The following is a 71,068-nucleotide window of genomic DNA, read 5'->3' as shown; positions in this document are numbered from 1 at the left end:
TTTATTCTGCAGGGTTTCCCATGTTTTTGCTCTATGTACCCCACGGTGTGGTACCCCAGATAACTATCTTATTGTTGTCCTGTGCTCTGTGATCCCTGGTATGTAATACTGAAAGCATGAAGCAGCCTGTTACCTCTCAGCTTCTGCAAGTGAACTGTTTCCTTGCACGTTCTATGTTTGCTTTTGTCTTTTCAACTTGATCTACTCTTTCATAATCTATTTTTGTGTTCAGTCCTTGAAATTCTCATTCTTATTTTGGATCACTGAGCATTTCAAATGTCCTTTTCTAACTTCTATGAGGATTTGGTGGTAGAAGGAGAAAGAGAGGTGAAACATGCTCATTTTCAGCCTTTAAGATTGAACCTCAAATCTTAGTGTAGTTTTGATTTTCACTTCTCTAAGTGCTAGTGATGATGAGCATATTTGCATAAATTTGTTGATTAATTTTATATCATCTTGGGAGAAGTGTCTGTTCAGGTCCGTGGCCCATTTATTGAATGGGTTATTTTATTTTATTTTATTTATTTATTTATTCGTTCGTTCGTTCATTCATTCATTCATTTATTTATTTGTGTGTGTGTGTGTGTGTGTGTGTGTGTGTGTGTGTGTATTTAGATTTGTGAGTTCTTTCTATACCCTAGAGATTAGTGCTCTATCTGATGTGTGATGGGGCAAAACTTTTCTCCCAAGATGTAGGATCCCTATTCACCTCCCAGATTGTTTGTTTTGTGGAGAAGAAACTTTTTTAGTTTGAATCTATCTCATTTATTGATACTTGGTTTTAATTCTTGTGCTATAGGAGTCTCATTAAGGAATTTTGGGACTAATCCCATATGATTGGAATTAGGGCCTACTTTTTCTTCTGTTACATGCAAGGTCTCTGGTTTTATTCCTAGGTCCTTGATTCATTTGAGTGGAGTTTTGTGCATGGTGAGAGATAGGGGTTTAATTGCACCTCCCTCCAGTTAGAATGTCAGCGATTTTTGAAAATGGCAGCTATGATGAAGACAACAACAGTAAGTGTTGGTGAGGATTTCAGGAAAAATGTACACTCCTACACTGTCGGTGGGACTGTAGATTGGTGCAGCCAATATGGAAAGCAGTTTGGCGGCAATTCCTTGGAAATTTGGGAATAGAACCACCATTTGACCTAGCTATCCCTCTTTTTGGTCTATACCCAAAGGACTTAAAAACTGCATACTACAGGGACACAGCCGCATCAATGTTTATAGCAGCAAAATTCACATTAGCTAAATTGTGGAAACAACTTAGTAGATGAATGCATAAAAAAAAAAAAATGTGGCATTTATACACAATTAATATCACTCAGATACTTACCCTCTCGCTCAGTCCAGGAGACGCTAGTGCCCTTCACTACCTCTGTCAGAGCCTGGTTCGGACAGCTGGTGCCTCGGAGAGGACAGGCTGATCCTGCCTGCCTCCCATGTACCCTTTGTCACAGGGAGCGACATTCATGTGAGACCAAGTAAAATCCAGTCATAGACATTAATAGAATATCTCAAAAAAGTATTTAATAAAAAGGCTAGCAAATACAGGGTCTTTAATGAAACTTTAATAAAATTTATGAGACAAGGAAACTGAAAGCACAATATTTTCTTAGGAACTTTTCTGTTTGGTGTTATTCTTTACAATATAGCAGCTTTTCCTAAGAATGCAGGGAGTATGAAATTTCTAAGGCTATCTTGCTGTGTTCTCCATTAAACCCCTTGTCTTAAAAAAACCTTGGATCTAGATTAATCTTTGTAATTTTCTGAGTACCTGTATAACATATTTTTCTCAAGAATGCAGTGAGGTCGCCGTTTCCAAGAGCTCTTCAATTCTGAAATATAAGAAGTGTGTTTCCAGGCATTGAAACCCAAAGGCTCACCTAGACACAATGGAGTGAGCAGAATATATAAAAATCTCTCATGACAAATCTGAACTCTGCTTTTCCCAACCGTGTGAAGTCTACTGGAATAAGATTCCAAGTAATTTGGCAAGTCGAAGCCAAATATATACTTTGATATTCTTCTCGGGAGTAAGCCGTGTGATGTTACAGGAAGGCAGATTTTAGTGCTGAATTTCTGATCGTATCCCCCCAAAAGTTGTTCCATGCATATCATGCAAGAATGTAACCTCCAAAAAATAAATAAATAAAAGAGAGGACATTTGACGTAAGAAGGCTGGATAATATTTGCATGTTCGTGTATTTTTACCACACATCATACCTTCTTATTTCTTCCTTGCTCTGATTTGAAGCATATGCTTTCATTTTTCATTTTGGCTTACCGTGTTATCACTTAATAATAATTCAGTAAATTTACTTAGAACAAGAAAGTCACCTAATGACTCATGTCTTAGAGATGCTTTCAAATAAAAGTAATTGTGCATTTTGTACCATAGAGTATTCCCAGTGTTTCCTAGAATTGTTGCAACTGATGCTGGAGGCTTTGAAATAGAGCAGGAGGCATAAGGGCCGTGGCTTGTGACCCTTCCCAAAGTATGTAAGATTGATAGACATTGAATGCAAATAAACAACTATGCATCATTGAATTTTTTCCTGTCACTGAAATGCTAGTAGAGCTCAAGGAATTGTGAGCCTCTTTGTCTGCAGTACAGGAAAAATAAGAAATTTAAAGACTTGAGTTACATACAATTTCTGATAACATACCTTAGGTTGGTTCTCAGCTTAAAAAACACAAAAAGAGAAATGTCATCATTTTCCATAGCATTGGGAAACTTTTCATAGGTGGGAAACTTTACTATCAGAGCTCATCGGTTCTCAGACATTTATATGTTTTGAATACTTGGCCAATGTGCCTTTGGGATGCGTCCTCCAGTTGTTGTTTCAGTGATTTTGTTCATGCCTAACAACTGATGGCATCTTAATTTTGGTAAAATAATGTAAATGTTAAGGTGAAATTTAGAAATAAGAAAGGAAAAGCTGATATGTGTGTAGCTACTAGGTGTTTTTCTTCCTTTTTTTTTTTTTATTTTTGTAAAGTAAAGCAAAAGATAAACCAAAAGGTTCTAGCTTAAGTTAGGTAAAATCAAAGAGGAGAAAAAAGAAGATAACATTGCTAATACTTCACTGCCACCTGTAATTTCCAAAACAACTAAGAGCATTTTTATTAAAATTAACTTTATTGACATTTATATTAAATTATATAGTCAATATTAAATAATTCAATCTATATTATGTTAAATTTACTTTGTTAAATTGTATTAATTTAAATAAAATTTAATGAATTTTTAAATATAAATCATACTATAATTTAACATAAGTTAATAAACAATATCAATTAATAAAATAAATTTAAATCAAACCATCGTATTAATAAAAGAAATTTAAATAATACTACTAATAAAATTAATTTAAATTAGATTGATTTAAATTAGATTAATTTATATTAAATGATAGTATAATTTATATTTAAAAACATATTAAATTTTGTTTAAATTAATTTTAATAAAAACGTTCTGAATGGTTTTAGAAACTACGGGTGTCAGAGAAGTATGTGCTATGCAATCTGCTTTTTCGCTTCTCGGATTTCACCTACTTAAGCTAGAAACTTTTGATTCATCTTTTACCTTAATTTATCAAAAGGTTATAACTACTCCTGTTGTAAAGCTTTTCATCTTCCAAAAACTGTTGTCAGCTTATTTCTCTCCCCAACTTGTTTTGATCAAATGTTTTATAAAATGTGTTTCTAAGAACGATTGTAGAGCCCCCAATAGTAGGTAGATAAGCAGTCCAGATATTTAATGATACATTCTTACTAATTAACTTTTCCATTGGCAATGGATCATGTGATCCCACTTCGGGGTTGCCTCATAAAAATACTCTTCCTTCTGGACATATTTATCATCTGGAAAACTGAATTAATGTGAAGTGACTTTCGTAGAGAAATGGAAATCAGCAAAATGGATAGGGGTCATAGAATTTGGATTCAAAGCATCTTAGAATTTATCCACTAAGCTTCCTGTTTAGGTCCTCCCCATTGGAATTTTCGCTTGGTAGTTGTACAATGTTATCTTGGATAAACTAAATATTCTCAACGTTTTGCAACATTATATTTGGTTTTCATGTACTCTAAATCTGAGACATCCTTCTTATGGGTTGGATTTCTCTCGTTTCCTGTGATTGCATGTATCGTTTTTATCTTAATGCCATTAAGTGAGGTTGGAACTAGTGGTTCAAGAAGGCTGCTCTGTACAGTGGCTCACAAAAGTACATCAGAATTGATAACTGGTGATGATTATCTGCTACATTGGAACAAAATTCTATAAACAAAAAGTGCTACAAAAAACAAAACAAATTTTTTAAAAAGTACTATAGCAAAAAATCACAACAACAACAACAACTAAAGAAATAAAATAAAATACCTAGTAGCTATACACTTACATATACCAGCTGTTTTGCTTTCTCTTTTTGTCTACAAGCACATGCGTGCTTTTTCAAAAGGCCATGCTGTAAAACATCAAAAAGGGTTATGGCTTCTTTAGAATAATGCTAAATATTTAGAAGATCCTGGAGTACAGCTCTGGCCCTGTTGTGCAGGGACACTGGCGACGGTGTAAAGGTGGGCATGAAATCTGCAGTGGGTGTGAAAAGAGGACGCCCAGGTCCACCAAGTCCAACTCCAGCGAGGTTACTAAGAGGCACCGCTGCAGAACGTGGGACCAAGAGTGGATTCCCGTTGGTGCTTCTGCCAGCTCTTAATTTGGCTCCATCTTTAACATTTCCTGGTAAAGGGGTTCTGAAAAAGAACTATGAAGCACGGGTTGGGGTTGTTGATTTGGTTTCGGAGGTGTGCTGGGGACACTTGTTGAAGCCCCTCCAAGGCAACTCCTCATCCACTTTCTGACACCACCATAATCTTTATTCAACAAGTGCTCCATTTCGTCCTTTGGAACGTCCAGGATGCTCCCCATCAACTGCAATACTTCACGACGACGTTTGCCTTTTGTTATCTGGAAATGAGCGATTAGAAGGTTTCGCATGAGGACTTTGTCCACTTTTCCTTCTGCGCTGTTGACCAAAGTCGACAATTTCTGTTGTGCGTGGTCCAGCATTTCTTTTCGGAGCTCGTTTTGTTTTTTCAGTTCTGCCATCTGCTCTTCCTTGAGATCTAAGTCTTCTCTCAGCCTGGAAGCAGAATCCCACAGAGCATTCGCTTGATCCAAACGTTCCTGCAGTGATGTTACTTCTCCTTCTAGCTTTTCGGCCTTGTTCTTCCATTCAGCTATTGACTGTTTTTCTTTGGCTAGTTCAGCAGAATGCAGAGCTTTCTCTTCTTCTTGGAAGTGTTGAACCTCGTTTTCTCTTAGGATTTTTACTTTGGTCTCTTGAAAAATATCAGAATTCAGTGTTTGAGCGTCTCCTCTCTCTCCAGGCAACTGGGCTTTTAGTTCTTCAATAGTTTTCTGCAAGTTCTTAATTTCCTCCTCTCTTTCTAAAATTAACTGGCTATGCGCAGCATTCATCTGCTCATACTTGTACTTAAATTCATGCATTTCCTCCTTCTGCTCCTGTAAAGACTGAAGTAGTTGCATTTTATGCTGGTTTTGATTTTCAATTATATTCAGATGGTCTTGAATTTCATCTTCCAGATGATTTTTGACTATGTTCAGTTGAGATACCTCCAATTCTAGTTCTGTGATAGCATCAAGAGCTTCAGGCTCAGCCACTGGTGCAGCTTGATTGTGCTGTTCCGTAAGTATTTCCAGTTCTACTCGCAGATAGTTGTTTTCTGCTCTCATGTAGGTAAGACTTTTGTCCTTTCTTTCAACGGATTGCCTTAAAGTTTCATTTTCTCTTAAGGCCTGAGAACACTTATGTAAATCCTTTTGTAGTTGTGAAATTTTTTCTTCGAGTTTTTCAATAAAAACTTCTTTCTCATTTATGACTTGTGTCAATCGCTCCTCTTCTTCTATATAAGATGCCAAAATTTCCTCAGTTTCTTTTTCATCAGCAGTCATTTGCTCAATATTCTTTTTGAGTCCTGCTATTTCAAAGTCCTTCTCTTGATTGAGTTGAACTGCACATTCGTGTTTCAGCTTTAAGGCCGAGGTATTCCAATCATGTGCATTGGAGAGTTCCTGAATAGTCTGCCTGTGATTATTTGCTTCTTCCAACAGTCTTTTTTCTGCCTGGTGCAGTTTGGCTTCAGTCTCTTCTTTGTCTCTTTTGAGAGTCTCCGTGATAGTGTCTTTTTCTTGAGAGATTTGATTGTAAGCAGCAATAGATTCTTCCAACTTACGCCTTACATCGTCACGTGCTAAAATCAACATTTCATTTTCCGTCTTGAGTTCAACAGCAACTTTCGTTAAGTTTTCATTGAGCTGTTCCTCTTCAGAAAGATTTTGACTTAGGTTGCTAGCTTCAGCTTCTCGTTCTTTAGGCATGTCATCCTTACAATGACTGTTAGAGTCTTCATTCAGAGAGGTTCGATACTTACTCTTAAACCCAGACAGCTCCTCTTCAAGTTGTCTAATGTGATCCTTAAGCCCAAGGTTTTCCTGCTGGATGTTTGAACTATTTTTTTGTGACTGATTTAGCTGATCTACTAAATCTTCTACTTTTCCTTCAAGCTTCTGCTTGGTTAAATGCAAATCACTGAGGCTCCGTGCATTCTCAGTTAACTTCTCCTTCTGCACATGCAGCTCTTGGGATATGTTCATTTGCTCATCCTCAAGTTGATGAACTCTCTTTTTTTCATCATCTAGATCTTGTTCCAACTTCTTGATGACAAGGTCTCCTTCATTTTGTTGTTTTGATAGCTCATCTTGTATCAAAATCATGTGCTCTGTAGCTTCCCGATTCCGATGATCCAGTTCTTCTAACTCAGCCATCAGCATTTTCTTTTCATTGATAGTCTGATTCAGTTCTTCCTCCTTTGCCTTCAAGTGAAGTTTTAAGTCTAGTAATTGTACATTCAAATTCATGTCCGTTGAAGCTCTGTTTTTCATGACTTGATAGTCACGGCTCAGTTTTGACAGTGACATCTGAAGTTCCTCTTTTTCTTGACTCAATGATGACTTCTCTTTTTCTAGAGCTTCAACATGCATTTTAAGTTTCAGATTGTCTTCAGCAAGACGGTTATCCTGGTTTAAACCATTTAGTCTCACGATTTCCTTCTCCGCATCAGCCAGGGCTCGTTGAAGCCTGAACACTTCTTCCACTGCTGAATGCTGAGGAAGGGTTCTTCCCTTTTCTGCCACAGTAGAACTCTGCTCCCAAACTGAAATTTCATGCTGATGATCATATATGTCTGGACTTTGGTTTGGTTGAAGAGTCTTGATAGTATTTAGTACTTTGCAGATTTCACTTGAGTCAGAATGGTGCGTTCCCTGAGCCTCAGCAATCTGCCTCGAGTGGCCAACTTCAGATTCATGTTTTGCAACTTCAGTTGGTAATCCGTTTGTTTCTTGTTGTGATAAAATTATGTCACTAAAGTCCGTGTCATCATCACGAAAGGCTGAAAAATGACTACCGACCAGGGAACCGAACGGAGCCGGTGCAGTTGTTGTTGGTACACCACAAGCTCCCGAGCGTACTGATTGAGCAGCTGCCTGTAGTTGGAACATTTGATCTTGCAGTACAATCTGTCCTGCTTTAGGATGGCTGATCTCTACCTCTTTCTGTGGCAGTTGATTCTGGGAACTTACAGACTGATGGTTTATTTGTAGCTCTGATGCTTCATGCTTTTCTTCCAGGTCAGTACAGCACTTTTTCGGTCCTTCATTCTCACATCTTAGTGTGGAATCAGTAGTTTCCATTTCCTTTCTCGAACAATGATGTAAAGCTGCTTCTGGGTCTCCTAAGTCATCCAGAAGCATTTCCCTGTTGAAGGTGGAGCTCTGGCCGGTGAGGAAAGCCAAGCTGCTCCCCACCTGACCCAAGAAGTGGCCCAAGCCTGAGCCCAGGCCTCCAAACCAGGACCACATCGTGGCCACTTCAGTGATCCATCGGACCAGCTCTGAGAAGCGCGTCCATCACCATCCACTTCTCTGCCCCGAACGTCCTCCGGCGTTGCCGGGGTCGATTATGACCCAAGCGCTCAGAATTCCTCAGAGCGCGGGGTTCCTGGGGCTCCACCAACACTAATCATCCCTTCCTGCCTGTAAACTCAGAAGCCTGTCCTGCGCTTTGACCAGGGACTGGCATCCAGTAGCACACTCACCCCCTGCAGGGCCTCTGCTTCTTCCCTGCACTTGCCTGTCAGCTATTGGCTCACAGGATTGGGCAGGGTTGGCTGGGAGGAGCTAGAGATCCAGGAAAGTGTCCCAGTTTGAGTCCCAAGGCAGTGTGCTGTGGAGCCAGGAAGAATCAATGTTGTAGATGAAATCCAAAGGTAGTTCACCGGACAGTTCCCTCTTGTCTGGGAGAGGTGGGCTTTTTGTCCCATTCAGTTGCATTCAGTTGACGAGGTGAGGTCTCGCTCCACATTAGAGAATGGAATCTATTTAACTAAAAGTCCCCGATTCAAAAGTAAATCTCACCCCATAACACCAGCACAGACACACCCAGAATAAAAGTTGGCCAAGTATCTGGGCATCGTAGCCCAGACGAGTTAACATATAAAATTAACCATCACAGAGTCTTAATCAGTCTCAGAATTCAAATTATAATACGGATTAAATTTCACTAAAGAACCATCTTTACCCTTTCCAAAAGTAAACTTTTGCTGTTAATCTATACATTTTCGAGTTCATTTTAATATTATTTGGTCCTTGTTGATTCTGATTGAAGTTTATTTAAGTGCTCAAAAATTCCGCTTAAATTTCACTTAAGAAAAATTTGTTTTAGAGCCAATAGGTTGATGTTCACTTCACCTATGGTTGTTTATCAGTGCCAAATATAATCCAGGTTTCAAGAGTACAGAGCGAAATAGAAAGTTGAGAAATTTTCTACTATGGAGTAACAATCCTAAATGTAATTCCCATACCTCTAAGGATCAGAAGGAGTTAAGATAAGGCCCTGCTTTCCAAGGTGTTTAAATTCCAACAAGTTAATGAGGAGGCAGTTTTGTAGAGTTGGGGACAAAGCAAAGAGAGGAAGCACGTGGGCTGTAACAGACAGACCAGTTGGGACCAAAGCAATTTTGGAGCTAAACTGACAGAATGCATTTATGAAACCTCTCTCACAAGCATGAGTTGAACAGTAAATGAGAACATAGTGTGTGTAGTTCTCACCTGATGGCTGGTGCAGAGAAAGTGGCCAACAAATGGAGCCTGCTGCCACTTTGTTCATATTTGCCTTTTTGTTTCCTTTAGGATCATTTTCCTTATTACCCTTTAGAAGGGGTTTGGGTTTGCTCCCATTACTCTCTTCCCAGAGCCCATATTCAGGAGACTCTTTTCCTTGAGCTGTTCTTTCTATATGTCTGTTCAGGAAACAAAACCCCAAGGTGGCAGAAATAAAATTTAAAAAAAAGGAAGAATTTTTGGAAAATTAATGGTTAAATAGATTCTGAGGATCATATGAATCACCTCATAATGTCTCTTGCCTTCAAGATAGAGCAAGTAGACATAATTACTCAGATTGCTATCAGAAACTAGTGACTGCATTTGTGTCCTGTGCTAGAAAAGGAAATCTTCTTGGTCCTTCTTATTCATCTCCAAATCTGAGAGAGAAGTCAGGCCTGTGTTAGTCAATGTCTCCTCATAAAAGACTAAAATAAAAATTTAAGCCCCTTTTAGCATCTGCTGAAGTGAGAATCCACGCTGTACCCCAGCTGTGTCTACTGTTGAAGAAGGCATCAACAATACCAAGTGTCCTTTTCTCCCTTTAGACCATTCCTCCTGTGTGTGTGTGTGTGTGTGTGTGTGTGTGTGTGTGTGTGTGTTAGAAGACTTTTTCATCACTTTGACAACATACCTGAGAAAATTAAATGAGTAAATATTTATTTTGGTTCAATTTCAGGCTCCATTGCTGTGGCCTGAAGTGAGGCAGATTACCATGGCAGAGAGCCTGGCTTCAAAACAGAGCTTCTCAACTCATGGAGATCAGGGAAATGGTGAGGGGAAGAGAGGACTGAGGAATATGATGTACCCTTCCAGGGAATCAACTCCAGTGGCCTACCCTCCAACTAGGCCCTACCGCCCACAGTTTTGACCAACTCCCGATAGTCCTGTCCAATCATGAACCCATCAGTGGATTGATCCACAGACGAGGTTAGAGCTCAGGATTCAATTCACCTTTCTGTAGAGTCCGTTCTGAATGCTGGTGGATTGGGGTCCAAGCTTTCAACACATGACCTTTGGGCAACATTCCAGATCCAAATTATAGCAGGGTGCCTCCTTCTCTTTAGGTGTTCTGTGTTTGTTTATTGTTTTAAATCACAAATAATGATCCTTTTTCAGTGTAAGACCTATCCCATTTGGCTTGAATCTGGTTCCAGTGGTTGTTGCTCCTCCTGCTGAAAGGCATTTCTGATCACTCAGATTCGGTCTTCTAGCATGGTTCACTCTGACCACAGCTGTTTGTCATTTTGTATTTCTATCTGAGAGAGATACCTACCTAGTGTATTCGAAACTGACCGTCCAAATAAAAGCATTTCTCTTCTTCTCAATATGTTTGGAATATTCCTGGAAACTATGGGGGATATGGAGGGAAAACCCTGGCTCATTCGCGAGCACACGTGACAAAAAGGATCCAGTAATCATAAGTGTATCCTTATACATATATTCAGTGCCCAAAAAGTACAAGGTATTGTGGTAGATATTGTGAACAACATAAAGCTGTGTTATATACATTTCCTGCTATGAAGTGCAATTGAATACAGTCAGTCAATGGAGAAGATGTTACATAGAGTGATCCTTGAAATATAATGCAAGGTCAGCCATTGACGACTGTGGTGGTGAGGATCTCATATGGGGGAAAAGACTAAGTAAGAAAGAATAAAGCCAGAAGTAGAGAGCCCTGAATAATGTGGCTTTGTTAAAACACAGTTGAAGGTTAAAGTAAGGAAAGCTTTTTGAGTCTATAAACATAGGGTGATAAATTCTATGCAAGATATTAAGTTTGTACTTCTTTTAATACCTCATGATTCATTCAAACATTTTCTTATAGATTTCAGTAGAATTTTTAAATCTCTTTAATATGGGCCTTGTCTCGTTTCTTTTTTAAAATTTTTATTGGTTGCTTAAGAAAAAATTACAATGATCTTGACATATCATATTTCATACATTTGATTCAAGTGGGGTATGAATTCTTATTTTTACCACGTGTACAGTTTGCAGGATCACATTGGCTGTACGTGCAGGTTTATACATACTGCCATACTAGTGTCTGTTATATTCTGCTGCCTTTCCTATTCCCTCCCTATCCCCCCTTCTGTCCCCTCCCCTCCCATAATCTCTCTCTACCCCAGCTACTGTAATTCATTTCTCTCCTTTTTTCCCCCCTTTCCCCTCACATCCTCTTCTATGTAATTGTGTGTAACAATGAGGGTATCCTTCCATTTCCATGAAATTCCCCTTCTCTCTCCCATTCCCTCCCACCTCTTGTCCCTTCTAATTGGTAGTCTTCTTTTCATGCTCTTCCAGCCTGCTCTGTTTTGAGTCCCCCTCCTTATATGAAAGAAGACATTCAGCATTTCTTTCCTAGGGATTGGCTAACTTCACTTAGCATAATCTCCTCTAATGCCATCCATTTCCCTGCAAATGCCATGGTTTTGTTATTTTTTAGTGCTGAGTAATATTCCATTGTGTACAAATGCCACATTTTCTTATCCATTCATCTATTGACTGGCATCTAGGTTGGTTCCACATTCTAGCTATTGTGAATTGTGCTGCTGTGAACCTTGATGTAGCTGTATCCCTATAGCATGCTCTTTTTAGGTCTTTGGGAATAGTCCGAGAAGGGGAATAGCTGGGTCGAATGGTGGTTCCATTCCCAGCTTTCCCAGGAACCTCCATAATGCTTTCCAAATTGGCTGCACCAATTTGCAGTCGCACCAGCAATGTACAAGTGTACCTTTTCCCCCCACATCCTTGCCAGCACTTGTTGTTGTTTGACTTCCTAATGGCTGCCATTCTTACTGGACTGATTTGGTATCTTAGAGTGGTTTTAATTTGCATTTCTCTGATTGCTAGAGATGGTGAGCATTTTTTTCCGTGTATTTTTTGATTAATTGTGTATCCTTCTCTGAGAAGTGTCTGTTCAGGTCCTTGGCCCATTTGTTGATTGGGTTGTTTGTTTTCTTAATGTTTACTTTTTGAGTTCTTTGTGTACTCTGGATATTAGGGCTCGGCACATTTGTATCTTTAAGAATTGGCATAATCAATGAAATGTTCCGCACACGTTTGTAGGAAGATTAACATAACACTCCAGTGACAATACAGTAGTAGAAGGATTGATTTGGACTGAGAAGTTGTTCAGTGAATGATATATTACCCATAAATTTGAATTCTCATTATCATAAAGAAGCAAGGTGGAAATAAGAATTTCTTTAAGAGAGTGTTGGGTCTATGGCTCAAGTAGTAGCTCGTTCACCTAGCATGCGTGAGGCATGGGGTTTGATCCTCAGCACTACATAAAAAAAAAAAAAAAATAAAATAAAGATGTTGTGTCCACTAAAGGCTAAATAATAAATATTTTTAAAATAGAATTTAAAATAATAGTCCATAAATGTTATGTACAAACTGTGAAAGTAGATTCGTCAACAGATTAATTGTCTGCCTCGAACTAGAATCAGTTGCCTACTGATTTGCCTGGATGATGTTCTCAATTCTGTTTTTTTTTTTTTTTTTTTTTTTCTTTCATTCCACTGGGCAAACATCTGCCGGGCTTTCTTGATGGCAACATAGTGATTACTGAGCTCCACCCTATTAGAAATACAACTAGTTTTCAACTCATGAAAGTCTATAAAAGCCACTTTTTTAGAAGTCTCTAAACTTTGGAACTATTCAATGATACTCTATTTTTGCCAGCAATAAACAATATATATATATATATATAATATATATATTTTAATGTAAAGGGCAAGGTATTGAACAGACACTTCACAGAAGAAGCAATACAATCAGTCAATAAATATATGAAAAAATGTTCAACTTCACTAGTAATGAGAGAGATGCAAATCAAAACTACTCTAAGATTTCATCTCACTTCAATCAGAATGGCAATCATCAAGAATATAAGCAACAGTAAATGTTGGCGAGGATGTGGGGGGAAAAGGTACACGTATACATTGCTGGTGGCACTGCAAATTGATGCAGCCAGTCTGAAAAGCAGTATGAAAATTCCTCGGAAAACTGGGATCGGAAGCACCATTTGACCCAGCTGTCCCACTCATTGGTTTATAACTAAAGGACTTAAAATCGGTATACTAAAAATTCATTAAATTTCATTTAAATTAATACAATTTAACAAAGTCAATTTAAATAACATTTAATATAGATTAAATCATTTAATATGAACTATATAATAAAAATATTAATAAGATTAATTTTAATAAAAATCCACTTAGTGGTTTTAGAAACTACAGGTATCAGAGAAATATTAGCTATATATTCTACTTTTGTCTGCTCTCTCATTTTGCCTAACTTAAGCTAGAAACTTTTGTTTATCTTTTATCTTAATTTACCAAGATAAAAATGGGAAGACAAAACACCCAGTAGCTACACACATCAGCTTTTCCTTTGTTTTTTTCTAAATTTTGCCTTAACATTTACATTATTTTATCCAGTATCCAGGTATTTTCTTATGTTTTTATGTTAAAAGCATATGCCGTTTGATTTCAATCTCTTTTCAAATACATATATCTAAAATCCCTGTTGCTTCTGCCATTATAGTATTTTAATTTAATTCCATCTTGATTTTTGCTTTAATCTAACAATTATTTGGAATTGTTTCTATGGCCCTAATTTCATTGTATATGGATTTTTTTTTTTTTTTTTTTTTGAGGAGTCAAAATTCTTCTAATTTTAGATGCACAAGGAATTGCAGCCTGTGTGATAACACCTTTACGGAATTGGCTGGCGTTTTCATTGTGGTCTAGGGCATGGTAAATTTTGGTGGCTGTAGCCTGTGTGTTTGAACATGATATGTAGTTTTGTGTGCATGGTACAACTTCTTGGTATAGCTCCTCAGTCAGGCTTCTTAAGTGCATTACACAGCTCTTCTCTATCCCTCCCCCCTGCTTGTTGGTGGTTCCTTGTTTGGGTTCTGAGAGAGGGATGTTCAGTTGATGCCTTTTATTCTGCAGGGTTTCCCATGTTTTTGCTCTATGTACCCCACGGTGTGGTACCCCAGATAACTATCTTATTGTTGTCCTGTGCTCTGTGATCCCTGGTATGTAATACTGAAAGCATGAAGCAGCCTGTTACCTCTCAGCTTCTGCAAGTGAACTGTTTCCTTGCACGTTCTATGTTTGCTTTTGTCTTTTCAACTTGATCTACTCTTTCATAATCTATTTTTGTGTTCAGTCCTTGAAATTCTCATTCTTATTTTGGATCACTGAGCATTTCAAATGTCCTTTTCTAACTTCTATGAGGATTTGGTGGTAGAAGGAGAAAGAGAGGTGAAACATGCTCATTTTCAGCCTTTAAGATTGAACCTCAAATCTTAGTGTAGTTTTGATTTTCACTTCTCTAAGTGCTAGTGATGATGAGCATATTTGCATAAATTTGTTGATTAATTTTATATCATCTTGGGAGAAGTGTCTGTTCAGGTCCGTGGCCCATTTATTGAATGGGTTATTTTATTTTATTTATTTATTTATTCGTTCGTTCGTTCATTCATTCATTCATTTATTTATTTGTGTGTGTGTGTGTGTGTGTGTGTGTGTGTGTGTGTGTATTTAGATTTGTGAGTTCTTTCTATACCCTAGAGATTAGTGCTCTATCTGATGTGTGATGGGGCAAAACTTTTCTCCCAAGATGTAGGATCCCTATTCACCTCCCAGATTGTTTGTTTTGTGGAGAAGAAACTTTTTTAGTTTGAATCTATCTCATTTATTGATACTTGGTTTTAATTCTTGTGCTATAGGAGTCTCATTAAGGAATTTTGGGACTAATCCCATATGATTGGAATTAGGGCCTACTTTTTCTTCTGTTACATGCAAGGTCTCTGGTTTTATTCCTAGGTCCTTGATTCATTTGAGTGGAGTTTTGTGCATGGTGAGAGATAGGGGTTTAATTGCACCTCCCTCCAGTTAGAATGTCAGCGATTTTTGAAAATGGCAGCTATGATGAAGACAACAACAGTAAGTGTTGGTGAGGATTTCAGGAAAAATGTACACTCCTACACTGTCGGTGGGACTGTAGATTGGTGCAGCCAATATGGAAAGCAGTTTGGCGGCAATTCCTTGGAAATTTGGGAATAGAACCACCATTTGACCTAGCTATCCCTCTTTTTGGTCTATACCCAAAGGACTTAAAAACTGCATACTACAGGGACACAGCCGCATCAATGTTTATAGCAGCAAAATTCACATTAGCTAAATTGTGGAAACAACTTAGTAGATGAATGCATAAAAAAAAAAAAATGTGGCATTTATACACAATTAATATCACTCAGATACTTACCCTCTCGCTCAGTCCAGGAGACGCTAGTGCCCTTCACTACCTCTGTCAGAGCCTGGTTCGGACAGCTGGTGCCTCGGAGAGGACAGGCTGATCCTGCCTGCCTCCCATGTACCCTTTGTCACAGGGAGCGACATTCATGTGAGACCAAGTAAAATCCAGTCATAGACATTAATAGAATATCTCAAAAAAGTATTTAATAAAAAGGCTAGCAAATACAGGGTCTTTAATGAAACTTTAATAAAATTTATGAGACAAGGAAACTGAAAGCACAATATTTTCTTAGGAACTTTTCTGTTTGGTGTTATTCTTTACAATATAGCAGCTTTTCCTAAGAATGCAGGGAGTATGAAATTTCTAAGGCTATCTTGCTGTGTTCTCCATTAAACCCCTTGTCTTAAAAAAACCTTGGATCTAGATTAATCTTTGTAATTTTCTGAGTACCTGTATAACATATTTTTCTCAAGAATGCAGTGAGGTCGCCGTTTCCAAGAGCTCTTCAATTCTGAAATATAAGAAGTGTGTTTCCAGGCATTGAAACCCAAAGGCTCACCTAGACACAATGGAGTGAGCAGAATATATAAAAATCTCTCATGACAAATCTGAACTCTGCTTTTCCCAACCGTGTGAAGTCTACTGGAATAAGATTCCAAGTAATTTGGCAAGTCGAAGCCAAATATATACTTTGATATTCTTCTCGGGAGTAAGCCGTGTGATGTTACAGGAAGGCAGATTTTAGTGCTGAATTTCTGATCGTATCCCCCCAAAAGTTGTTCCATGCATATCATGCAAGAATGTAACCTCCAAAAAATAAATAAATAAAAGAGAGGACATTTGACGTAAGAAGGCTGGATAATATTTGCATGTTCGTGTATTTTTACCACACATCATACCTTCTTATTTCTTCCTTGCTCTGATTTGAAGCATATGCTTTCATTTTTCATTTTGGCTTACCGTGTTATCACTTAATAATAATTCAGTAAATTTACTTAGAACAAGAAAGTCACCTAATGACTCATGTCTTAGAGATGCTTTCAAATAAAAGTAATTGTGCATTTTGTACCATAGAGTATTCCCAGTGTTTCCTAGAATTGTTGCAACTGATGCTGGAGGCTTTGAAATAGAGCAGGAGGCATAAGGGCCGTGGCTTGTGACCCTTCCCAAAGTATGTAAGATTGATAGACATTGAATGCAAATAAACAACTATGCATCATTGAATTTTTTCCTGTCACTGAAATGCTAGTAGAGCTCAAGGAATTGTGAGCCTCTTTGTCTGCAGTACAGGAAAAATAAGAAATTTAAAGACTTGAGTTACATACAATTTCTGATAACATACCTTAGGTTGGTTCTCAGCTTAAAAAACACAAAAAGAGAAATGTCATCATTTTCCATAGCATTGGGAAACTTTTCATAGGTGGGAAACTTTACTATCAGAGCTCATCGGTTCTCAGACATTTATATGTTTTGAATACTTGGCCAATGTGCCTTTGGGATGCGTCCTCCAGTTGTTGTTTCAGTGATTTTGTTCATGCCTAACAACTGATGGCATCTTAATTTTGGTAAAATAATGTAAATGTTAAGGTGAAATTTAGAAATAAGAAAGGAAAAGCTGATATGTGTGTAGCTACTAGGTGTTTTTCTTCCTTTTTTTTTTTTATTTTTGTAAAGTAAAGCAAAAGATAAACCAAAAGGTTCTAGCTTAAGTTAGGTAAAATCAAAGAGGAGAAAAAAGAAGATAACATTGCTAATACTTCACTGCCACCTGTAATTTCCAAAACAACTAAGAGCATTTTTATTAAAATTAACTTTATTGACATTTATATTAAATTATATAGTCAATATTAAATAATTCAATCTATATTATGTTAAATTTACTTTGTTAAATTGTATTAATTTAAATAAAATTTAATGAATTTTTAAATATAAATCATACTATAATTTAACATAAGTTAATAAGCAATATCAATTAATAAAATAAATTTAAATCAAACCATCGTATTAATAAAAGAAATTTAAATAATACTACTAATAAAATTAATTTAAATTAGATTGATTTAAATTAGATTAATTTATATTAAATGATAGTATAATTTATATTTAAAAACATATTAAATTTTGTTTAAATTAATTTTAATAAAAACGTTCTGAATGGTTTTAGAAACTACGGGTGTCAGAGAAGTATGTGCTATGCAATCTGCTTTTTCGCTTCTCGGATTTCACCTACTTAAGCTAGAAACTTTTGATTCATCTTTTACCTTAATTTATCAAAAGGTTATAACTACTCCTGTTGTAAAGCTTTTCATCTTCCAAAAACTGTTGTCAGCTTATTTCTCTCCCCAACTTGTTTTGATCAAATGTTTTATAAAATGTGTTTCTAAGAACGATTGTAGAGCCCCCAATAGTAGGTAGATAAGCAGTCCAGATATTTAATGATACATTCTTACTAATTAACTTTTCCATTGGCAATGGATCATGTGATCCCACTTCGGGGTTGCCTCATAAAAATACTCTTCCTTCTGGACATATTTATCATCTGGAAAACTGAATTAATGTGAAGTGACTTTCGTAGAGAAATGGAAATCAGCAAAATGGATAGGGGTCATAGAATTTGGATTCAAAGCATCTTAGAATTTATCCACTAAGCTTCCTGTTTAGGTCCTCCCCATTGGAATTTTCGCTTGGTAGTTGTACAATGTTATCTTGGATAAACTAAATATTCTCAACGTTTTGCAACATTATATTTGGTTTTCATGTACTCTAAATCTGAGACATCCTTCTTATGGGTTGGATTTCTCTCGTTTCCTGTGATTGCATGTATCGTTTTTATCTTAATGCCATTAAGTGAGGTTGGAACTAGTGGTTCAAGAAGGCTGCTCTGTACAGTGGCTCACAAAAGTACATCAGAATTGATAACTGGTGATGATTATCTGCTACATTGGAACAAAATTCTATAAACAAAAAGTGCTACAAAAAACAAAACAAATTTTTTAAAAAGTACTATAGCAAAAAATCACAACAACAACAACAACTAAAGAAATAAAATAAAATACCTAGTAGCTATACACTTACATATACCAGCTGTTTTGCTTTCTCTTTTTGTCTACAAGCACATGCGTGCTTTTTCAAAAGGCCATGCTGTAAAACATCAAAAAGGGTTATGGCTTCTTTAGAATAATGCTAAATATTTAGAAGATCCTGGAGTACAGCTCTGGCCCTGTTGTGCAGGGACACTGGCGACGGTGTAAAGGTGGGCATGAAATCTGCAGTGGGTGTGAAAAGAGGACGCCCAGGTCCACCAAGTCCAACTCCAGCGAGGTTACTAAGAGGCACCGCTGCAGAACGTGGGACCAAGAGTGGATTCCCGTTGGTGCTTCTGCCAGCTCTTAATTTGGCTCCATCTTTAACATTTCCTGGTAAAGGGGTTCTGAAAAAGAACTATGAAGCACGGGTTGGGGTTGTTGATTTGGTTTCGGAGGTGTGCTGGGGACACTTGTTGAAGCCCCTCCAAGGCAACTCCTCATCCACTTTCTGACACCACCATAATCTTTATTCAACAAGTGCTCCATTTCGTCCTTTGGAACGTCCAGGATGCTCCCCATCAACTGCAATACTTCACGACGACGTTTGCCTTTTGTTATCTGGAAATGAGCGATTAGAAGGTTTCGCATGAGGACTTTGTCCACTTTTCCTTCTGCGCTGTTGACCAAAGTCGACAATTTCTGTTGTGCGTGGTCCAGCATTTCTTTTCGGAGCTCGTTTTGTTTTTTCAGTTCTGCCATCTGCTCTTCCTTGAGATCTAAGTCTTCTCTCAGCCTGGAAGCAGAATCCCACAGAGCATTCGCTTGATCCAAACGTTCCTGCAGTGATGTTACTTCTCCTTCTAGCTTTTCGGCCTTGTTCTTCCATTCAGCTATTGACTGTTTTTCTTTGGCTAGTTCAGCAGAATGCAGAGCTTTCTCTTCTTCTTGGAAGTGTTGAACCTCGTTTTCTCTTAGGATTTTTACTTTGGTCTCTTGAAAAATATCAGAATTCAGTGTTTGAGCGTCTCCTCTCTCTCCAGGCAACTGGGCTTTTAGTTCTTCAATAGTTTTCTGCAAGTTCTTAATTTCCTCCTCTCTTTCTAAAATTAACTGGCTATGCGCAGCATTCATCTGCTCATACTTGTACTTAAATTCATGCATTTCCTCCTTCTGCTCCTGTAAAGACTGAAGTAGTTGCATTTTATGCTGCTTTTGATTTTCAATTATATTCAGATGGTCTTGAATTTCATCTTCCAGATGATTTTTGACTATGTTCAGTTGAGATACCTCCAATTCTAGTTCTGTGATAGCATCAAGAGCTTCAGGCTCAGCCACTGGTGCAGCTTGATTGTGCTGTTCCGTAAGTATTTCCAGTTCTACTCGCAGATAGTTGTTTTCTGCTCTCATGTAGGTAAGACTTTTGTCCTTTCTTTCAACGGATTGCCTTAAAGTTTCATTTTCTCTTAAGGCCTGAGAACACTTATGTAAATCCTTTTGTAGTTGTGAAATTTTTTCTTCGAGTTTTTCAATAAAAACTTCTTTCTCATTTATGACTTGTGTCAATCGCTCCTCTTCTTCTATATAAGATGCCAAAATTTCCTCAGTTTCTTTTTCATCAGCAGTCATTTGCTCAATATTCTTTTTGAGTCCTGCTATTTCAAAGTCCTTCTCTTGATTGAGTTGAACTGCACATTCGTGTTTCAGCTTTAAGGCCGAGGTATTCCAATCATGTGCATTGGAGAGTTCCTGAATAGTCTGCCTGTGATTATTTGCTTCTTCCAACAGTCTTTTTTCTGCCTGGTGCAGTTTGGCTTCAGTCTCTTCTTTGTCTCTTTTGAGAGTCTCCGTGATAGTGTCTTTTTCTTGAGAGATTTGATTGTAAGCAGCAATAGATTCTTCCAACTTACGCCTTACATCGTCACGTGCTAAAATCAACATTTCATTTTCCGTCTTGAGTTCAACAGCAACTTTCGTTAAGTTTTCATTGAGCTGTTCCTCTTCAGAAAGATTTTGACTTAGGTTGCTAGCTTCAGCTTCTCGTTCTTTAGGCATGTCATCCTTACAATGACTGTTAGAGTCTTCATTCAGAGAGGTTCGATACTTACTCTTAAACCCAGACAGCTCCTCTTCAAGTTGTCTAATGTGATCCTTAAGCCCAAGGTTTTCCTGCTGGATGTTTGAACTATTTTTTTGTGACTGATTTAGCTGATCTACTAAATCTTCTACTTTTCCTTCAAGCTTCTGCTTGGTTAAATGCAAATCACTGAGGCTCCGTGCATTCTCAGTTAACTTCTCCTTCTGCACATGCAGCTCTTGGGATATGTTCATTTGCTCATCCTCAAGTTGATGAACTCTCTTTTTTTCATCATCTAGATCTTGTTCCAACTTCTTGATGACAAGGTCTCCTTCATTTTGTTGTTTTGATAGCTCATCTTGTATCAAAATCATGTGCTCTGTAGCTTCCCGATTCCGATGATCCAGTTCTTCTAACTCAGCCATCAGCATTTTCTTTTCATTGATAGTCTGATTCAGTTCTTCCTCCTTTGCCTTCAAGTGAAGTTTTAAGTCTAGTAATTGTACATTCAAATTCATGTCCGTTGAAGCTCTGTTTTTCATGACTTGATAGTCACGGCTCAGTTTTGACAGTGACATCTGAAGTTCCTCTTTTTCTTGACTCAATGATGACTTCTCTTTTTCTAGAGCTTCAACATGCATTTTAAGTTTCAGATTGTCTTCAGCAAGACGGTTATCCTGGTTTAAACCATTTAGTCTCACGATTTCCTTCTCCGCATCAGCCAGGGCTCGTTGAAGCCTGAACACTTCTTCCACTGCTGAATGCTGAGGAAGGGTTCTTCCCTTTTCTGCCACAGTAGAACTCTGCTCCCAAACTGAAATTTCATGCTGATGATCATATATGTCTGGACTTTGGTTTGGTTGAAGAGTCTTGATAGTATTTAGTACTTTGCAGATTTCACTTGAGTCAGAATGGTGCGTTCCCTGAGCCTCAGCAATCTGCCTCGAGTGGCCAACTTCAGATTCATGTTTTGCAACTTCAGTTGGTAATCCGTTTGTTTCTTGTTGTGATAAAATTATGTCACTAAAGTCCGTGTCATCATCACGAAAGGCTGAAAAATGACTACCGACCAGGGAACCGAACGGAGCCGGTGCAGTTGTTGTTGGTACACCACAAGCTCCCGAGCGTACTGATTGAGCAGCTGCCTGTAGTTGGAACATTTGATCTTGCAGTACAATCTGTCCTGCTTTAGGATGGCTGATCTCTACCTCTTTCTGTGGCAGTTGATTCTGGGAACTTACAGACTGATGGTTTATTTGTAGCTCTGATGCTTCATGCTTTTCTTCCAGGTCAGTACAGCACTTTTTCGGTCCTTCATTCTCACATCTTAGTGTGGAATCAGTAGTTTCCATTTCCTTTCTCGAACAATGATGTAAAGCTGCTTCTGGGTCTCCTAAGTCATCCAGAAGCATTTCCCTGTTGAAGGTGGAGCTCTGGCCGGTGAGGAAAGCCAAGCTGCTCCCCACCTGACCCAAGAAGTGGCCCAAGCCTGAGCCCAGGCCTCCAAACCAGGACCACATCGTGGCCACTTCAGCGATCCATCGGACCAGCTCTGAGAAGCGCGTCCATCACCATCCACTTCTCTGCCCCGAACGTCCTCCGGCGTTGCCGGGGTCGATTATGACCCAAGCGCTCAGAATTCCTCAGAGCGCGGGGTTCCTGGGGCTCCACCAACACTAATCATCCCTTCCTGCCTGTAAACTCAGAAGCCTGTCCTGCGCTTTGACCAGGGACTGGCATCCAGTAGCACACTCACCCCCTGCAGGGCCTCTGCTTCTTCCCTGCACTTGCCTGTCAGCTGTTGGCTCACAGGATTGGGCAGGGTTGGCTGGGAGGAGCTAGAGATCCAGGAAAGTGTCCCAGTTTGAGTCCCAAGGCAGTGTGCTGTGGAGCCAGGAAGAATCAATGTTGTAGATGAAATCCAAAGGTAGTTCACCGGACAGTTCCCTCTTGTCTGGGAGAGGTGGGCTTTTTGTCCCATTCAGTTGCATTCAGTTGACGAGGTGAGGTCTCGCTCCACATTAGAGAATGGAATCTATTTAACTAAAAGTCCCCGATTCAAAAGTAAATCTCACCCCATAACACCAGCACAGACACACACCCAGAATAAAAGCTGGCCAAGTATCTGGGCATCGTAGCCCAGACGAGTTAACATAGGTTATTTTATGCAATATTTTAGAGTACCTGCGTTTTGTCTGGGACTTGTCACATGAGGTCAGAGGTGGGATGTTTTACTTGTGGTATCAGATTTTAGAGCATTTTGGGGTTTGGATTCTTGGATTAAGGATCGGCATCTTGTAATAGCCCTCTGGAAATAGCTGGTGGTGTTTGCATGGAAGTACTTCCAGATTCTGCTTGTAGCTTCCAAGTTCAGGCCACTGTCCCTGGCCTGTTCTTGGCTTCCCCACCAAGCAGGTTCCCAGACTCCCCCCAGAATCCCCAATAGTGTTCCCCAGCACAGCCTGAGGAAGCCCGTGTGTGTGTGTGTGTGTGTGTGTGTGTGTGTGTGTGTGTGTGTGTTTGTTTGCAGGTCCTATGTAGACTTTTTGTAGTTCACGGTGGGTGGCTTCATGTCTGTGTTTTTTAGTGACAAAATGGCAAGTCCCAGAGTGTGAGCACAGCAAGGAGGACTGTGGCAGGACAGGGGTGCTTGGACCCCAAGGTCCACCTCTTGTCACTGCTGGTGGCTGGCTGGTGGCTGGCTGGTGGCTGAGTGCCCCCTCTGCAGGGGCGGATGGCATAGGAAGGTCCCCAGAGGGAAGGCCTGTGAGTTCCGGGCAAGTCTTTCCAGCTTGCATCCGAACAGGGACTCCGCTGCCTCCGGAAGTGAGGGTGACCTTCTGTCCTGTTCCCTTGGAGGGGCTCTTCCCAGGAGAGCTCGGTCGGGAAGAGGACTGTGGGAAAACCCATGCAGCTCCTCGGGGCTTCTCAACCTTGCTAGCTCTTGGAAGAAGCGCGAAGTACTCGGCTTCTTCTGGGTCCTGAGTTTTCAAGGGTCCCCAGCGCTAGGCACTGGCTCCCAAGCCAGTTCTGCATGCCCAGCGTGGAGGGCAGCTGTGGACTGCAGCCAGGGAGCCTGATGCATGTTCTCATGATACTGTCGCGGAGCCACAGGTCCTGCTGGTGAATGCAGGGGGAGGGCGGGAAGCAAATGGGAAACTGTGCTCTAATTGGCTGTGGTCAAAGTGGTCCTCAGCAGATCAGGGTGCTCACGAGAAATGCAGATCACCAGGTCCCAGCCTGCACCTAGCCTCAGAGCTCTGGGGGAGGCCCACACTGGGTTTTAATAAGCTCTCAAGGTTGTTCTTGTGAGCTCCAAGGGGCATGAGGACCCTGACACAAGTGATCTGCCACCCCTGGGGCACCTGGGGTTGTGGGCTGTCACTGGTCTGAGGGTGTCCTCTGCAGACACCTCCCACTGTGTGGGCTAGGGAGGGGGGAGTGCTTGCTCTAGGGCGTGGAGCAGGAATGCTCAGGAGGGCTTCCCAGAGTTCCCAGGTTAAGGAGGGAAGCGAAGCTGATGGAGGAACCGAGCTTTTGAAAGATAATATTTTTTCTTCTAAAAATTAAAGACCTGGGGTGCAGCTCACTGGTAGAGGCTTGCCTAGAATTGCCCTGGGTTCCAAAAAAAGGAAGAAAAAAAAGAGGAATAAATTGGAACGTTTACCACCAGGTTTGAAGCTGCTCTAAAGGCTCAGTGGTGGAGCACTTGCCCGGCATGTGTGAGGCTACTGTGCTCAGCACCACATATATATAAAAAATAAAGATCCATGGACAACTACAAAGAAGCAGCTGCTCATTTAATACTAAGAGTGACAAAGGGAACAAAAGAAAAATAACCCAGGGTCAGAACTGTCTTATTTCTCTGTAATGTATGTGCAAATTAAAAATATTATCAAATGCTTTATCTAATAGTACTAACATTAAAGTATTTTTAAAAGTCATCGGAGAGCAATAGAGTGGAAAGGATCGTTCTCTAGCTGCGAGCTTGTGGATCTTGGCCTTGGCAGTGTTTGCCCTTCTCCCGGGAGTGGTGGGTTCTTTTAATCCCAAAGGAAACAGATCTGCTGAAAATATCAGGCTTCCTTGTTTACTTTGGCTAGAAGGCCTGACCTTAAATCCAGCCATGTGTAGGACAAATGTTGTTTATCTGTACACATGTGCAAATACATCTACCTACAAACACAAGTGTTTTGTACACACACACACACACACATGCACACACACACACATGGACATACAGACAGGCCTTGTTCTTGGTTTCATTTTATGTCCACCATTATTTTTTTCCTCCTATATCATCTTTTATTCCTATTTCTGCTTTAATCAAGTCTTCTTATAATTATCTTTTTAACCCACTTTAAAATTTTTTGAGAGGAGACGAACTATAAATAAAAAAAAATAGAATAAAAATACAATGTGTAGAGAAAAGGTATAGAGGAAACGTACCAAATTCGAGTAGGCTGGTTTTTGGCAGGGTGATGGTGGTAGAGATTGGATTAGATGTGATATTAACTTTGCCTAAAATTTGAGATTTTCTACTTTTTTTTGTTTTTTTTTTCTGCAGCACTGGAAAATGAACCCAGGGCCTCATATGTACTAGCAAGGGCTCTACCACTGAGCCACACCCTGAGCCCTAAAACCTTTTTTTTTTTTTTCAAGCAGTCTTTCCTCTTTCTTTGTTCAGTACTGAGGATTGAACCCAGGCCTTACACGTGCTTGGCAAGCCCTGGACATCTCCATCTATCCCAAGAAAACATGTGTCTCCCGCATCCCCTGCCACCAGTGGAAGACGGCCCTCTGATTGGCAGGCAGCATGGCTGCGCAGGGGCCCTCTGGGCTTCACAGCAGCTCTGGGGCATGAGCAGGAAAAGCTGCTGGGCTCTAGGACAGTACAAATGTCCCTTCATATCCACACATACTGCATCTGTGAATTCAACCCACTGTGGGTTCAACCAACCACAGGTCGAAAATGTTTGGAAAAAAACATTCCAGAAAGTACCAAAAAGCAAAACTAAAATGTGCTTCAAAGCAAGTAGTAATGCTGAATCCACTGAATCCGCTCCAACGGAGGCATGCAGGCATCCCTCTAGGTATTATGAATAATCTAGAGATGATATAAAGTATGTGGGATTTAGCTAGTGGTAGGGGGCCTGCTTGGGGGCCCTGGATTTGATCCTGAGCACAATAAAGCAAAAGGAAGGAAGGAAGGAAGGGAGGGAGGGAGGAAGGAAGGGAGGGAGGGGACACTCAAGGTTTTGAATGGGTCATATGCAAATGCTATGCCATTTTACATAAGGGACCTGAGTGTCTGTGGATTTTGGCATGGGCAAGACTTTGCCTCGTAATACCAAGGGGTGACTCTAACTCTGGCTGCTTCACCTGATCCTGTGTGGCGGAACGTGAGAGCTGAGAGGCGACATTCTTTTACTTACTTAGTTCATTTATTGAGCTCTTCCTGTGTCCCAACCCTCAGTCCCTGCTCTGAGGAATTTGTCCTAGTGGGGGCGTGGTCAGACAGCACATTATTAGTGATGCCTGTATGGAAACTATTTCAAATCGTGGTGTCCCCATGGGATGGTGACAGACCTGATGAGAAGGATGAGGAACAAGGACAGTAGATTTCCAGAGAGGGGGCATCTGGGATGGGCAGGTGCTGGGCTGCCCAAAGAAGTGACAAGCTGTCAGGGTGGCCATGGCCGTGAGCAGGTAGGGGACAGAGTGCATTGGGGATGTCAGCTGGGCCCAGACCCACGGGACCTGGGGAAGGAGTCTGAATTTGACTCTGTAGATGGAGGCTGGCCCCTGAAGGATTTCAGCCGGCGACTGGCAGCAGCTGAGTAAAGGTTTTAGAAAACTCACTTGGCTGCTTAGGAGGGAGGTTTGGAGGAGGGCGAGAGGTGAAGCAGGGGAGTGGCCGTGGAGACTGTCCAAACTGATTGTTGCTGAGGTTTTTCTGTTTTTTTTTTTCTTCTTTTTCTTTTTTTGTGAGGAGGGAGTCAGGGGCACAATTTAAGAAGAAGAATTAGAATTGTTTTGTCATAATTTCTGGTAACATTTTACCAACGGAACAGAATTGCATTTAAAATGTGCATCGATTTTACTTTTTTAGATAATGTTAGCGTATTACAGATATCAGGACTGATCGATTATATAGACATGCATATATTTTATACTAATGCTTGCAAATATTTATGGAAAAGTGGATTCTATCCAAAGAAATTTACCACAGTGTGCCATATTTTTATAAATTTTTTAATTGACACATAGTAACTGCATGTACTTTCATATGGTGCAGTGTGACATTCAGTGCATATATACAATTTGTAATGATCTGATCAGGGTAGTCAATATGTCCGATGACCATATCCCTGACATATATAAAGGCAAGCTCAGGGGATCCCAGTTTAGCAGCATCTGCAAGTTTGATTCATTTCAGAAATCTGAGCTCACCGTGTTGCCAAGGCTGGCATTTTCTTAGCTCAGAACTGCTTACCTGGGTGCAGAACATCTAATATTTTATTTAGGAAGAATGCCTCATTGCTTTAGGCATCTGGAATCCTGGGCTTCATCTTTCTTGTTGCCCAAGTTTGATTCAACCTTGGACAAATCGTTTTGCTTTGTATTTCTGAGGTGCTTCCTGTAAAGCTGGGTGACAGTAGTCTAGAAAGCCTGTCATCACAGTGGCTGGGTGAGAGCTCCCCTAGGCCTAGGAGAGACAATGGCACCTGCAAGGGCCCTGTGGTGGGAGGACGGGCTGGGGGTGCAGCACCCCCAAAACAGCCTTTGGCGCTGGAGAGCAGAATGCAAGGTGGGGCTGATCTAGGATCATGTGTGGAGGTTGGCTGGGATTCTAACCTTTATATGACGTGCAATGGGACACTGTTGGAGGGTTTAAATCAGGGAGCTCGATAAGGGTGATAGCTACGCCTCTCATTTAATCCCCATAATAAATGTCTGTGCTGGGTAATATTGTCCCCCATTTTAAACCAGCAAGACATTTCTGACCATGGAGATTAAGTAGTTTACCCAAGAGTACCTTGAAGGGGGAGCCAGGAAACAGACCCCAGGTAGCCTGAGCCATGGTCCTTTGTCCTCCGGGTCAGCCTACCTCCATAATAATATCACAGCAGCCACCGTTTTAGAATGCTTTGAACTCTTAAGATGAAAGATTTCCCTTAAATTACAGACTGGTATTATGCTGCAGAAACATGAGCGGCCACGGGAGAGTAGCTGAGCCTGGGCACTTTGGAAAGGCCCGAGTGTGTGGCTGCGCTCCAGTCCCCCCAGTGCCTAGCTGTCTGGTGGGGGCGTCTCATGGCAGCTATCAGCACAAAGAAGTTCTGGCTCCTCTGGCCGGTCATTTGACACTGCCATTGTTCATAAGGACACATTGTCCATGAAGCGTGCCCCCGGGGTTAGGGACTTGGAGTTGGGAAATCAGATCCGGGCAGTTCACGTGTGGTTTCCCCGGAGCATCCAAGGACAGGTTTCTCCTTCGTCCCTCCTGAGTACTCAGCTGGCTTCAGAGCATTCTTAGGGGCTGACGAAGGCATCGCTGTCTCGGTTGGGAACCCAAGAAGCCCTGTTCAGGGGCCAAGTGGGAAAACACCTGCCAGCCATGGCCTGTGAGTTTCTTGAAGATGACGCCGTGTGTCTCTTCTCTCCTAGTTGACCACGTTGTTCCCGAGTCTGGGACGAGCCTGCTGGCCGCCTTTGACCAGTGGAGGGAATGGGCCGACAGCAAGTCCTGCTGTGACTACTCTCTGCACGTGGACATCACCGAGTGGCATAAGGGCATCCAGGAGGAGATGGAGGCGCTGGTGAAGGACCACGGTAGGTGGCGCTGCCCTGACACCTGCTGCTGATGGCTGCGCTTCCGCCCAGGCATTGGCAGGGCCCTGGGGAAACTCTGGGTACTGCCTCTGGATCCCAGTTGTGCTTTTTGCTGGTGCCTGGCCCTGAGCAAGGAGAGCGGGCTTTGGGCAGCAGCCTGTGCTCACTGGAGGGCCTAACCCCCTGCAGTCGTGGTTGGTAGAGAATGTGAGCCCTGCTACTGGCCTGTTTTTGGGTGGCAGCTGCCTACAGCTTGCTGGTCTCAGGGACCCTTGCTCTCTAGCCAGGCTGGGAGTTGGGGATGTGGTGAGCGTTGGTTGAGCCCCGTGAGGCTGCTGGGCAGTCAGGGTGCACCTGAGCCGTGAGTCCAGGGTCGATGTGAAAGTAGGGGGACACTTCACACCTAAGGGGGCTTTTCTGTTTCACAATTTCCAGGGATTGGAGAGATTCACTGGGAGGTGGGAGGAATCCACCTTAAGGTGTCTCCAGGACTCCGGTTCACAGGAGCCTGGGGGCTCAGGGGTTTGGTGGGGAAGTCAAACCACGTGGTGTTTCCAGGTCTTCTTGAACTTGGCTGGGGACTGGGTTTCTGGGGCCACTTGTTGACCTCACTGGGTCTTGACCTTCAGGGAAGCATCATGCACGTAGGGGACTTCCAGGCTCAGGCGTGCTGTGTGCTGTGATCCACAGCAGGAGGGAAACCTGGACGTGGATGTGGATGTGGATGGGGTGGGGATGGGGGGCAGCCACAGATGTGGTGCAGAATCTGCAGGATGGAGAGCTAGAACCTCAGCCTTATTTCTTTGCCCTTCCACAGGCTAGCTCTGTGACCTTGGGCAAGTTGCTTAAAGTTTATGGTTCTCCCTTTAAAAAAAAAAAAATCTCCCACATGAGCATACTGCACTGCGATGTTTCTTTCCAGCCTGAAGATTCCACAAACAAGAAAGTGGGTAACCTTTGACCTTCTTCACATTTGAGAATAACCAGACTCCAATGGATTTAACTCTCAATATTTAGAGTGAATCTACTTTAAACCAGGCCTGAGAGTTACCATGACAACTGTTGCCTAGCAAGGAGAGAAGGGTCAGGATGTCCAGGAGCATTTAACTCAGGCAGCGCCCAGCACCCCAGGTGGCTTGAATTAAGCTCCAAGGCGAGGGGGTGCTTGAATTAAGCTCCAAGGCGAGGAGGTTGTCAGGACGATTGTTTAACATTGTGATGAATGTTGGGCAGGGGTGTTTGGTCTGTTGCCTCGGGAGGCGGGGAAGCAAGAACTCAGAGAAGAGAGGATGGGCCCGGGATGTCTGCTTGTTGAGCCACTGGACCTTTTTTTATTTAAAAAAGAGTTTCTTAAAAATCGGCAAGGAGTATAGTCTGCTTGCCAAAGAGAAGACATGTGGTACTGATCTTCACAGACAGAAACTTCTAATTCATTTTCTTATTAAAGGCACGACAGACTTGTGTTGGGGGCAGCTTAAAAAAAAATATAGGAACTGTGGTAAAATACACATAACCCAGAACTCACCCTTCTAACCACCTGTCAGTGTCCGGGAGAGTGGCACGAAGCACATCCATCTCCAGAACCCTTCCTCTTACTACACTGAAACTCTGCACATTAAACAATGCGTCTCCACGTGCCCTTGTCTGTAGCCCCAGGCAGCCAGCCCCATTCCACTTCCTGTCTCTCCAGGCCCCTCAGAGGAGTGGATCACATGGTATTTGTCTTATTGAAGGTGTCAGAATGTCCTTTTTAAGGCTCAGTGAAATTCTGTTGCATGTATAGACCAGATTTTATCTCATCATCCATTGGATGGCCACTTGGGCTGCTATGAACATGGGTGTATAACCACTTCAGCTTTTCATTTTGATATCATTTTAAGCCTCCTGAACAACTATAAGACTACTCAAAGGAATTCTCATGAACCCTGTCCCCAGAATTCATTGGTTGTTTATGTTTTACCCGGTTTGCTTTATCATTCTCTCTGTATCTCCATCTCTGTCTCTTTTCCTTTCTCCCCTCTCTCTCTCTGTCTCTCTGTCTGTCTGTCTGTCTCTCTCTCTCTCTCTCCCCATACACACACACACATGTGGTAGCATCACTTTCTCATTCCCTTCCAGATTATTTGGTTTGTGTATTAAAAGTCACGTCTCCCTCTCTATTTTGTCTGTCCCCAGGGGTCAACTCCTTCCTCGTGTACATGGCTTTCAAAGATCACTTCCAGCTAATGGATTCCCAGGTACGCATCAGCTCTTCTGAATGGGCTGGTGGGCACGTGGTCACTGCTGCCCCCTGGGAAAGCATTCTCCAGTATACGTACATCCTTGGCTTTGTGGGGCTCGGCTGGTGGAGTCATTTAGGGATGTGATTCAGCCTTTGGGGAGAATGTGAGCCCAGGGCTTTAGCCCTGGCTTCTTGCTCTCATCCGTGTCCTTTCAGTTTGTGCTGTTTTGTAAATTGCAGAGTCCTTGACTGATCCCACCTTCCTCTCTCTCAGATTTATGAAGTACTGAGTGTGATCCGGGATATTGGTGCCATAGCCCAAGTCCACGCAGAAAACGGCGACATCATTGCAGAGGTAGGGGGCTTTCGTTTGCATCATTTCTGCATCTCCTGGAGGGTGACGCGGGTAGCTGAACACCAAGGAGGGAGATCAGAGGGCCTGGTGTTCCTGGGCTGGACTCCGCTGCAGTCTCCCTGCAGGCATGAGCGTCCCGCCAGCCAGTCCCTGTTTCAAGGAGGCTGTTTCCCTTGGGACCGTAGTGCAGCTGCCTTGGGTGGGGTTCGGAAGCTCCCTGGTCACGCCTGGGCATCTTACACTGTGGCTGAGGCTGAGGACCAGGAGCATATTGCTCTCAGCCTCCCAGGGGAAGGCTGAGTGGTTTGCAGAGGCTGGTCAGACAGGCCAGGGTATAGGGCAGTGAACCTTTTTCTTTATAAGGTCTTGGGACGAGGGCAGAGTGATCAGCAGAGCCAATTTCACATTTTGCTCGGGTCACCCTGGTCCCAGGTCTCTGTTGGTCAGACCTGAAGGCCAGCTTCCTGACCACCTGGCTTTCTTTACACATTTCAGGAACAGCAGAGGATCCTGGATCTGGGCATCACAGGCCCTGAGGGACACGTGCTGAGCCGGCCTGAGGAGGTGAACACCCCCAGATGGGATACGGGACTTGAGGTCCCTTGGGTGCTGTGCAGAGCATGCAGAGCCTTCTTTGTGCCAGTTGAGAACGGGGCTTTTGTCGTGCAGACTGGTCTCTCTGAGAAGCTATGGCTCACATGTGTGTGCAGGCGTGCGTTGTATATCTACACAGGCAAAATGAAGTGTTCTACGGAGCCCAGAGGTAGAGGGTGGGATTGTGTGGCCTGAGTGCTCCTCTCTGGTTTTCCAAGCCCTTCCTTGGGAAGCTCTTGATTATCTTCCTGTCGCCTAGTAGTTTATAACCAGCAGCCAGTTACCAAAACAGGAACGCAGATCACCAAGCTCTTCTGTGTCTCTGGGGGGTTGTAAGCTTTTCCGTGGTAAGCCTGCACACAGCACAACACGATCAGCAGAGTTTGGTGGACAGACCCTTAAAACTGGGGAAGGAAAATTTAGAGCAGGATCCTGTTTGGCGCCACAGCCAAGAATCAGGGCCCTGGCTGGGATGAGTGAGTCACGATTGGGAACAGGAAGGGGGCTCACAACCGTGTAGGTGTAGGTGACAGACAATCTCTTCTTCCCAAGTAGAATTTTTGGCCTTTAAATGCTTTTCAGATTTTGGTCAAGGTCAAGCTGTGGCAGACCTGGCTAAGGCCGAGTCTGGCAGCTCTGAGCCAAGAGAACAATGAGGGAGTCTGAACAGATGTTCTCCAGAAAGAACTGGTGGAAAAACAGAAGGTGTGGAGGAGGAAGAGCAACCGCCAAGGACCTGGGCAGATAGAAGCTTGAAATTAGGAGTTTTCCTCCAGAAACAGGAGAAGGAAGATGCTTGACCAGAGGGCTGTAAAGGGGCAGGACCACTGAAGCAGAGCTTTAGGGCTGTCCCACAGCAAACAGGAAGGCAGCTCGCCTGGGTTTACTGGGAAGGAGAGCTGCAGGGGGGAAGCTGTTCTGGTTGCACCGGGTGCAGCTAGTTGGCAAGGCTCCTCAGGAGACACAACTCAGGGCAGGCACCAGTCAGGGAATGTCTTTTCATCTGACTTGGAGGCACCTGCACTGTGCCCGGGGTGTTTCCCCTGAGTAATTTCACCGTGTGACAGTCCTTCGAGATGAGGAGGGGACACAGGGAGTCTTCGAGGCCTGATGGGTGGCACAGTAGAGTTAGAGCTCTACCTCACTCCAGCTGCACCTCCTCTCCCTTTGTCAGTTTGCCAAGAGAGGTCTGTTGTGAGCTACCCCCTGAGTGGGCGGTAAAGGGAATGAAACATGGAAACATTCTGAGTGGCTCTGAGCACCCCCGTCCCATTGGGGAGAGCCCCCAACACATAGGAAGCAGCAGCTAATACCACAGTCCAGTTTCCATGCGGTTTCAGGGTCTTTCAACCACTCACATCATGATGTTAACGGAGTTTGAACTTACCAACACCTTCCTGCCGCCATGTTTTTCTTCCCAACCCACCATGTGAGACCACTCAGTAGGGTTTTCCTTGGTCATTATCTGAGAAGATGGAGGAGATTGGAGAGAATTCTGGAGATCACTGTCTGTAATGGGCGAGAGGTGACTGAGCATGTGTTCTTTCTTTTTTTTTAATTTAATTTTTTAAATTGCTTTTATTTTTTTAAATACATGACAACAGAATGCATCACAATTCTTATTACACATATATAACACAATTTTTTTATATCTCTGTATATAAAGTGTGTTCACACCAATTCATGTCTTCGTACATGTACTTTGGATAATGATGTTCGTCACATTCCACCATCCTTGCTAATCCCCTGCCCCCTCCCTTCCCCTCCCACCTCTCTGCCCTCTCTAGAGTTCGTCTATTCCTCCCATGCTCCCCCTCCCTACCCCACTATGAATCAGCCTCCTTATATCAGAGAAAACATTCGCCATTTGTTTTCTTTTGGGATTGGCTGACTTCACTTAGCATTTCTTCTCCAACTGCAAATGCCATGATTTTATTCTCTTTTATTGCTGAGTAATATTCCATTGTCGAGCAGGTGTTCTGATTTGGGCTGTGCAGGCTTCTGCAGGGCAGAGAGATGAGAGAGACATGGTCCTTTCTGAAGGGACTCACGAGCTGGGGACAAAGAGGCAGATAGGAAGCAAGTACATAGGACGGAATGTGATGAGCTAGGAGCAAGGAGCGACCCAAAGACCCTGGTACTAGGAAGAGCCTGGGGACTCAGATGCAGGTGAAGAATGCCTCGTGGAGAGGGGAACTCCCGCCTGGGCCTCACAGAATGTCATGCACTGTGTCTGCCAGGAGTCCAGGGGGCCAGTGCGGTTGAGCAGGTGGTGTACTGACAGTGTGTGTCTCTGGATAGGTCGTCTCCTTTGCAGAAGGTGGGAATAGATGACTTCCCAAGTCCCCGAGAGCCCTATAACGAGGCAGAGATTTTACTTTTAAACTATCCTACTCTTTCAGCATTGTGTGGAGCAGTGTGTGATTATGCACCAGAAGCCCACACCTAAGGAGGGTAAACTCGTGGTACAGGTGGAGTTTAACTGACTTCTCTTCTGAGGAGCGAAGGTTTCGGTTGAGCCTCTTGCTGGCTGGGGCAGGGGTGGGGACCAGCTCACTTCACACACAGCACATAGCACACAGCAGGTATGCAGATCCAGACAGAGCCCTGGACCTGGATTCTTCTGTCCAAGGCTGGTCCTGGTGGGAGTCAGTCCCCCAGGGGTAGAGCCCCTGGTTAAAGGCTCCTTGTCCCCCTAATTAGACCCATTGCACTCACTAGTTTGCTTGGGACAGTTCAGGGCTGGCCCTTCTGCAGAATGTTACTTTGCAAATGTGATCTCTGCGGGGTCGGTCAGAAAGTCTCCTTAGGGAATCCTTGATAGTGCCTCTTCCCCGTCAGAAGTGTCTGTGTGGGACATTGAACTGGGTAGCTTCTGGCATCCCTGGGGAGTGCTGAGGACCGAGGCAGAGCCCTCTTCATACTTCACTCTGGGGACTTGTGAAGCCCTGGAGAGGGGGGGGTGGGTCCCTTCCCCAGCTATGCCAGGAATTAAAAAGATTTGGGTGCTTCATGAGCATGTTCAAGAGCCATTTGCCCTGCCTGTGGACCTCCAGACAGCCCTCTTCACATAGGTGGTGCCCAGACGGCCACATGTGAATGGAGCTGTCTTACTTCTCGCCATTAGTTTACCCGTTACAGCCAGAGGGGAACCTGAGCCCCAGGCCAACTTGGGGATTCTGGGTTAGCGACTCCAGGTGGAAAGTACCAGCTCTGAGGAATGCCCAGCTTTAAGTACCCTTAATAAAGTGAAGTCATTTATTTGTGCAGCAAACATTATCGAGCATCTGCTGCAAACCAGGCACTACCCTGGGAGAGTTGGGGGCAGGGCAAGGAGGAGCAGGCCACCCCTTCCCTCCCCTTGATGAGTGCACACCACAGGCTGCTGGAAGGAGCCCGTGACCTCTCGAGGCTGCATGGACACAGCCTTACCTGCCATTTTAGACACACATAGCTGATTGCCCTGAAGATAAACTGCATCTGGGGAGTCTTCCCTGATGGGTATTCACGGGGGATCTTTAAAATACTGTCCACTGAGGCAGCCGATGTGCAGAGCCAGGTTTACCAGTTACAGCCAGTGGGGAACCTGAGCCCCTGGCCAACTTGGGGATACTGGGTTAGTTTATGAGCTCAGTCCTCCCCTCTGGGGCTCAAGGGCGTACCAGGCAGCGGCTGGCCGGCCGTGTTGGTGTGTGCACACAGAGGCCCTTGGTGCTCACAGCTGCTGCTGCCTGTCCCTGTCCTGAGCCCTGTGAGGGTGCATTGTTTTGGGGGTGATGCTGGTTTCGTTCATGAGCTTTTGACAGAAGCCCAGTCCAGAGTCACAGTACTCAATGTCTTGGCTCAAGACTGGCTGCTGAACCAACGTACTGAATAGAGATCAGCCAGTTCCCTGGACATGGTGGTTCTCAAATATTAGCATGTTTTATCCCCCATGGCTGGGCCCTGCTCCTGGAGTTCTGGTCCCCGGGTTTTGGAATCTGGTCCCTGGGCCAGGAATCTGGGTTTCTTATGGACCTGGTTGATGCTGATGTTGTCAGCTTGTGGAATAAGGCCCTATCCCTGCCACCATTCCTATTTTGATTGACACTGGGTACCCCCTGGGGCAGAACCTTGGGGACACAGCAGTCAGTCTCTTGGTGGGTAGAGGATAAAGATGGGGGCTCTGGGGTGGGCTGAATTCTTATACCTCGCTCTTCTGCTGCAGGTGGAGGCGGAAGCTGTGAATCGTTCCATCACCATTGGCAACCAGACCAACTGCCCTCTGTACATCACCAAGGTGATGAGCAAGAGCGCGGCTGAAGTCATTGCCCAGGCCCGGAAGAAGGGTGAGTGCTGTGGGCTGGGCCACCTGGCTGTGGACAGGTTGGCGGGAGGGAGGGCTCCTCACCCAGGAGGGCTCCTTTTCCGACCCTCATGCCAACTGGGACACTTTTATCACGTTCCAGCATTAACCTAATTACAGCCCAGCGAGGCAGGGAGCTCCAGTTTCCTGTCTTTGTTCCTCTGCTGCGGCCTTGTTCTTATCTATTTAAAGCCGCAGCCGGCTGGTGGGCGCCCCCCGCCCTGTAGAAAAGTGGGATTTAGTTTGATGCCGTCTAAATAAACTAGGCACATACGTGGGTGACGTCGTTTTTCATTTGCTACAGAGCCTTTCTGGGGAACGTTACTTTGCAAAGGTGTCTCCCCTTGGAGGCTGGTGATCTTGGCGGGGTAGGTCAGAAAGCCTCGTGGTGGGCAGGGGTGCCTTTCTGCCCCAGATAAGATCCTGGGCTTGAGTACACCCCCGCCCCTTTAATAAACTATGGATGCATCCTGGGCAAGGCTGGCTCTCTGTTCATACTAGGGAGTCATTGAGAAGGCTCTGGAAACTAATTCATTGAGTGCAGCTTCCAGCGCTTCCCTCAGGGGACACTTCCTTGTGTGGAGCATCTTCTGCATAATGAATGCAGCAGAGACCTGTTGTCCCCAGCTTGGGAGCTCGCTCCTCACACAGGGAGCCTGAGAGCCCAGAGTTGGCTTTGATGGTGGATCTTAGTCTGATCTGAAATGAACACGAGAAAAGGAGCCCCTTCTTCCTAACTTTTTTCTCTCTCCCTACCGCTTGCCTCTCTACCTGCCCATTTCTAATTTTCTCTTGACTGGGTCTTGTCTTTCTCAGCCTCTCTTTCTCTTAGTCTCTGTCTGTACCTGTGTCTCTCTCTGTTTCTGTCGGTAGGGAGCACTTGGACCTCTGCAGCTCCGTTTCCACTTCCCCGAGGAAGGTGATCCACACAGATCGGGGAGGGCTGTGGGATTTATTTCACTGGTGGGTGACTTCATACAAGCCCCAGAACAAATTGCTCAATGACCACTAAGTCAGCTGGTCCCAGGAGATGGCTTCCAGATGGACCTAGCACTGCCTGCTCAGACCCAGCAATTCCCAGCCCCTGTGCTTGGGAGCTCTCTGGGGCTCTCAAGGGGTTGCTTTGCTGGTGCGTTCTTGGGAACCTGCCCTCTCCTGGCAGGTTCAAGGAATTGCTTTTTTGCAGTCAGCATTCCCCTAAAGTGATATGATCTCCTCAGACGTAATATAATCCACCCAAGGAGACCTTGCGGATGATGTCTTCATCGCCCAGACACACATTTGCACGACGGCCAGGTGGGGCTCAGCCACAACACTGATCACCTGTCGCAGTACCATGTAGCGTGGGGGCTATTCACACAGTATCCAAAAAGGAGAATCTAGAGGGCAGTTGACTTTTGTGTCTTTTATCAATTATTCTGTGCCTGGATGATGATAATTCACCAGTCAGGCAAACAGTTTAAAATAATCTTGATTTGTGGCCCTGTTATCTAGTGTGTACCTGAATTGAGACACTCACCTGCCCAAACTGGAGCATGGACCGTGTGGACCCTCACCAGACTGCACTCAGGGCAGGTGGTCTTGGGGGACCAGCCCCCTGAGTGGTGCTGAAGCCCTTTCTTCCGGTACCTGAGTTTTCTCATCTAAATGAGGGTCTGGAGTGTTACTGAAGCATCCAGGGGGCCGGTGCCCTCTATTGTTCCACTAACTTTCAGCTCTGTGTGTGTCCGCGGGGTGAGCACCCAAGGGAACGATTTCAGTCTTTTCTAGTTCCAGAACCTCCCAGGATCAGTCCAGCTGTACCCACACCATGGTTGCCAACGTGGCTTTTGCGTTCGGTCTTGTCACCCTTTTAGTCCTTGAAAGCCTTTGTGTCAGACCTGAGCTGCTGGAAGGAATTTCAGTGCTCTTGGGTGCTAACGAGCAGGACAGGAACCCTGGCCAACCACACCGGCCATTAAAGTTCTTTCCACCTTGTTGGGACTCCCTGACAACTTCAGGAGGCAGCTCAGGCAGCAACTTTTATGTTTTGTTTTCCTTTGCAGCTGAGTCAACAAGGTCAGGGCTATTAAAGTGTGGAACTGGGGCTCGATTGCCAGGCGTCTGACTTCAGCCCACAGATCTCCACGTTAATGTTTGACTGACTTACCTGCACACTGGGAGATTATGTTAGACTAGGAAATGCTGTGGTCTCCCTGGGCTGGGGCTTCCCTCAAGAACCTGGTAGAAACTGGAGCCTGACACCTGGCAGAAGCTTGGGGAATGTGGAAGCAAGGATTCCCATGCAACCTCCTCCCACCTGCAAGGGGAGGGTAGTAATCATCACTCATCTCATGGGGCAATGATGCCGTTTAAATGTGATCATGTAGGTAAAGGTGTATACAATAACTTCTGCCAGTTATCCTCAGGATGAAAGAATGAAGGGCTGCTTTATCCTCAGACTTGTTAGGCAAGCAGAGGAAAGACACTGCCAACTCAGGGCAAAGGTTTTCTGCTAAGGATTGCTTTTCTGCCTCGGAGGGTTCTTCTGGCCCCCAGGTCTGAGGTCTGAGGTCTGAGGCTTTATCCATTCCACTCCTTCATCTGTGAAATGGAGAGAGATTTCTTTTTTTTTCCTTCAGCAAACTTTTCCTATGTGATACTTTAGGCCTAGGTATCAGGGACAAGACACCGTCCCAAGCCTCAGCCAGCTCCTTCACCAGTAGGAAAGGGACTCTTGACCATAAAGTGACCGTGGGACGTGGTCAGTGCTACCGAGGAGGTATAAGCCAAGCAGGGCTGGGGACCTACACAGAGCCTCAGGGGGCCAGAACTCAGAATTTCTCTACCAATGTGGACAGTTGGTAACTCATAACCAGCAGTGACAGGTGCTTCTCTTGTGAGCCCCTGTACCTCGGTGTCTCCCGTGTCCCCTGTGGTCCTTTACGACGTCTGTGTGTCTAGATGTTTAGGAAAGTGAGGGTCTGAGATAAAAGGGAGACGCTGAGATGAACATCGGTGAGGACTCTTTTCTCCCATGCTGGCCTGACCCGACCCGACTGAGCCCGTCTTTCCTGGACACAGGCTGCCTCCATCCTTCTGTGCCAGGCCATAGCAGGACAGATGGCGTCAACCCATTTTGCAGATTAGGAAATGAAAGCACAGCGAGGACCAGGATGCCTGGGACAGTTTTTGTGCTTGAAAGGATCTCAGACACTGGTCAGTTTAGTGCTTTGTTTCCTGGAAGAGGAACCAGAAGGCAGAAATTGAATCTTACCCCAGATCATGGGGCCTGGGGGAAGTAGTTCCAGACTCCCGGGCATCTTTCTGTCCAAGGGGTTCACTGTGGGTCTTTCTCTCCTAGAATGGTCTCCTTCCCACTGCCTTTGTCACTACATGAAAACTGGTGTGTGAATGGCAGATTTCACAGGTGAATGGCGGCCCGTGGGCGGTGCCCAGTGACATCATTTGTGGACTTGCTATTTTTTCTTCCTCCTCAAACCACCCCCAGAACCCAGAGGCAGACACATTCAGCTGTGGCTGCTGAGGGCTTAAGCCCTGGGAACCCTGATTCAGGACAGGAGTTCTTATGCCCTGCAGGCCAATAGGTGTGCTCGGGCATCGGGAGGACCCCCTCAGCTTGGGATGAACCCTTAGGGCTCAGCTAGTGCACCACATAGCAACCTAGAATTAGAACTGAGAGTGGCAGGTGGGTTGGGTTGTGAAATAAAATTTACCAAAGTCTGGATTAGTCAGGATTATCCAGAGAAACAGAACCAAAGGGGGTGGGGGATGGAGACAGACCTATTTTAAGGAATTGGCTCATGCAAGTGTGGGGCTGGCAAGTCTGAAGCCTGCAGGGTGGGCTAGCAGGCTGGAGACCCCAGGGAGGAGGTTTTCACCTGAGTCCACAGGCTATCCAGAGGAGCCCTTCTGGGTCAACACTCTCTCCTTTGAACAACACGTGCCCTTGGATCCTGCTTTTGATTTTCAGCCATCTCACTTCTGCATCTGTGAGACTTAGGAGTCTCTTTCAGGCCATTTATGTGGTGCTTGATGTGGGAATTCGAACCCCTGAATCCATTGTTTTCTTTCCCCATTTGGTTCCAGCACCATTAAGAGCAACAGTCAATCTCATGACATTTTGTCAGTTTGACAAAAATGTTCTACAGTGTCACCCAGAATCTTGCCTCTTAGAAGTGTTGATAGGGAGCATCAGGAGTCGGATTCTGTGTATCTGTCGCCCCATTGTGCCATCGACGGCAAGGGCTGTCTTTACTGGAAATAGAAACCTTAAGGCTTTTAAATTGAATTGGATTAGAAAACCAATTCCAACAACCTCAGAAGCAATCCTGAAAATCAGTCTTGAGATTTTTGTTTCCCTAGAACCACTCTTAGTACCAAAATCTGATAGCACGGTCCTAAGGCTGATGGGTGCGGCATGGGTTCTCTGAAAGAGCAAGTCTGGTGTGTGTGTATGTGTGTGTGTGAGTGGTGTGTGCCTGTCTCTCTGTCTTTCTGTCCCAGGCTCTTTTCTGTCTCTCTTGTGCTTCATTCTGAGTTACACATACATGTGATCTTCCATTGTTCCTCCTTTGGATTTGTCCTCCTGCTTCTCATTCATGGGAAATGATGAACTGTAGGAGCAAGGAGCTGTCAAACATTTTTAAACCCCAACCTTGCATTTATTCTTCACGAATGCACCCTGGCCCCAGGCTGGTTGTGAATAAACACCACCCGTGTGTCCCCTGTGAGTCCCTGCATTTCCCAGGGTTACGAGTGAGCCTGCCAGAGGCTGGCTTGGGGTCACATCCTTCAGTTTAGACTTTCCCTGGAGAAGAAAATCATGAAGCTCCGAGGGCCGCCAAGAAAGCGTCAGCAGTGTGTTTAGAGAAGTGCAGAAAGGCCGATTAAGCCATTCCGTGGTTTATTATTATGAGTGGCAATTATTTCTGGCATGCAAGCTCCCTGGTGTCCATGGCCTGACTGAGCTCCGGAAGCTCATTCAGCGCTCCTTGTGCATGCTGTTTAGAGAATGGGGAGACGAGCCCTGGGGGAGGCACCAGGCCACTGGTGACCAGGCCACTGGGGAGAGCCTCATTCTGTAGACCCATGCTGCCTGGAGGTGGAGGCCTTGGACTGGTAGTTAATCCCTGCCCTGCCTTTGGAACTGAAGAACAGAAATAAAGTCCAAAGACAGCAAGAACCTCTGAATCCCTCCGTGAATTAGAACAGAACAAAGCAGAAATGACCCTCCAGAGGCTCCCCTTTTCTCTTAGTGCCCCCTTTCTTGTCCATGCTGCTGCCATCTTGGTTTGGCTCAGGTTTAGGAGTCCTTGCTTATCCTGGTCTAAGCAGGGAGGCTCTGGTCAGCAGTGGCCTTGGGAGCCCCAACCCATCAAGTTAAGAGGTTTCCAGAGGCTGAAGGCTGAGTTTGTTCTCTTGTGAGGTGGGTGTCCTGGGTGCTGAAGGAAGAGACCTTTGAGCAGCTCCCTACCCCAACCCGAGTGGTATATCACAGGGAGAGATGAAGCCAGCGCTCCTAGCACCATCCCCTCCTGGTGCTCAGTTTCCAAGGGCAGGACTGAGCAGCAAATTCAAGTGAGAGGATGAGTCACGACAAGTTACCTGGAACCCTGGGAAATGTGGGCATTGGTTCAGGGACCTCCAGGCCCTCCGACCATGGGTTTTTACTGGTTGTTGGGTTGGTTTTTATTACTCCAAGCACCCTTTCTCTCATGAACTTTCTCACAGCCGTGGGGATAGAACCAGAAGACCTTCAGGACTGTGAATCCTTGGTGTTCCTAGGGCTTACACAGATGTCACCTTTGGGCTCAGACAGGCAGGCAGCAGTAGGTGGGACGTCCAGACCTGGCTGGGCCGGGAGAGTGAGACTTAACCAGATCAAGTTAGACTTAACAAGATCTTTTGGATGCACCACCCCAAAGCTGGGAGCTGAGGTCCTGTGAGAGGCTGCCCCTGGGTCCTGGTCAGCTGTTGGCATCTGGTGAAGGACCTTGGCTGTAACAAGTCCTTGTCACATAGGCTGTTTTTCTGCTTTGGGGTGAGCTGAGTGGGCTCTCTGCACCAGCTTCTGGGGGAGTCCTTGAGTGGATCAGGAAGGCAGGGTCCCTTCCAGTCGTCCTGAGTGGCACTCTTCTTCCTGGGGGCTTTCTTCTGGGCAGGCCCCCTGGTCCTGGGGTCCCTCCTCCTGCTTGGGACTGGGACTGATTGCCCGGAGCCAGCGGCCTGCCGGAGCCTCCACCACTCCCAGCTGAACAGCGACTTCTTTGTGGAATTCCTGAGGCAGGAGGGGGCAGCTCCTCTGAGCCAGCTCTAAGTGGCGGGCAAAGAGGGTGCTGTGGAATATTATGTGGTGATAAGGCTTTGGAAGCTGTGGAGAGGAAGGGAAGCGCATTCCTGACTGGGCCCTGTGTTTGGGGAGAAGGGAATCTAGGCTGGCCAATGTGGGTGGGGGCGAACCCTGCGGTAGGAGAGGTGGATGTGGCTGGCCGAGCTCAAATTCCGGCTCTGATGCCTTTAATTAATACATGACTGGGCCGTTTGATCCATCTAACGTGTAGTTTTTGAGTGCCTACTCTGTGCAAATGAATAAATTGCCTTCAATGTGTCGCCATTGAGAGGAGTCAAAAAAATTCAAAACTGGGCATTCAGTGGAGTGGAGGATGGGATTCTGGGGCAGATGGTGTGAGGCCGAGTTGTTCTCGGCGTGGTGTCAAAGGGGAGACCTTTGGATAGTGAGGGCAGTAGATGTTTCAGTGAGGAGTGGTTTTTATTTTATTTTTACTTTTATTTTTTAATTTTAAAATTTTTGTGCTTAGGGCACTAACAGTTTGCCTTCCCGTGTATATAAATGATTCCCAACACCCTGGCTGGCTCTGCATTGACAGAGTTGGGGACAGGACTTGGGCAGCAGGAGCTGGCGTTCTTTCTTGGACATTGTATCAAATTCGCCAAGGCTTTGGAAGCTCTGAGACCGCACTAGTGTGGCTGTGGCCACTCCACCAAAGTCGGCCATGGGTATGGCAGCTGACATGGGCAGCTCCCCTCACGTGGCCACCTGGGTCCAGGCTTCCTCTCGGGAGGTCTGGAGGTGGTGTGTTTGCTGTCCAGGGCTTCGGCTCGTCCTGTCCTGGGTGATTTCCTCTTGCTGGCCTTGCAACAGAACTAGACAGGGCAGGGCACCGGCACGTGTGAGTGGAGAGGGCGCTTGCTGAGCCCCAAGGGCACGTTCGAGTGCATCCGAGAAGAGCCGAGGTGGCACTTGGGGCGGGGTGCTTGAAGCCAAGTAAGCTGGAGATTGTTCCCGGAGCTTGGGAGCAGGCGTGGGAGGCAGAAGCCTGGGGGCTGTTTGGGACCACCAGGAGACAATGCGCAGGCTTCACAGGGGGGTTCACAGGAAATTCCCGGGAGCACCTTCCCTATCTGGCTTTGGCCAGATGAGGGACGTGGCCTCCCTGGCATGCATTGCCTTACCTGTGACAAGGCTGCCGTCCCCTTCACAGGGCTGGTGAGAGCAGTGGGGGCTGCCAGTGTCCCCCAGTGAAGGTGGCCCCACTCCTCCTCCTGTCTGACTGAGCCACGTGTGTTCTGACCCTCAGGAACTGTGGTGTACGGCGAGCCCATCACCGCCAGCTTGGGGACTGACGGCTCTCACTACTGGAGCAAGAACTGGGCCAAGGCCGCTGCCTTTGTCACCTCGCCACCCCTGAGCCCAGATCCAACCACTCCAGACTTTCTCAACTCCCTGCTGTCCTGGTGAGTCCTGGCCCCCTGCTCACACTCCACATTCTCTGACTCCTCAGGCCAAGCTGACCTGCAGGTGACCATGCGGTGGCCCAGAGCAAGCTTGGAAATAGACCCTTATGCATGCACCAAACTGGGGTCGATAGATGCGAACAAGGAATTGTCATTGTGTCACTGTCCCTGGAGGGTGTTCCTGATAAAAAGCTGGGCCATCGTGACAGTCAGCCATGAGGCATGAGTTGGTATCCGAAGACCCCTCTTTGGCTGCAGGACTTGACCTCCCTGACCACAAGTTGTCTCACCTGTGCATCGAGGATGCCATCTCCTTAGAGGCCTGAGGAGAGTGCTGGTGGGCTGCCGGCGAGTGTCCCCTGGTGAAGGTGGCCTCCATACTCTTTAGTGTTGTTGGACTGAGCCCTGGGTGTTCTGATTCTCTGGTGCCACGAGTTCCCCCAGATTCCTCATAGGACAGATTGGGCACAGTGTTATCCGATGATATGTTTCCTTCCAGTGGAGACCTCCAGGTCACTGGCAGTGCCCACTGCACTTTCAACACTGCCCAGAAAGCCGTAGGAAAGGACAACTTCACCCTGATTCCTGAGGGCACCAACGGCACGGAGGAGCGGATGTCCGTCATCTGGGACAAGGCTGTGGTAAGGACCAAGGGCCTCACTCATGGTGCGCCTTGGTGCTCCCCTGCCTCCTCATCTGCAGGCATGGACTTGAGATGCTGGTTGAGAACATTCTAGAAGCTGGTACTTGTGTGGCAGTCTCCTACACAAGTAGGAATAGTCTCCATGACTACTCCTGAAAGATCATTTCACCTTAAGTATTACATGTCTCTTATCATCATCTCTGGGACAGCGGAGCCTGAAAACATGTAGTCTTTAAATTTGACTTCTGTGCCCGTCTGGAGAGAACTTCCTCAGCCACCTGGTGACTCAATCAGCTACCTCTTGTCCCTTTGGAAATGGGCTCTCTGAAGGCTGTCTGGATTTAGCATTTCTGTCCCACCTCAGGCTTCTGGAATGCCCAGTTTGAACAGGCACTGAGCTTTGGGGAAATCTTTGGTCTATTTCATTTTAATGTTTTAAAATGTAACAGCAACAGGTTTTCTGTTTCTTGATGAATTTTTAGATTATGTAAATAAAAATCACCTTGTTTCAGACCCAACTACAGGGAGCATGCTAGCAAGTGCCTTTCCATTTTTAAGGAGTGCTTAAGTGCACGGGTTACATATGTTATGTGACAGTGTGTCAATAACATTAGCGTCATGCATAGTATTTTGAGATCTGTTTTTTGGGCAGTTTTAATATACCATGAAAAAGTTTCCATATCCTTAAATGCACTTGATTTTTGATAGCAGACTTTTCCATTTGGTGCTAAATGATGATTCACTGGCAATGCTTTGAACATTTCTGATATTTTTTACCGGGATAGGCATCCATGTAGATACATCCTTGGACACATCCTTAATAATGTTTCTAGGCATCATCAGGGAAAAGGGTGTGTGCATTTTTAAGGCTGTTGATGCATATTATTGTTAGCATTCCTTCTAGGAAGATTGCACCCCAGTGTTTTCTCCATGTCCAAATGGGTACTATGAGCCAAAAGCTCAAAGTAGTACTGATTTGTTAGGTGAATGTTGAGTCTTATTGTTTGACCTTTAATTTCTTCAGCTACTGATTAGAGTGAATATTCTCTTATGTGCTTTTTGGCCATTTGTACCTTTTTGACTCTCTCTTGCTGCATGATCATTTCCTGTGCCCATTGTTGTACTGAATTTAGAACAGATTTGGAAAGGAAAGGACTTGAGCTAATGTGATTGGCGCCTACTGTATTCTGTGGAGCCAGAGGCAGAGCTGAGACCTGCAGGTAGACTAGATGCGAGGCGACATCTATGCCTCTCTCCCTGTCTTCTTTTTTGGTACCAGGTATTGAACTCAGGGGCACTTGGCTACTGGGCCACATCCCCAGCCTTATTTTGTATTTTATTTAGAGAGAGGGTCTCACTGAGTTGCTTAGTGCCTCACTATTTGCTGAGAGGCTGGCTTTGAACTCGCAATCCTCCTGCCTCAGCTTCTGGAGCCGTTGGGATTACAGGCGTGTACCACCCAGCTGCACCTCTCTTTTGTTGAGAGGCACATGCAACCTCTGTGTTCCAATGGCATGTCCCTTCTCTATGCTGGATAGCATCCCACCTTGCAGCTCTCTGACCTGCTGTCGTGTGTGCTCTGCCCCTCAGGTCACTGGGAAGATGGACGAGAACCAGTTTGTGGCTGTAACCAGCACCAATGCAGCCAAAGTCTTTAACCTTTACCCCCAGAAAGGCCGCATTGCTGTGGGATCTGACGCCGATCTGGTCATCCAGGACCCTGACAGCATCAAAACCATCTCTGCGAAGACGCATAACAGTGTAAGCCTCACACCTCATCCACATGGATTACAGGCACACAAGGGGCAGAGGAAGGGAGAGGCCCAGGGGCTGTAAAAAGTACTTGCTGGGCTGGGAATGAATTTTCCCCAGGATGTGTGATAACTTGAAATTTGTTGAGGGAGCAAACAAAAAGAAAAAAGCCATTTCACTTTCTTCAGTGAATTCATTAAGAATGTTACTCTCACCCACATTTTAGAGTACGCTTTACCTTCAGCATCCCCAAGGTGATATTGGGTCCTAAGAAGCTTCTAGAAGTTGGGCATCATTCCAGCAACATGGTTTGCGGCAGCACCTCTTTTGCTGGTGCTTGGTGCCAGGGACCTGAATAGAGAAGTCACTGTACAGTCCTGAGAGTCACCGGGCACTTTAATTTTCACATGTCATTGTTTTCTGTGGGGGTGGTGTTACCCCGGAACCTGACGGAAAATGACAGCTGGTTTTACTGTCCTAAGTGAATTGATCAACCTTGACTTCGCCCCAAAGAGAAGAAATACGTGCAGCCGTTGGATGATGGTTAGGACCTGCAGGTGTGGGGAGCTCTCGCCTCTTAGTTAGGCTCTCAAGCTTGGGAATGTGCTGTCTTTAAAGGTCTCGGTCTCCGCAGCAGCTGAGGTCTGTGTGTCCTGTGATGCTGTGGGGCAGTGGGCATGAGCACAATTCCTCTGTAAAAATCATCTGTGTGTAAAATCGAAAGAGCATGGACCAGGTGAGCTGTGGAAAAGAAGGGTGCCTCTGGCCGAAGTGTCTTCTCAGGACCTCACTTGAATCTTGAAGTGCTTCCTTAACGAAACAAGAGGAGGTTCTGGGTGCAGTTCTCCGTGGAGAGCTGTTGGCTCCAGTGGACCGGTTCTAGTTGATCTAGCCAGCACGGACCCCACCCGAGTGCCCCGAGTCACGGGGATGGGATTCTGGCATCTCTCCAGGACAGGCTGGGGCCCTCACTTGGACAGAGGTTCTGGGGCTGCGGCGAGGCGGGCTCCAGTCCATGTGTGGGGCTGCCTTTCCTTCCCTCTGTCCCCGTTGGCTGGCCCACTTCCAGCCTCGATCCCGTCTGGGTGCTGAGTGATCCCCTCTGGGGAACCTACGTATCCTTGGGCACCTAGCTTGGCACTCCCGCCTGCTCTGTCATGTGACCCCCAGTAAAGGGCGTTTTCTCACCCCACAAGGGGAGATAAATAGATGGAGGCCTTGAGAGTGGAAGTGACTGGTCTATGTCACACGGCGATTTTGCAGTCGAGCCAGAATTGGAACTGAACATCGTCCAGGGCCCTTCACTGCCAGGCTGAGCACACAGCCTGCGGTCAGGGTTGATGGAGACAGTGCTTCCCTCCCGCGCACAGTCCCTCCCCCAGAGGCAATGGAAAGAGCAGACAGGGTCCTGGCTGGAGGTCAGATGACCTGGGGACTCGCCTCTGGCGTGCTCCGTCTGGACCATGGAGGATGAGCCTCAGGAAGACAGAGGCTGGGCTCCGTCTGTTCCCACTCAGACCTGTTAGAGGGTCAGCACTGCCTGCCTTTCCTACAGGTGACCCTGTGGGGAAACAGCGGCTTTCAGATCGCCTCTCTTCTGCCCTCACCTGCCTCACAGCCCCGGCACTCAGCATGCCGTGTGTCATTAGTCACAGCAGGAGGTTTACCCTGTGTCACTCGTGTCTCCTGCCACGGAGCAATGAGCATGGGTTTTGGGGAGCTGGGTGGGTATCGCGTATCGGAGCCCCTGCCTACAGGTGCCTGAAGGGCTGAGTACCCAGTGCTGTGACCCACCCCGGGATGCTTCGGTTTTATGGTACTTTGAGCCGTGGGGCTGGTCCCTCCATCCAGCGTTTGAAAGTGAGATGTCCCCAGAGCCCTTCCAGGGGCTCATTCCTAGGTGACAAGGCTTAGTACAAGTGTCACATGAGGCCTTGGTTGCCAAAGGGCTCACACCCTGGTAGGCCAGTAAAGAGCCAAATGTCCCTCGGTGCCAAGCCCCAGATAGCTGCTTTCATTTCATTTGCTCTTGGCCTCTGTCCTTTGAAGTGGGTCTTAGCCACTTACGGATGAGGAAGGTGTTAGGGACTTGTCCAGGTTCACACAGCTGGCAAATGGCAGACCTGGGGTGGGGACCCAGGAAGATGGCCCTAGGTTCAGTCTCTGTCTGGAAGGGTTCAAGCAGAGGTATTTATTAGACAAGGGGTTGTGGGATAATGTGGATGGCTTGACCCAGGTTGACACACACCTTCTGAAGGGCTTTTCAGAGATGTCAGGGTTCTCTGACGAACTACACAGAGATGAAACCTTTTGTGTTGTCATTGTCACTGAAGACTTGGAAAGGTGACAGATGAAGAAACCAAAGCTCTGAGACAGGGTTAAAGTGACCTAGCCCAGAGTCACACAGCTCCTGGATGTTACTGTGGCTGAGATGCCATGGGTGGTAAGAGAGTCCCTTAGTTGATGATGGAGGAGAGCCAACAGGAGAAGTCTCATAGGAGACGCCTGTCAAAATGCTGGGCCACGCAGCCCAGCCTGGGCCTAGAGGGTCAGTGAGAGGTGGGGCTGCCCTGCCGGAGAAGGTGGCAAGAGACCTTTCGTGCCCCGACTCTGGCAGGGGCAAGGGGCGGGGCCTGCTCTGAACTTCCTGTGCTCCCCTCTTGCAGTCTCTGGAGTACAACATCTTCGAGGGCATGGAGTGCCGGGGCCCCCCTCTGGTGGTCATCAGCCAGGGGAAGATCGTCCTGGAGGATGGCACTCTGCACGTCACCGAGGGCTCAGGGCTCTATGTTCCCCGGAAGCCCTTCCCCGACTTTGTTTACAAGCGCATCAAGGCAAGGAGCAGGGTAAGTGCTTTTGTTCTTAGGAATTTCTTTTTTTTTTTTTTTTTTTAAGTCTTGGATTAAGTTCAGTTCCACCGACATGTATGAAGCACTGATGTCAGAATCCTGGGATGAGCACAGAGGGACATGGGGATGAGGAGACCCGATCTTCTTATTCCTGGTGCTGGAGGTCTGGGTGGAGAAGCCTGCTCAGAGCCAGCCAGGGCAGTGTGTGCCGCCCTGTGGTCCTGCAGCGTGTGCTGTGGCGAGGAGCTGCCGTGAGCCCAGAGCAGGGAAGGTGTCCTGGGAGGGGGCATTTCGAGTTGGGTTTTGAAGGTGAAGTAGGAGTTTATCAAGTCAGAGAAGGGAGGTGCAGGAACTGCAGAGGGAGGCTGTCATGAGCCTGGAAGCCGACCGTGTCTGGGCATAGCTGGTGCTTGGGGTCTGGGAGGCAGGGGAAGGATGGAGCCCTATGAGAATTACAGGAAGAGAGAGATTAGAAAGAGCTTGGGGCAGATCTCGGACATGACACTGTAAGTTTAGGGGACTCTTCCAGGGTCTAAGGTTGAGGGGCCTTGGGAAGAAATCTAAAAAATGTTAGTTACTGTGGAATAACAAGTTACCTGTAGCCCACCTCGTGGGAGCTGGGCCTGGAGCTGCGGGATCCTCCGCCACATGAGTCCCTGTTGTTCCGGTCTGTAAGGAAAGCCCTCCATCTCCTCACGCCTGGGCTCCAGGCCATGTTCCTTCCCAGCAGGGGAGGTGTCCTCTGTGGCCTGAGCAGAGGGGCTCTTGTGTTTTGCAGCTGGCAGAGTTAAGAGGAGTCCCTCGCGGCCTGTATGACAGACCTGTGTGCAAGGTGTCCGTGACGCCCAAGACGGTCACCCCAGCCTCCTCAGCCAAGACGTCTCCCGCCAAACAGCAGGCCCCGCCTGTCCGGAACCTGCACCAGTCTGGATTCAGCTTGTCTGGTAGGTTCCCGGCTTGCCCAGGGGCCCCTCTGTAGGCCAGCTCCGTGAGGTTGCAGTGGGAGGTGGGACACACTCCTGTCACCCAAGATGCATCTTTAGAGTCAGAATCTCCACATTCGTTTATGCCACCTGTGGCACTACCAGGCCCCTCCTAGGTCCAGGGTCTAATAGATGGCAAGGACATTTTTTTTAGTTGTATCCATCCTCAGGAAGGACACTACTATTTCAGGGGGAGTAGTCCCGGAGTCTGGAGCAAACTCAATAGCCCAGCTCCACGTGGGCCTCGATCTCCTCTTCCGTGGAACAGGGACTACGGTAGCAGCTCCTTTATGGAATTGTGAGGATCAGTTGAGTTGACGTTCGACCAAAATGCTGAGATCAGAGCCATTGGAGAGCTGTTAGCTATTTGCTGGGATAAAATATGTGATGTTCCCTTGGTGAGAGGAAAGGTCTAGATTTTAAGGTTTCCTTCCTTGAAACTTCCTTCCCCTCTTTCATTGGGCCTGTGACCAGAGCTTCCCACCTTCCAGAGTCCTGCCATATGTTAAAGAAATAACTCATTAGATGTTTTTCTTGTCAGGTCTCTCTTTTTTTTTTCTAGAAAATTGCCATATAGGCCATATATAGATTACCCATTTTCAAAAAGTTTAATTAATGAACCTTGTTTTTGTCATGCAGTTATATAAAAGTGCAGGTCCCTCATCCCAAGTACTTGGAATGAGAAGTGTTTCAAATTTCAGGTTTTTTTTTTTTTTTTAAATATTGGGGACACTTGCGTAGACATAATGAAATATCTTGGGGATTGGCCCCGAGTTTAAACATGAAGTTCACTCATGTTTTGTATCTACCGTCCACGATCAGAAGGAAATTCTATATGCTATTCTAGAGTGCATGTGTTCCGACTGCAGCCCCCACATGAGGCCAGCTGGGGAACTGTCCACTAGTGAGGTCACGTGGACTTTCAAAAAGTTTCAGATTTGGGAGTGTTTCGGATTTGGGATTTTGGATCCCAGATGCTCCTGTGTTCCTGCTCCTCATTGCGTGTGTAGGACTAGGAAACACGATACCAGAGAGGGAGATTGCTGTGTCCTCAGAAAAGCTGCCCCCCTAGGAACCAGGACAGGCTGCAGGGTGAAAAGTCGGGGTCTTATCTGTGGTTTTACTTCCCCACTAATGGATCCAGCCAGGCCCCCACGAGGACTGCTTGTCCTGGATGTAATTCTTGGGCTAACTTTGGTCCATCTCCTTTTTGGGGTTTGAGCTCATGTTTAAAAAAAAAAAAAAAAAAAAAACGGAGAAGGCTGTGCCCGGCACCCCTTCTAGACTGCTTTTTGGGTTTAAAGCAGGAGACTGTTTTACTGCTGTGTCCCCTCACCCCTGTCTTCTCTCCCCTTCCCTCCAGGCGCTCAGATTGATGACAACATCCCCCGCCGTACCACCCAGCGCATCGTGGCGCCCCCTGGTGGCCGTGCCAACATCACCAGCCTGGGCTAGAGCTCTGGCCTGCAGGCCACTGGGGAATGGGGGATGGGACACCTGAGGACATTCTGAGACTTCCTTCCTTCTCCTTCTCCTCCTTCTTCTTCTTCCTCTTTTTTTTTTCTTTTTTTTTTTTTTTAAGAGCCTGTGATAGTTGCTGTGGGCAGCCAGTTCATGGGGCTCCCTCTTGGGCCCTGCACTCCGTCTCTCACTTGGAGTTACGAATTTGTCACCTACATCCCTGTACATGAGTACCACACCCAAGCCTAGCCACCCGTCCCCACACGGAGCTGCACCCAACACTCAGACATGCTACAAAGCAAACCCCATCGAGGGCGCCCTCCACGGCGCCCCCCTGTGCCCGTCAGCATCTTTCCTTCTCATGGGGGGAGATACAGTGAATTGCCCATAGCTGCCTTTTTTTCCTTTTCTTTTTAAATTTTTTAAAAAGCTTTTTTTTTTTTGTGGGGCTGGGGAGGGGTAGGGGGTGGGCTAGAGTTTTGTTCTTTTTTTTTTTAATACTAAATTGGAAAGTCTGATTCAATATTAACACACAGGGTTTGAACTGGACATCCTAATGATGCAATTATATAACCATCATGCTGACTCAGGGGGGTTGGCAGACTCGCTTTGTCCCTCCTGAGAGGCTCCAAAGTGTCCACATCGCCATTCTGTAATCTTCTGGGTCAACTGTTGAGAAAGGGCAAGTTTTCTTTTTGGGCCTAGATTTTGCAGCAGATTAGATCTTTTGAGGATTCTCTTTGCCATTTTTCTGCGCTCGCGCTCTCTCGCGCGCTCTCTCTCTCTCTCTCTCTCTCTCTCTCTCTCTCTCTCTCTCTCTCTCTTTCTCTCTAGTGTTGTCAGTCATGAGTACCTTCAGATATCTGGCTCTTTCTCCATGTTTCCTCTGGCCCTTGTCTCTGAGATGGTATTTTTCCCCCGTCCCCGTTGTCTTTTCCAATTGCCAGGGTAACAGTTTTACTGAGGCCAGAACCTGTCCAGCAGGACTTGAGCTTTGCCCTTGTGACCATAGTACATGTTATCCTGGTCCTGGAAGAGTGGTGCTACCCGCCCACCATCACGAGGAGGTGTGTCTGACTTTAAGACTCTTACCAGGTGCAGGGATGGGCTGGGTTCTCACCCACGCTGTCCAGGACGGGCCCAGTATGGAGCCACACAGAGCCAAGCATTGGAGAAAAATGCAGAGCTAACTGGCCCAATCCATAAATCCAACCCAGTAACCCGGTGAACCAGCCAAACGCAAGCCATCTACCACCTTAGAGGGGCCTTGGCCATGGGAGTCTGGCCCTGAGGGTCAGATCTTTTTTCTCCTGGAAAGTTTCTATATTGGTCCTTTTCCCTTAGGGGGAAAAGACCATTTTTTTTTCCCCGTTCAATTATTTCAAAAGATGTAATGCAACATAGGGAGAACTTGTCAACCCAGAAAATCCCTTGGAACTTTGACTTCAAGACCTGTTCACTTTGCAAGAGGAAAGAAAAATGTTGTATGTATTGTATGTCACATCAGGGCTGTTGTGGGAGAAAACCTTTCAAGTCCAGCATGTGGCCCACTTAGACCACGGTGGCCTCGTGTCTCACACTCCTCCCTTCCCTTGGCTCAGAGACCCCCCCTACACTAGCTGGCTGCTTTCTGTCCCTGCTGACTTGTGTCGCATTTCTTTCCAAACCTGTTTCCAGGTCCTTGTAAGCAGTGTCAGGTCTGCAGGCTTCTATGAAACCAAATCTGCTTTTGTCAAGTGCAACATCAAAACGTAGGTCATCACATCTTGACGCTTGTCTATCCTCACGTTTTGCCTTCAGGGTTATGGTCGGGGTTTTGGTTTGTTGTTGTTGTTTATTTGTTATTTTAAAGGTGAATTGCACTTTTGAAAAATTAATTGGTTGACTTAATATATTTGTTTCTTTTTTTTTTTTTCTTTCTTACCTTCACTTAGAGGAAATTTGAACAAGTTGGAAAACATTTTTGTTTCAATTCTAAGAAACACAAGCAGCTCGTCAGTATTCACTTGTCTTCCTGTTTTTCCTGTACCAGGTCATGGTAACTTTGGTTGTTTTGATTGTTTTCTTAAAAAAAAGAAAAGAAAAGAAAAAAAACAGTTTAAAATCTGAAGATTTCCGCAGGCTGTGTAAGCATGTTTACCTGTTGGCTTGCTGTGTGTGTCTGTTAAACGAATGTCATATGTAAATGCTAAAATAAATCGACAGTGTCTCAGAACTGAATAACTGCAGTGACTTGATGCTCTAAAACAGTGTAGGGCTTAATAATAGATGGTTTTTAATCCTTGCGATTGTGATTGTGACCCCTGAGTGGAGGACCTTTCAGTGCTAAAGCTGATCATGTGTGTAACCAGAAGAGACTTTTGTTTTTGTTTGTTTTTTTTTGGTTTTTTTTTTTTGTAACCACTGTCTTAATGGCAAAATAATTATGGTAAAAGACAAGTCTCGTGTTTATTATTCCTTAAGAACTCTGTTTTATATCACCATGGAACACCTAATAAAGCAAAATGTGGTTGTTTCAGGGGTGTGTCTGTGTTGGGGTGCTCAGGAGGTGGCTGCTTGGTCTCCAAAAATGCTTCTCCCCTGGATATTCACGGAAGCTCTGGCTTGGCTTGGTTTTGGTGACTCTACCAGTTAAGGAGCTCTCGGACCACATCACGGTGGCCTTGTCCAGGCCATAGGATAAGGTCTCATTCCAAGCAAAACTATATCCTGTGGGGTGCACGGAAGCCGAATGTCAGAATTTTTTTTTTTAAGTAGCATCTTTTAGAAATAATTTTTTAGTTGTAGATGGACAAGTGCAGCATCAAAACGTAGGTCATCTCATCTTGACACTCGGTCCCCATCACGGTGGCCATGTCCAGGCGACCTTTATTCATTTATTTTTATGTGGTGCTGAGGATCGAACCCAGTGCCTCACACATGCCAGACGAATGTGCTACCACTGAGCCACGACCCCAGCCCACAAACGTCAGAAATTCATAGAACACGTCCCAGAGAGGCCAGAGGTCCCCAGGAACCTGCTGTGGACATACGACTGATCCTGGGAGTCAGTGGAGCACCTGAGGTTCAGGTGGGGTCCCTCTGTCCCAGGGCTTCCTCCTTCTGTACCGTGGAAAACCCTCGTGCTGCCTGGGTGCGTTAAAGGTGGGTGACTGAATCACGCTGACTTGAACCCACCCTTCAGCAGAGGAGCTGCTAGGGAACCAGAGAGAAAACCCCAGTGCTTCCCTCTACCCTCAGCCAAGGGCCAAGGGTGCGGCTCAGGGCCAGGTCTTGCTCCTGCAGTCGCCGGTTAACTGACACGTCGCGGGCATCGCCGCTCCTGAGAACTGCGTGAGGTGCTGGCCTTGGGTTCTGGGGCCATCATAGGGTCGAAGTCGTTTTCTCTGTTTTCCCCCTTCCTCCTCTTTTCCTTCCCTCCCTTTTGGATTTCTGTCCAAACTTATCCAAACAGGAAATGAGTGACTTACAAAAATATGTACCTGGTCCCAAGATTTCATAAAGAAAGACTCATCGGGTGAAAGGAAAATAAAAGCGGGGATCCCAAGACCCAAGTGGGTCGGCACTGAGTGTCTGCCCTGGGCCTGGAAACTTCAGGAGCTCTGAGAGCACTGATTTTGCCAGTTCCAGCATTTACAGTGACCAGTGACAAAAGAAATAAATGAGGCCTTGAGAAGAAATCGAGAAAATCCCGAGTCAGCTTAGAGGGAGAGTCCTGGGTCCTCTCGGTAGCCACAGTGCTGGGAGCTGCCTCTGTGGTCCAGTGGAATCACATCTGCCCAAAGAGGGGGATGAGACACCTCACCCTAATGTGTGAAGGCCTGCGGTGAGAGAAAGCAGAGACCCCAGAGCCACAGCCCGTCTCCAATGCCCAGACCACACCAATGTCCTCCCACACCTCAGAGGCTCAGGTTCCTATCCATGCCAACAGAGGTGTGTGTGCACATGCTGCCCCACCCTGACAAGGGCTGTCCTTCACAGCGGACAGGGCCACCGTCTGCAGGACAGACCCAGCAGGAGCTCAGGCAGGTACGAGAAGCAGGCTCTGGCCCATTTGAGAAGAGGATTGCTGGGGCCCAGGTACCAAAGCTGTCCTGGAAGGGCCTCCTAAGCTGTGTCTTAGTGACTCCTGGTGGATGGCAAGAGTGGCAGGAGGCAGGCTGCAGGGGACTGGCCAGGGGGTCTCTAGAGATGGATCCGGGCACTAGCGCCTTGTTAAATGATTGGACCAGCTACATAACTTTGTGGGTGTGATTTACTCCAGAGGCACATTTTGGAGCATGTAGGAAGAGTAAGTGGCACACATAGCCTTTGGGAAGTGGCTTGGCCTTGCAGTGCCAGGAGTGGGAAGCTCCATTGTCTGGCGAGTTTCTGGAGCCCAAGTTGAATAGAAGGCCCATCTCTTCCTTCCCCCATCGACGGAGGTGGGCCTCAGCCCTGACAGCGCTGCTGATCAGGGATGTCTTCAGAAAACGGTTTCACTGCTGTGGGTCTGAGTTACCCTCTCTGAAAGATAGATGATGTTATCTAACCAGCCGCAGCTGAATCCCCAGCTTTCCTAGACCTTTAGTAAAGGGCAAGCCATGAATGGGGCGTGGGCAGAGCAGAGGCTTGCCAGGATCTGGAGGAGGCTGCTGCAGACAGTGTCCTAAATGTCTCTCCAGACAGAAATGATTAGGAGATGAAGACTGGGGATTGTCAAGGTCTTTGGTGGACTGCAGAGATTGCAGGACTGTGAGCCATCAGAGATGGTGTTGACTGCTGAACAGAGCAATCTGCTGGTTAAAGTCACCGTGGCGATGACAGCTAACACGATGTCCAGGCTCCGCTCTAAGAGCTTCACACCTAACTCTGCTGCTCTTCGCAGCAATGTATGAAGGAGGCATCAGGTTTGTGCTGTGGAGCAGATGAGGGGTCAGAAACAGCCCCACAACTTGCTCAGAAGCAGGTTTTGAGTCCATGCGGCCTGGGGCCAGTTGGTTTCTAAGGGAGAATTTATTATCAAAAAATGGGCATTTGTCCTCAACAGACACAGGTTGGAAAATATTCTCTTTTCGGAAATTAGGAAAAAATGATCTGAGAATATCTAAGAATGGCCAGAAAATTTAATAATAAGAGAAAAATGAAATGTTGGCCTCGTAGACAGCAATGAATCATAGAAAACCCTTATAATTAGATAAGATATTGATAGCAATGTGAATGTGTGAAATAATGGAAAAGAATCCAGAAAAGAGCCCAAATAGACACAGGGAATATAGCTGCACTGTGTCTAGCTGTCTCCCCACACTGAAGTAGGAGAGGGACGACACTCAAAGGCTGAAGGAAATGGGGCGTGTTTTCAATTGCCCTTATTCACTGTTGGTGGGAAAGCCCTGGCTTAGGAGGGGGAGGGGGAGGGGGCTGGAAAGTGCCAGAGGAGAAGGCCTGTGGTCTGAGGCCCAGGGAGGAAAGGGGCAGACAGCCCTGGGGCCATCACCAGGAGCCAACTTGAACTTGAAAGTGGGAGGGCTCTGGTAAGAAGTGAGAGAGCCAACCCCAGCACAGCCCCAGGAGGAAATTGGGGAAGGATGAGGGTCACTGAAAGCTAATAATTCAATTTTAGAGCTAAGATTTGGGGAAACTGTTGATTTGGTAAAATCATGAATGTGTGTTTGTACACGACTGAGTAGCATGATTAATTTTATGAGGATTTTGAAAAAGGACATAAAAATACTTTGGAAAGGACATAAAAATACTTTGGAAAGGGCCCAAGAGATAGATAGGCACACGCACTGACACTTAGTTGAGGTTTAGCTCTGGAGGGGGCTGGTGCTCACAGGAGGGTCATGGGCTCTGGGCACCAGGAGCAGTGGAGGCTGTGAGGTGCAGCCTCCCCACGGGGCTCCACACAACCCACAGGGACCTTGTGGGGAGCGCTGGGAGAGTGAGGAGGAGCAAGCCCCAGGGCTTAGAGTTTCATGGTTAAATAATTGATTACATGGAGGTGCCCCGTGTGATGGTGTTTGTCAGCTAAGCCTGGCTTAGTGCTAGAGTTCCACACCCCCGTCATCCTGGGGCACCTCATTTTCCACGCAGCCTCCAACGGGAAGCAGTGGGGGTGGGGGTGCCCAGCAGGAGCCCTGTGTCCTCTAGCCATGCCCCTGACCTGGATCACATGTTTGCAGCTTTACACGTTGTGTCTCTTTCCCCAAATCTGCAAAACGCTGAATGCACTCAAAGAGTTTCTCCTTAGGCTTCTGTTCCATCAAGGGACCCTGAGAGAACCCAGGGTGGACCACCAGGAAGGAGGGGGCAGGCGGGGAGGACGAGCTGTCTGGCTGCCCAGCTCTTCAGGACCTGCAGTCCAAGGGAAGAGGACCTGCAGGGCGCGGCGCCAGGGCCCACTTTCTGAGCCCCTCCTTGGTTTCTCCAGCATCTAAGGCCTAGGCAGGGCCCGGGGGTGGGGGGTGATGCTCAGCTCTTGGGGAGGCCTCTGTTGGCCCATCCCCAGGGTCAAGGGGAAAGAGCAGGCTGTCCTCAATCTGTTGGTGGCATTGAGCGCCCTCTGCTGGAGGGAGACAGTCTGTTTTATTATATATTTTGGAGAGCAGCCAGGCATCCCTGGGGTGGATTGGGGAGCCCTCCTGGATGGAGGGAGGTGGGCTCTCTGCTTCGTCTCCACTCCCTCTCCGGCTTTCCCACACACCCCTGCCCCTGCACCCGCCCTCCGACTTCACGCACCTTCAGCCTCCCGACCTCGCCTCAGCTACCAGCCTCCCCAGCACTCATCCCCCTTTCTCTCCTCAGTAGTTATCCCCATGTCCCTCTGGGCATCCTTCTTCCCCTTGGTCAAACCCCGACTCCTCAACTCTATAGGTTTTCGATGATCAGTAAACTTGGCTCATCTTCACTAACAGTATTTTCCATCGACTCACTTAACACACAGCGGATCCTCCTTTCTGAGGACAGAGTCATCCTCCCTCCCCTCCTGCAGAGGTTCCTTTGCATCCTAACCTCCACATTCTTCAGGATGGTGGAGGGTTGGTATTTTGCTCAGCCTTGACACTTAGGTCCTCTGACTTTGCAGGACTGCAACAAAACACCCGAGGCAGCTTGCTTACAGAGACCAAAGCCTTCTTCAGGTCACCATTTGGGAGGTTCAAAGAGCAAGATCAGGAGGTGGCATGTGTTTGGCCTCTGGCAAGGGAGACAGATGGTGGCACGTCCGTGGTCAGAGCACATGGAGAACAAGTGATCTGTGTTGAACTGGAGTGGGGGGGGAGAGGCAGAAGAGTGTGTGGGGAGACAGGGAGGGGGGGTCCCACTTTGAGGGCACGCACTCAGTGACCTAGGACTTTCCACTAGGCCCTCCTAGAGGTCCCCATGGGGGGTGCTGAAGGTGGGTGGGAGAACATTCAGGAGGTGGGGCCTATTGGGGGACGTAGGGGGGCACAGTGTGTCCTGGGAGGATCTGTCTTGTCCTCAGCAGTGCCCGCCCCTTCCTGGGTACCCCATTGCCTTCCAACCTGCCCACAGCGAGGGGCTGACTATGGACTGAAACCTCTGAACTGTGAGCCCAAATCATATTCCCCCCCCTTTTCTCAGGCACTTTCTCACGGAAAGTTGCCAGAAGGGGGCCAGGGTGGGGCAGTAAGGACCTCCCTGCAGCCTTGGGGAAAGTCCCAGCCCCGAGGCCCCCCAGGATTGGCTGGCTCAAGCACCAGAATGAAGGCGGAGACCTAAAATTAGAAGGTCCCAAAGGGTGGCCAGGAAGCCATGGCTGAGGGGTTCCTGGGGGGAAACCAGGGAGCCCAAGGCGGATGGGCGAGCCCCCGAGAGAATCAAGAAGCGCTCCCACCCGGTGTCTTAGACGAGCTGACTCGGTGGGACTGGCTCTTCCCGGGAACAGACTGAGGCTTCCTGAAGACCGAGGAAGGACAGCGTGCCAGGCAGACGTACGGGGACAGAAATACACAAAACTGTCCCAGTCTATTACAAGGAATGACCAAGTCTCACTGGGTCGTGGGAGGAGCCAGAGACCACGCTGCGTGGGCGGGTGTCCCGGCTCAGCTGGGCCTGTGGACCAGTCATTGAAATGCCCGGGCCTCAGTTTCCTCCTCCGTAGGACAGGCCTCATAATAGCACCTCCCCCGTGGTGGTTGTGCGGCTTTGGTGAGTTGGTGTGAAGGGACACTAGGACCGGCGTCAGGAAGTGGTCAGCAGGTGCTGGTTATTATTGTATCCAGGGCGCCCCTAGCTTTTCCCTCTTGGATCTCCTCTGAGCCTTACTCCCCAGCTGCTCTCCCTTTTATCTATGTGCAGTTATCAGCTGGAGCCCAACGAATTTGGGCTTAGACACCAGATCCAGACCTGCCCCTTGCGGGCTGTGTGCCTGCGTCCCAGCTTCCTTCTCCAAGAATTATCAGTGTTTTCCACTCTGTCAGTTTATAGGGAGGATTGAATAAGGTATCTGGTGCCTGCCCATGATCAGCACCAGGCAGGTGCTGGCTTTTATTGTTCTTTTCCTTTGAAGGAGACTGTAAGCTTGTTTTGGGGGCAAATAGCCTTCAATTCTCGGGGGCCACCTGTTCCTGGGGTGGAGGGAGGGCTCTCCTGTGTGAGTCTCTTCTAAGTGGCAACAGTGACCCCAGGCCACTCCAATCGCAGAAGCAGTGTCCTCCAGGGGCCTCCTCTAGGCTTGCAGAAGAGGAAGAGGGAGGTGACGTCCAGGTCCAGCCTGGATACAGACATAATTTTTGCTCACATCCCATTGGCCAGAATTAATCTTGGGGCCCACCTGCAGGCAAGTGGCTTCCTACACACAGAGAGAGAGAGAGAGAGAGAGAGAGAGAGAGAGAGAGAGTGTGTGTTTCGTGTTTCTCCAAAGGAAAATTGGGATGTGAGGCCTGGAAGAGGGGTGGGTGCTGGGCTGGCAAACACCGTTGATGCCAGTGCCCTTGGTTAACTCCAAACGGTAACACCTAGGCCAGTGTCCCTCATTAGATGGTGACCTTATCACCTCCATCTGAGAGAAGAGGGTCTGTAGTGTAGTGTGGCTCTTCGGGCACTGGGTCCCAGCTGTGCCTCAGAGCTTTCCTGGTCATATCTCAGCTGCAGATGTGGCTGTCCTCTGTGTCCACTCCTCCGTTCCCTTCACGGGGGCTTACCTGGGGAGGAGAAAGGACAGTGGGGTGTGCACACTCACGCCAGGAATCTCTTTGACCCTTGTGGAGAGGCAGCCGTCCTCCAACCCCGCGGGCAGCCCCCAGTGAGGTGGAAGATGAATCCAACGAGGTCTCAGTCTAGAGGGGAAGGAAGACGGGCAGGGCGATGATTGTGACTCTGGACCCCAAGACACGCAGGCCGGAAGAGGTCGCTACTGAGGGGATGGGAAGACTTCACAGGGAATCAGTTAAAATATAAAAAATGGAATTAAAACAAACAAACAAACAAAGAAGGTGAAATGACCCACAGAGCTACCCGAAGGACTCTCAGGCCCGGTTCCTCTCCACGGGAACCCATCTCCCCCTTGCACTCAGGGTTTTGATGTTAACTCCTTGGGGACCAAGTTGACCAGATGTCCTGTTTCTCTGGTCCTGCCGTTTATGCCCCCAACTTTCTCTTTGTCTTCAGTGACTCAGTTGCAAATCTGGGATGGGGACGCTTATTGAAATTTTATAATGCTCTTAAAGGATCACCCCACTGGCCATCTTACTGCCAGTTTTTCCGAGTTTTTCATCTTCTCTACACCCCACCTCCATCCTGCCACCATCTACCAGGCACCTTTCCCCATTTCAGAATAAGCATCTTGTCCCTCAAGGTTCTTACTTAAAAAAATAGTCCGTTGCCAGCTTGCCTCTAAATGTGTGATTCCTTTAAAGGCATTGCCTTGTCTTTCCCCTCCTGGATGAGGATCATCTTGGTTGACAGAGTGCTGGTGGGGAATTGGAATGAGCCTGGAGCTGGCTCTGGCAGGTTGCACAGTTGTCCACTAGATGGCAGCAGTGTATGAGCTGTGCACCACCAAGTGCGAGGACCCTGGAGAGGACTTGGCCCTACCCAAGGCAGGAACGCCTGCGTCCTAACCAGCACCCAGCCAATCTCATGTGAACTGGTGCTGGCATCCTGTGTGGGGACCGAAATGACTCCAGCTTAGAGAGTTATGTATGATGTGAAGTGGGAGTGCAGATTGGACAAGTCACTAAACAAGTGGCTTGGGGACAGAATCTCAGATGGCCCAAGTCATAGGTCTTCCTGTTAGAGGTGACCTACTTTCCGATAGGGTGGACAGTACTGTCATCACTTGTCCAAACAGATAAAATGGAGGTCATGCCCTTCATCTCCTCTTGCAGCCTGCTTTAGTGCTTCATATTGATGTTCTGTAGTCAGGGTCCCCAGGTCCCAACGCATTCTCTGAAGTCCCTGGTGACTGGCCAAACTGCTGACCAACTTCACCTTGTTCTCTCCTGGCCCTGACTCTCCTCCCACACCCTCCCTGGCTGTCTTTTGACACATGATGCCCAGAGGAGTGAGGTTAGGCCTTGTCACTTAGGGCACCTGGAAGGCGTGGCGTCCTGTGTTAGAGAGGAGCTCTGCTTTCACTGGGATGAGTCTGTCAAACACTTCGATGACAGGGACAGGTGACACATTCACTGCTTATGTAATGCTGAGATTCTGGTCATGAATGTGGGACATTCTCTCTATTTGGAATTGAAAAATTGAACTGAAAAATTTTCTCTTGCAGGTAGTTTTCAAAAATGTCTTTTTAAAAATTTAGAATAGTTCTGAAGTGTTGAAAAATTGGCTAAGAAGATGCAGAGATTTCCCACCTACTCCACGCTGAGTGTCTCCTATCTTCAACACCTTGTCTAAGTGAGGTTCGTTTGTCACAATGAAAGAACTAATACTGATACATCATTTTAACTAAACTCCATGCTGCTCCATATTCCTTAATTTTAACCTCATGTCCCTTTTCTGATTCAGGTTCCTGTCCAGTTACTAAATTTATTTAGCCATCATGACTCCTGCGGCTCCTCTTGGTTGGGGCAGTTTCTCCCACTTTCCTGCTTTGATGACCCTGACGGTTTTGAGGATTCCTGGTCAGGTGTTTCTGCCCCTCAGTTAGGAATGTCTGATGTTGGCTTCATGATTAGACTGGGTCACTGGCTGTAGGAGGCCAAGCACAGAGGTGGAACGTTGTCCTCCACATGTTCTATGTCCTCACACACCTAGGGGTGTACACTGTCCTCACCACTGGTCAGGGGCAACCCGGATCACCCAACTGAGACTGTTTTTCAGATGTTTATGCAACATTGCTCTTCTGCAACTCTTTGGAAAGAACAGGGAGCTCTGCTTCACTTCTTTTTTAAAAATAAATATTTATTTTTCAGTTGTACACAATATCTTTATTTATTTATTTTTATATGGTGCTGGGGGTCGAACCTAGGGCCTCGCCCATGGTAGGTGAGCACTCTACCGCTGAGCCACAACCCCAAGCGCTCTGCTTCACTTCTTTAAGAGCAAAGCAGGTAGATTTTTCACGTACTGATCTTTTGTACCTTTTGTCAGGTTTGTCCATATTTCACATTTTGATGCTATTCTAAATGGAATTGTTTTGTAGTTTATTTATTTATTTATTTTTGTGCTGGGGACTGATCCCTGGGGTGTTTAACCACTGAGCTACATCCCCGGCCCTTTTTTATTTTTTATTTCGAGACAGGGTCTTGCTAAGTTGCTTAAGTTCTCACTAAGTTGCTGAGGCTGGCTTTGAACTTTCGATCCTCCTGCCTCAGCCTCTTGAGCCCTGGGGATTACAGGTGTTCGTCACCACACCTGGCTTATTTTGAAAATTTTTATTTCCAGTGGTTTGTTGTTAGCATTTGGGTTTTAACTGATATTTCTATTCTGATCTTGAAATGTTGTTAGCCTCATTTTTTTTTTGTTGTTGTTCTAGAGCTTTTTGTAGATCATATTGGATTTTCTTGGCAGACAGTCAGGTTGTCTGAAAACAAAAGCAATTTTATTTTTTCTTTCTGATTAGGGAGATTTGTTTATTTCTCATGCCTTATTATGTGAACTAGAACCTCCAGTAAGATTTTGAATGAAAGTGGAATGAGAACAGAAATCCTATGTTCCTGATCTTCTGGGGAAAGCATTCAGTCTTTTACCATTAAATTAGATATGAGCTTCAAGTATTTTATAGATACTTTATAATGGAAGTTTCTTTCTAATTATCGTTTTCTGAGACTTTTATTTAATTGAAGTTGGATTTTGTCAAATGCTTTTAATTTTTTTTTTAGTTGTCAATGAACCTTCATTTTATTTATTTGTATGAGATGCTGAGAATCCACGCAGTGCCTCATACTTGCTGGGCAAGTGCTTTACCACTGAGTCACAACCCCAGCCCTTGATAGCGTTTTAATAACAGTAGAATTTGTAGTGAGGTTATTCTCTCACTCCCCAAGGTATGAGTCATTTTAATTTTTTCCCCTTTTCACAATAATTAGAAATTTGTCAATTTCACTGATCTTCTCAAATAACCAACTTGCAGTCCATTTTTTTTAATGTTTTACTCTTTTTCATCTAGATACTTCATTCTGACGTTTCTAATTTCCTTTCTTCTGTTTCCTTTGGGTCTACTCTTCTTTTCTAGTTTCCTACTGTGGAATCTGTGCATTTCTTCTTTTCTAGTGAGGACGTTGGTGCTCACGGGTTTCAGCCTCGTTCCCACTTTCCTGTCCTCTGTGTTCTAGGTGACTGAGAAGGCTGTCACTCAGCTTCTGGGTCTTGGAGATTATCTAAGAGATCTTTCTGTCATTTTTTTTCTAACTTACTTTCACTGTAGTTAGAGAATTCACTTGGTATCAGCCACATAGATAATTTTAATTTATTGGGCCTTGTTCTGTGGGCCTCACTGTGGTCCACCTTGGACGTTCCCAGTGCCCTTGCGAAGACAGCTCTGCAGCTAGGTGGAGGGTGGTGCATGGCTCCTACCGGTTGGCAGACCCATTCAGCTCTCCTCGTCCCCCGTGGTTTCCTGTTTACTTGTTCTGTCAAGCTGCATCATGACGTTAGCTGAGAATCGTTTGAGCTGAAACTTTAGGACAATGTTCTAGTGAAGGCAGCAGGATTTTTATCTTCTTCTCCATATTGTTGGGAAAACCATCATGACATCATGTTCCAAAGTGCAGTTCTGTTCAATGGCGGTTGGGTGAGCTGCTGTTGGAACAACATCCTGCTGTTGGAAGGGTAAGGAACACTTGGAACACACACTAGCCCTCAAGAACCTGTTTAATCTGGTCAATTTCTCATTTCTCATATATGCTTGATTTTAACACTATTTTCCCATATGATGCTCATTAATAAAATCACATAGAGGTAACTTATTTGGAACATATTTTAAGACATATCTAGTAGATAAAGTTTTAGTTGCTATGTTAGATATTCTTTATCATGTTAGTAAAGTATTTTTAAATTTCTATTTTGGGAAGAATCTTGTTTTTAAAAATAAAAGATATAAAATGACAACAGATCTTATTGAGGTGACCACATGTTTTTCTTTTCTGATCTACAGAAGTGACAAATTCTACACCTGCTTGGATGATATTTTCTCACATCAAAATTTATACACCTGCTTGGATGTTATTTTCTCACATAAAGCTGATATCAACTCATTTAGAGTTTTATTTAGAACTTTAGATCAATATTTATATTTGAGATAGGTTTCAGGTTTGTTTCATGTATATACTAGTTTTGCCAGGTTTTGACATTTAAGGCTATAGCAGCTTGTTAAATTAATTGGGGTGGTTTCCATTTGTTTCTGTACTACGGAATAGTTTACATAGCAAAAGAATTGTCTATTTGAAAGTTTAAAACAACTTGCCCATAAAACTGTCTCAGTTTAGAGCTACAACTAGTCTATGAACATGTGCAATTAAGGGAATATTTGATTTATTTTACATGTAAAGAGTGGAGGGGGTTCAATTCTTGACATATTGAAGAGGTCTTCTCAAAATAATAGTCTCTTGACACTAATTATAAGAAAAAATGGGCTTCCTCTGTTCTCTGACTTAGAATTTCTCTTTACCAGAGAAATAAACACAGGATTGAAAGGCTGTAGCTTTATGTACAGAGGTTCTGTTTGGGATGATGAAAAAGTTCTGGAAATAAATAATGGACTTGCTTGTACAAGATTGTACAAAGTACCACTGAACTGTACACTAAAAATGGTTAAAATATAAATTTTATTATATGTATAGTGCCATAAATAAAAAATAGATAGAGAAGACAAAAATAGAGACAGTAAAAAGATCAGTGTTTGTCAGAGGGAGAGGGGGATAAAAAAGTGGGGCATACGGGATTTTTGGGGGGTAGTGAGTTATTCTTTATAATGCTGCATTGCATTGTACGGATATATGACATCATACATTTGTCAAAAGCATAGAGCTATCAACACAAAGAATGAACCCTAAAATAGACCATGGACTTCAGTTAGTAGTACTATATATATATATATATATATATATATATATATATATATATACATACATACACTGAGTTCTCACTTGTAACAAGTACATTGCAGAAACATGAGATGTTAATAAGGGAAATGGGGAAGGAGGACAGAGGAGGTATATGGAATCTGGCTACTTTCTTCTCTCTCTCTTTTTTTTTTTTTTTGTAAACCTAAAACTGCTTTAAAAAGTAAAGTCAACCATTGGTTTTTCAAGAAAGCAGAGAAACATGAACCAAGGACAAATATAGGAATGGCAGCAGATGTTTCCTCAGAAACAATGCAAGTCAGAAGACAGTGGAGGAAAATACTGAAAGAAAAAATGGTCAACATGGAATATTTAGGAAGGGCAATAACTTTCAAAAATGAAGATAAAAATGAAAACTTTCTCAGACATTAAAAGCTGGTAGAATGTATTACTATCAGTTCCACACCACAAGGAAATCTTCTAAGTGGAAAGAAAATGGTACCAGATAGAAATCTAGATGACACAGAATGAAAGAAGAACAATGGAAATAGTAACTCTGTGGGTAAATATAAAGGTATCTGGGTGCTACCAATTCCTGAGCTTTGGGGTGTGAGGATTCTGCAGTGCTAAACAGGTAGGTGTTTAGCCTTTCCAGATCCTTTCTTAAACAGTTATCTTGAGTTTGCTAAGTCATTTACATCATTTGTGTCATTTTGTCCCTATACATCGTTCATATCATTTTGTCACAGACCTTTTGCTTTCTTGATCCAGATTTTTTTTTTTTTTGGCAGGTATCACCTCTTCCATTTTTCCAGCACTGAAAAATTATCTATCATTATCCATAATTGATATTAATATTCTCATATTTCATCTGTCTTTGCTTATCAGAAAGAGATGAAATATAAACATAGTACATAGGTATTTTAAAAAATGATCAGAACATCAGTGAGCTACAGGAAATTCTTCAACTTTTATGACCCTTGATTAAAGTAGGTAACCAGAGTGCTTTCAATTGAAATTTATTTATTCTTGTTTTGAATTTTCTTTTGGTTTGGAGAGCATGTTAATATTTCCATTTTTCAAAATGGTGCAAATTTGAATTAATTAATATGAATCCTCAAATTTATGAGATCACATTTGGAGATTTGAATATTTTGGTTTAAATATGTGTTTTTGTAGTTACTTAAAATGGGATCTCATAGTTACTTTGAAGCATCAGGAAGCCATGTGGGACTTTAGAAAGTATCTATCTCTGGTACAGAGCTGGTCAGAGCTCAGGAGTTCTTGTTTATCATCTAGTTCTGCTCAATGCTAATTGTGAGTCTTGGGTTAATTGGCTCAGTTTCCTTACAGTATTTTAATGATGGTGGTGGGCCTTTGATAATTAAAACAGTTTATGTTTCTTTGAAAATTTTCCTATTCTGTGAGAGTGGGGAAAAAACAAACCCATACATTTCTTTCATCCAGTTATAAAACAAACAAAAGCTTTGGGTACTCTGAGCCATTTCATGGAGAGTCTGGTCACCACCAGGGCCAGGAATCTAGGCCTCCAGCATTCTGCAAGATTCCCCTATGATCTAGATAAGGAAGGGATATAGGGCACAGACCTCCAGGAGAAAGACTTCAGCATGACGACTGGGACCAACAAAGAGGACCCATATCAGAGAAATTGGAGAGCTGACCAGGAACAAAAGGCAGTTTCCACAACCTGGGGGCAAGATGTGGACCACTCACTGGACTAGAGCAAATGGACCAAGGTAAGGGCCTGGTTTATAGGAGCAAGGAGTGAGGTTAATACATGGGATCAGTAGTCTGGCCTGGGTAGACCAATCATAGCTCAGAGCCACTGCTGAACTTGCAAGAGCAGGGCAGAGGATACTGTTTATGTGCCCATACCAAGTGTGTGTCAGTTTTAGAGGTATCAATCTGCATCTTTGGGTCTGGTCAAGGACAGCTCTGTAGTTAAGCAAAGAAGCCTTCTAGAGAAGATGACTTTGAATTGGACACGCCACTTCTCAGCATCTTTTCAAATGAAGAGTTAACATGCACTGTTCTATGCATCTGGCATGTGTTGGCCAAATTAATAAAAATACAGCGTGGGGTATTTTATAGGTTAGAAAACTGGAGTGTGAAGAGTTGGAATAATTTTCTTAAGTCAATACAGCTAGAAGATAGCTTTGCTGGAAGTCAAGCCAGGTTGTCCTCAAATCCTTAATTCCCAGCCATTTCAGTACAATTATGTAAATTTACCAAGACTATTGGGAGAGACTATATTAGACTTTATTAGAAATAATGGATTTAGATAATTTAAAAATTCAGTTGTATTTATTTATTTATTTTTTGAAACTAAACTTAGTTTTTAGTAGTTTTTCAAAGCCAAGAGGCAGCATTGTCTTTGTCCACCAGGGGGCGCTCCCAGCACAACCTCCAAGTTCAGAGTCCTCTCCAGGTTCTCAGCCCTGGAGATGGGGCTGTGCAATTTTGTATGAATGACAGCAGCCAACCTTACACTGATCAGTGTCTTTGACAAAATCCAGAAGTTCTCAAACATGCAAAAAGAAATCATTACTTCCAAATGGTTTGCAGATGCGAGACACACATGCCCGAGGAGTCCTGTTGTCTCTAGTGTTTACTCTGTGGTTTTTCTCAAGGAGGGGAAGGGGACAAAAGGTAGCCCCCCCCCCTTGGTGGTGATTCCTGTATCCTAGGAGGGGGTGGTCCCAGAACAAGGACTTAAGTGGGTTGTCCCTCTAGGTGGGGGTCGTGGGACCCAGTGGGGCCGGACCTGCAGGAACACGTGAGGGTGTATTTGGGGCTATGACTCAGTTAAAAAGAGCCACCCTGATTCATGGGCAGTGCTCTGTGGGAGGAACTTTCCCTAGTGAGCCATAAAGGATGGGATTCGGAAGGGCTGTTTCATTGGGTTGGACGTAGTTGGGGGAGCCTCAGCATGTTTCGCTGGCTTTCTTTATGCCCCCCGCCTCTCTCTGTGATTCTGTCATATTTCCAGGGAGGTGGTTCATGAAAAATCACACAGCAATTCTACAAGCATATACATGGAGAAGCAATGGGGGTCATCCAACAAGGCCATCTTTTGTGATTTTTTTTTAAATTGTAGATGGACACAACAACTTTATATTTATTTATTTATTTTTATGTGGTGCTGAGGATCGAACCCAGGGCCTCATGCATGCCAGGCGAGTGTTCTACCACTGAGCCACAACCCCAGCCTGGTGATTTTTTTTTTTTTTAATGGCATTGGTCAACACTTCCTAGGTTTGATGATATCTTATCCAGAGAGAATGAATAGTAAGTCAGCTTGGAAGGACCTCAGAATCCAAGCATATACTTTCAAAGAGTCTTGAAGTTGAAAGGGAGCTTAAAACCCACATTATTCAACCATATTTCAATACCGAGTCGTCTCTGACAATCCCTTCAAAGACCGCCTGGTGGGTAGTGTCTGTCGTGCCTAAAAGGGGGAGACATCCCCTTCTCTTCTGGGTAGGTCCAACTCCTAGGAGAAAGTCGCCTTTCATTTCTGTCTACTGGTCTTAGATTTTCAAATCCTCATTGCTAGTGTTTATCGCACACAGGGAGCTGGTTTAGATGTTATCTTACTTAGTCCCCAAGGCCTCTCTGTGGGTACAATGGTCAGCTTGGGCTGCCATAACCAAATGCCATCCACTGGGCCGAGCAACAGACATTTATTTTCTCACAGTTCTGGAGGCCAGAAGTCCAGGTTCAGCTGGATTTCCAGTCAGGGCTCCCTTCCTGGGTGCTGCTGTCTGTCTAGGCGGTCACATGGCCTTTCTTGAGAGTGGAGAGAGAAAGGAGTGTGGGGGTGGGGGATATGGCTAATGTTTCTTCTTTAAGGAACCCATCTTATCAGATTACAGTCCCCCACTGGGACCTCATTTAGCCTTTACTACTTAGCTACCCTGACTCTAAATACAGCCATCACTCTTAAGAATTTTTGGCACCCATTCATTCTACAACAATATTAGTATCCTGGTTTATGGAGGAGGAAACTGTGAGGGATCAGCTTGCTTTCTCATGCAGTGAGTGTTTTGATCAGAATTGAGGACAGATCTGCCCCATTCCAAAGCTAATGCACTTTCCTTTAAGCCACATTGCCCCATGTTTCTGGAGAAAGCTGGTCCACTTTGGATTTGAGACCACCAGAAGCAAGTTCTTGGAATTGATTCTTTGTCCTGCCCAATTCCGGCAGAGCAGGAGACTTAACAAGGATTTGTTCCACAGCCCTCTCTAGGAGAACAGACACATTTTAGGACTGGGGGTAATAACAAGAGGGGCTGTGTGGTCTGTGCAGTCAAAGGCCCAGAATATTAGCTTGCTAGAGCTGCTATATAACAAAATGCCACAGAAATAGCTTAAATAGCACAAATATATTTTCTTATGCTTCTGGAGCGTAGGAATCTGAGATCAAGGTGTGGGTCTCTTCAGCAGCATGGTTTTCCCTCTGCATGGGTCTGCATCCTAATCTCTTCTTCTTATAAGGACATTAGTTATTTTGGATTAGGACCCATCCTAGTGACCTCGTTTTAACTTAATTGCCTCTTTAAAGACTCTATTTCCAAATACAGTTACAGCGGGAGAGACTGGGAGCTGAGTCTACATCCTGCAGGTCTGTGAGCCTGCGGCATCCAGGGATGCTGGCCAGCAGAGGGCGCAGTGCCCGCATCGAGCTGCGCTACGGGGAAGGGGCGGCTCAGAGCAAGGGCCTCCCTGTCAGAGTGCTTCCAGAAGCACAGCTTGATCCCCCGGGGTTGCACCCCAGTTTACCCGTGTACCCCATATACTTCCAAACGGCAGGGAAAGAAAGAGACAGCACCTTGACTGCAATGAAATGTCATCGCTGTCTTTGAACCCTGCGATTGTTTTTGTTACCAGAAAACATTTTCCCCTTCCCTCGGATAGCATCTCTCTCAGTATTCTGTTTACGTTTTATTCTAGCACACACTTTCTGTCCCCTCCCCGCAGCGAGTTGCATCAATCTGTCTCCTTAGCTGCCATCACACATAGGAGTAGCGTGCCCTGGGCACACAGTGTCCTCTGCAAAGGGCGGAGACTTAGGAAACCATAGCACGACAGGACTTTAGAAATCCTGGAAGAGATGTGCAGAAGCGCCCAGGAACTCACTGCACCAAAGGAAGCTGCTTTAAC

The 71,068-nt window shown here is 45.7% G+C and overlaps 1 protein-coding gene across 2 annotated transcripts; it reads left to right on the top strand.

Moving 5' to 3' along the window:
• Positions 1–15,108: 15,108 nt before the first annotated feature.
• LOC144250053 (dihydropyrimidinase-related protein 2-like) lies at positions 15,109–51,814 on the top strand. 2 transcript variants are annotated; one of them, XM_077792419.1, is made up of 12 exons: positions 15,109–15,215; positions 28,300–28,464; positions 30,640–30,701; positions 30,960–31,040; positions 31,536–31,604; positions 35,842–35,962; positions 43,581–43,737; positions 44,237–44,378; positions 45,971–46,141; positions 48,799–48,978; positions 49,760–49,925; positions 51,328–51,814. In XM_077792419.1, the coding sequence occupies exons 1-12, from the start codon at positions 15,170–15,172 to the stop codon at positions 51,417–51,419; spliced, it is 1,452 nt and encodes a 483-aa protein (XP_077648545.1). In that variant the 5' UTR covers positions 15,109–15,169; the 3' UTR covers positions 51,420–51,814. The 2 variants fall into 2 exon arrangements, with proteins under 2 accessions (XP_077648545.1, XP_077648544.1); XM_077792418.1 differs by lacking the exon at positions 15,109–15,215 and adding an exon at positions 25,648–25,721.
• Positions 51,815–71,068: the final 19,254 nt, after the last annotated feature.

Source organism: Urocitellus parryii, chromosome 14, assembly GCF_045843805.1.
Source record: "Urocitellus parryii isolate mUroPar1 chromosome 14, mUroPar1.hap1, whole genome shotgun sequence".
NCBI lineage: Eukaryota > Metazoa > Chordata > Mammalia > Rodentia > Sciuridae > Urocitellus > Urocitellus parryii.
The sequence above is the reverse complement of the archived record's forward strand: the minus strand, read 5'-3'. Positions and strand labels throughout refer to the sequence as shown.

Bases quoted from the DNA above. Each gene is read 5' to 3' on its own strand.
- LOC144250053 (XM_077792418.1), top strand. From the start codon at position 25,670: ATGCTGAATCCACTGAATCCGCTCCAACGGAGGCATGCAGGCATCCCT. The intron at 31,605-35,841 runs GTGAACACCCCC...CTTCTGCTGCAG, and splicing joins TGCTGAGCCGGCCTGAGGAG to GTGGAGGCGGAAGCTGTGAA. The intron at 35,963-43,580 runs GTGAGTGCTGTG...TCTGACCCTCAG, and splicing joins TGCCCAGGCCCGGAAGAAGG to GAACTGTGGTGTACGGCGAG.